Genomic DNA, 72,089 nt, shown 5'->3' on the forward strand with positions numbered 1-72,089 from the left:
GTTTAATCCGTTTCACATTAATCACATTATTTATTCCTTTCCATATATAATTCTTTGCACTGTCAACACCACAACTTCTGCTGAATACATTTAACCATTCTTTGCGTCACCAATGGTTTGATCCAAACCCTTAGTGTTTCTGCTTTTTTATTCAACTATTTTATTTATAGCTTTTGAATTTTTTCAGAAGATTTTTAACTTCTTTTAATTTAAACCTTCTTGTAGCTTTTACGAAGCTTTGCTTGTTGACTCCTTACTAAGTTAGCTTTCACAACAAAACTTAATTTGACTAAGATTAATGGTTACACTTTTTACTTTCTCTTTTGTTTTCTTATAAGAGTCATTAATTCTAAAAAACCTACACATATATACAAAAAAAAGGCCACATATATACATACAGACGTCCATTATTAGTTCATTAAGTTATGAGTAAGTGTTGTATTATTAAGTTATCATTATGTTATGAGTTAGTGTTTATGAGTTATTGAGTTAGTGTTGTAATGAGCTTAAAATGTGCTTTTATCAATTTTGATAGAACAATTAATAATAGGTGCCCAAATATACTATTTTTTAGCTTTACTTTGCATAACTTTTTCAACAAAGTATTGTTTTAAAAAATGTAATTATGAATAATTGGAAAATTATACCTCAGCACATAAACTTATACTATTTATTCAATTTTTATGTACTTTTTTTGAAGTTGAAGCGTGTTCAGCTTAGTGGTGCACAAAAAAGTAAACTATATATAACCAACAATAAAAAATAGAAATTTACAAAGTTGAAATCAAAAGTAATATAACAATTATAAGCAAGCTCTCTGAAATAAGACCGCAAAAGATCTTGTCGTAACAACCTCAAAAGTGAAAACACATAAATATATATTTGTAAAATATATATATATATATATATAGCTTAAATATATATTTGTAAAAAAAAAAAAAGTAAATATAAATTTAATATAAACGTAAATAAGTATGTAGAAAGTAAAAAATTTGACATAAAAAAGATGCATTTATTAAATGGTACTATTTATTATAACCCAATATATATAAATAAATGAGGTTTTAAGTTTTTTTTTTTTTTTGAAAAGACATACGTACGATAGGTACGGGAAAAAACAGGCAGAGCAAAATCAAAATTCGGCAAAACAACCTTATTCGAAAGTTGTGGTGCCCAATAGGCAATGCAAAGTTGCTTAAAACTTGTGATAGAAAGGTTCATTTTAACAATAAATATTTCTCAAAAATGTATTTGCAATAGCGTCCTAAAGTTTAACATATTTCGCTATAAATTTTGAACGACGCATTCAATATCCTTGAAATTTTCACTGAGTATTGCTAATAATATTTTTAATCTGAAAATAAAAATATTTTTCAATAATAACATTTAATTAAGTAATCCAAAAAACTATAATAGTTTTTTTGCGGATCAAAAGTATATAAAGGGCGCTTGTAGTTTTATTAACAGGGGCGTCAATTTGTTTACGTTTTATGCAATATTTTAATTAAGTTTTTATAAAAAAATTAAATTAAATACTGCATAATTAAGCATATTGAATTTAATTTTATCAATGTTTCTCAATTCAAAATGGGACAAGAATTTAGTTTCTCTGTAATAAAATTAATCTTAATATCAGTCAAAGCAAAAATATTTCATTTTCAAGTTGCAAATCCATTTGATGATTTCAAGGCTACATTAGGACAGCTTGTTCAACAATATAAAGCTCAAGAAACAACCAAGTACTAGAAGCGAACAAGTTGACCCTAAATTAATTATAAAAAAGAAGAAAAATTTTTGGTACGAATGTCAAAAATAGATCAAAAAAAATCGGATGTGGTCTTTAACGCTAAAATACTGAATTTTATCAAATTGAATGATCTGTGTTGACCACCAAACGTTGTCTTTGAAATGTTTCCGTGTTTGGGAGAAAAATAATGAAGAAACCACTTGTTTTTGTAAAGAAGCGTAAAGTTCAAAGTTGAGTTTTGTTTTCTAAAAAAAATAACACTTAGGTTGGACACCAAATGAATGGACAAAAGTTTGTTTAGAGTGATCCGTGTATCTGTATGTGTATAAGGAGATCATCAATGAAAAAATGTTTTGTCATGCTAAAGATAAAATGCCACGAGGATGGATATTTTAACAAGACAAACATCCAAAGCCTCTGTGAGGAGTTTCTGTGCGAGCCAAAAAATTCCATTGTGAAATTCTCATTCTATTATTGCCGTCACAATGTCCTGATCTCAATCCAATTGAACATTTATGAAAACACCTAGGTTGTCAATTAGAGTTGTGCGTTTTTTGGGCAAAGAAAGCTTTCCTACCTTTATTTCAATTTAATGCACTTGTCTTAGATCGACCAAAATGTCTTGAATACATATCTAAATGGATGAGTGAATCACTCTTTTGTATCAACCAATTGAAAACAAATATATAAATTATGGAACCACCTAGCATTCAAAAAGATATTATTGTTAATGGTAATTTTATTATAAAATTTTAAGAAGGAATGCATTAGATTTGTTGACTCAGCAAACGATTAAACGATTAATACTTGACAATGAATTATAAAAATACAAATAAATAAGATTGTTAAAAACTGCTTCAATATATTGGGCAAAATATCCAAACAGCCGTTACCGTTTTTTAATTAGATAAAGGAATATTAGTTTAACAAAATGTTTTCATTTTTAGATAAAAAATATGATTAGCTATATTCAGTGAAAATTTAAGACATACTGAATGCGTTGTTCAAAAAATATAGCAAGATAAAGGGCTGTCCTTAAACTTTAGGACGCTATTTTATTGATGTTGCATGCCTACATGGTTGTCTCCTTTTGCCCAGAGAATTTTAGGGCCAACTTGAGGTTGGTTTCTTTTTATTCAACACCATTTATATTTTTTTGGCTTAGTCTTGAAAGTTTTAGTGATAAAACAAAGATATTTATTTGCACAGAAATAAAGTTATTTGTTTGAGCTGGACATGAAAAAGAGCTAACCAGCAAACATTCTATAGCAAAATTTCAGTAAACTTATAAAGATATTTTGAGCAATCTTCTGTAATATCGCTCATCGGTTACTTAGTGAATGACTAAGATATGTCGGAAAGAATTCTTTTTTTTTCATTTTTATATTTAATACAGTATGTTGATTGAAAACGAAAGAAAAATAGGTAAGCTTTTAAAAATTTATAAGAAATTGGGATATCAGTGTGTGACTTAGTTTTATATTTACATAGATTGAGACAATTTAATATTCACATTTACATAATTTTCACATCAGTCACACAGGCATATTAAAACTAGTATTCGAAAAAAATTACTAAAATTTTTATGGTTAAGTTTTTATTGTTTCTAGGCTAGCCTGCTCACAAATCAATAAACCGAGATATTGTTTCTCTTCTTTGCTAAATGATCTAGATCCACCCAATAAAGAAGAAATCGTCGCTGTCACACCCCCTTGCCCCATCCCTTTCTTTCTTTATCTTCTTTCCTCAATAGCAGAATTTAAAAGAAACTGAAAATCATTCCTTTCATTTGATGGTCTGGATCTGTACCTAGGTGATAAAAAGTATATATATATATATATATATATATATATATATATATATATATATATATATATATATATATATATATATATATATATATATATATATATATATATTTTATACATGTTTATTTTGCAATTACAAAGTATTTACAAGTAATCAACTACAGATTGGCGGTAAAGATATACAAATATAAATATCATAAACATAAAGTTCGTAATATACAAAGCAAAATAAAATATAGTTGCATACAACTCAGAGACATGATTGAAATAAGTACCAATTACAACAGTATAATAACGTGTACGTAAAAATAATCCGAGAAGTATATCTCTATATTCTTCCAATTTAAAGAACAAATACAAAAAATCAAAACAAATCTGCTGATTTTTCGGAGGAGTTTTTAGATGTTTCACTATAAGTTTATTTACCACATTTTAAAATAACGTTTGTGTATAAATATGATAAAACAACATTTGTGTAAGATTGATAAAAAGAAATACGTGTTTGTAGTTATAGGAAGCTCGCAGAAGACTTAAGTCAGTCTTGTCATCGAGTGCCTATTACAGAGGCGTGGGATGCACATGAAAAATCAGTTGCATACGTGGTATATATGTATGTGTTACATGTATACTTTGTTATTATTATTATAATTTATTTATTTTTATCCATGTGTATTAAAAGTTAAGATTTTTTTTTTATTTGTTTAAATTTAAAAGAGTTCCTTATAGTTGTTTAACTTGATTATCGTTTTAGCTTTATTTTCAGAGAGTGTTCATTGTTTAAGTTTAATAAAGACTCATTTCTAGAAACTAATTTGTTAAATAGATTGGGACCACGATATGTAGTTGAGAATTTTGAGAGTCTTGTTGTTTCAAACGGTATCTTAACGTTGCCTGTTGCTCTTGTATTTTATCTAAATATATTGTTTTTAAATAAGTGTGCTGTAAAATGTTCTGGAACTAGACTTAGTTTATGTTTGAACATGAAAAGTATATTTTGAAAAATATTTATTTGAAATATATTTACTGCGTTCATTTGTTCCAGTAAGGGTTGAGCATGATTAAATTTGTTTTTGTTGTATACGAGTCTTGAAGCGTCTTTTTGTCGTAAGTAAAGTGGTTCTAATTTACATTTATGGGTACTGCCCAATGCTATATTGGCATACATGAGATAGCTATGTATGAATGAAAAGTAGAAAATTTTTTGGCTTTTTTTTTGACAAAAATGGTCTTGCCTTGAAAAGTAAATCTATGTACTTTGATGTTTTTGTGTTTATGCAGTTTATGTGGGGTTTCCAGGAAATGCGTTCATCAATTAGAACTGTTAAAAAATTTTGTATTCAGATCTCTTTTGATGGTTATATTTTCTATATTAATTGTTGGTAGGTTTACGGGTATTTTTTTTATTTGGTTGATTAGAGTGGAATAGTATGTATTTAGTTTTTTCTATATTGAATGACGGTTTATTTGATTTAAGACATATATTAATTTTTTTTTAGTTCAGCATTAGTTTTTTTCAAAGAAATTGCTTTTTCTATCTATAACAACACACCGCTGTCTGATCTTAAGGTAGTTTTTAACCAACATAAAGCTTGATTTTTTATACGATAGTTTTTCTATTTTTTTAGTAAAAAGTCATGGTTGACGGTGTAAAATGCCTTTGACAAATCAACAAAGATCCCTAATGTGATATTTTTTTTTTATAAATAATCTACTTAACCTATTTAAGAGGTCAAGGATTGCATGCTCAGTCGACTGTAGCTTTTAAAAACCATATTTACCATTATTGATAGTTTTGTTTGTTTTTAAATAGTCATTTAGTTTATTATAGATTATTCGTTCTAGATGTTTTGAGAATACCGAAAGGATTGAGATTGGTCTATAATTTAATTAAAGAATTGGTTTCTCCTTTATTTGTAGATTAGTATAATTTTAGAAATTTTTAGTTTACCTGGTACAATACCTGTTGTAACTGATGAATTAAATACTTGGTATATTGGTTTACGTATCTCCTCAAAAACATTTGACACTACTTTGCAAAAGATGTCATCGATTCCTGGGGACTTGATTTTAAGTGATTTCATAGCTATTTCAAGTTCATCTTGATTTATTTCATTGAAATTTAAAGAGCAGTGTGAGTCTGTTTAAGTAACTTTTAAATGTATTATTTGGGCATTGAATTTTTGATGCAAGATTAGCATTAATGTTGGCAAAGTAGTTGTTAAATTTATTGTAACTATCTCGCCCGTTGTTTGATTTACTTTCATTAATTATCACTCTTAAAGGCATTTTGTTAAAATTAGATTTACTATTACCAATTATTTCCTTCATAATGCCCCATGTCTTTTTTAAGTCTTCATTAAATTTTTGTATTAGATTAAAATAATATGAAATTTTTTTATTTTTTTATTTTTTCAAATAGGTTTTTGTATTGCTTGAAGAGGTATAGGTTCGCTTCGCTTCTATTTTTTAAATATTTTACGTATAGTTTTTGTTTTTGTTTTGAGAATTTTCTTATTATTTTTATTATCCATGGACAACTTAAATATTTTGCTATAATTACTATTTCTTGAATTGGAAAACTTTTATTACATTGTAGGATAAATAAAGTTGTAAAGTTAATGTACGTAGAGTTTGTGTTTTAATGGTAGACCTTATGCCAGTTTGTTGCCGATAACAAGTCCTTAAATTTTTGAGTTTTATATATATATATATATATATATATCTATATATATATATGTATATATATTTATATATATATATATATATATATATATATATATATATATATATATATATATATATATATATATATATATATATATATATATATATATATATATGTATGTATGTATATATACAGGCCCTATCAGAGGGAAAGCCATATGGGCCATATGGCCTGGGCTTCCAATTTTTTTGGAGCCTCACATTTTTAAAATACATTTTTTAAACACCAAAATAAACATCAAAAAAATAATTCAAAATATCAAGTAACTCTAAATAATTTAACTTTAAGTTAACTTAAGTTAAAAAATTAATTTCTTTTTCATAATTACACATTTCTAACCTAAATCCGATTCGATAAAGATTACGTTGTGTAATGATGCAATTAACTCTCCGTCGGGCGCCTTTTATTAAATTGATGCAAGTCAATAATTTTTATCTCGTACGAATTTTTAAGTTATCATTTATTGTTCTGCTTTTTAGTAGCTTCATTTTTTCTCCTCTTTTTTAGTTGCATTTCATCAAAGGGGATTAAATTAATTTGTTTTGAACTGTTTCTTGTCATTTTGTTGAAACTGATATATTGCGCCTTTGTACGTAACGTTTTGTACGTTAACCTTTGTACGTTACATTTTGTATCTTTGAGGAAAGTAATATTTTTTTCTGGTAAATAACTACTTAATTTTTAATTACAATTCAATATATAAATTTGTATAAGTTTGATAGATGTATATTAGGTATATGATAAATTTTAAATCAATTAGCCTGGGGTTCTAAATGATAAACTTTTGCCTGTAAATCATAGAAATGACATTGATTTCACCATACCTTGAAAAAACTTCCCGCACCTAAGACAGTTTCATATTTAACCACACAACACGTAGCGGCCCAAAGGCTATTAATTATAATATGTCAGCTTTATATACACATGAGAAATACATGAGAATGAGTACCTACACTGTCCTACAGTATTTGTAGTGATGTTAATAATCTTTCAGATTAGTGTATTTTTATTAATAAATTTACAATTAAGATATTTGTTTGTTCTGCAAGAAGAACGAATGTCCTCCATCAACTTTACAGCTTTCTCGGCTACTATGTTAGATTGAGGCACGTCAAGCACTGATGGTTCCTTCTTCCAGTGGGTAGAGAAGCATTTAACAGCTTTGGAACACTTAAGTTGGGATATTGCTGACAGCAGGTCTTCATAAGCCGTCTCTGTATAGTGCTGGTTTGAAAACCAGGCCCGCGACCATGTAGTTGCAACAAAATTGCAAGTTATCCTCTGCTGTTCTCGCCAGTTTGGAAGAATGAAAAATGCAATAAGCGCAAAAATGCCTCTTGAGTTCCACCTGGCACTGTGCAGTGATGGGGTCTTGTGCCATTTGATACGAGGCCATTTTTCCTCATTTTTGTAAAACTTGTATGCTCCACAAAGCTGAAAAAAAAATTTAAAGTCATCTCTCCAGCAAAGGTTCTCATACTCTGCTACCACTGCTGTGCCCTTGTTTTTTTTAAATCATCATAATGCTCCATAATCTCATCAATAAATTTGTAGTTAATGTTAGGCGACTGTGACTGTATAGGAAAAAAGAAATCCAACACATATCGTAGAACAAAATCAAGAATGTGGTGTTCGCAGCCGATGTATTGAGGTTCATCAAATCCCTTGTCTCGAAATGTTTTCTGAAGCTTGGCTACAACTCCATTCTTGCCACCAGTATTTACAGCTGTTGTGTCAGAGATGATCATCTAAATACTGTTCCATGCATTGTAATCATCAAGTAGGTCCTGTAGTGCTTTATATATGTTTGCAGAGGATCCACTGTCACAAACCAAAATGCCAAGTTTTAATGTTCTTTTGTCATTTTTCAAGCACACAACTTGGTACTCAGTCTTGTCAATTTTCTTACCATCAAAATGCAAAGAAAATTTCTCTTCAGAGATCAGTTCCATGAGGCGGTTCTTAACTTGTTCTGCATCTCTGATTATTCGACGCCAGACTCCAGACTGTGATGGTGTTGGGACACAAACTCTATCCTCAGCCAGACTTTGAAGCACCCGTGACATTTTTCTGGTTGACAAAGAGTGACTAGACACTAGTTTGGCAGCAGACTTAGTTGACTAGCATGTTGCACCCTTTCTAGGAGATTCTCCTGGAACTGCCTCCGAGTCACCACTGCTGTTTCCTTCCTTTGAATCCTCACTATCGCAGGAGAATGGTACGGAGATAACCGCTTGGTTTGTCGAGGGTTCTGATGTGCTTTTGGCCCTTTTTGATGGATGGATTGTTGACATAGGAGCCACTTTCATAGTTGTATATCCCACCCTGCTTCTGATTCAATTTGTAATTTGTACAGTTGTTTGTCCTCACTAAAAAGCCAATTTCTATCTGGTTTTGTTATATCGAACAGATGAGCAAGATTTTCTTCAAATACTGCATTTAATCGCTTTCTGTGTTTCTCAAATAATGTAATAATTTTGTCAACGTTAGCAGACACTTGTTGTTTGGAAGGAACAGGAAAATTAAACTACTGCCAAAGATTCATCAATTCCTCGGATATTTTTGTTAGTCGATCATGTCGTGTCTTTCAATTCATCAAAGAGTCCCAAGAATCTTCCAACGATATCTTTGTTGGAAGGCATTTTACACAATTTGTCACTCATATCCTGTTTTACCTGTGGTATATTAGGATGGTGCTTTGTGCTTGATTTCAAATTTTGTGTCCACATTTCACTAGCTGCTTCCACAGCTGATTTTGACTTTTTACTTTTAAAGGACATATTTTCAAAAAGAAGCAGTAAACAGCAGATCTTGCAAATTAATACTGCAAATAAACCAAAAATTGTTTGAATGATATGAACAACTATACAATATACAATATTATATATTTGCAGTTTTAAAAATCAAAGTCAAGCTTAAGGAAGTAAGAACTGGGAACAAAATCAAGTCAAAAATTGAAAAAGTTAAAAGTGGTGAGGTGCTAGGTGCGTGAGATTTTTTTGTGATCCAATGAAATAAACCTCAAAACAGTGATCTATTGGTAAAAGTTCATCAAATGCAACATCAGGAAAATTAAAATTTTGAAAAAAGTTTCTTTGTCATATACGTAATGTATATGTTTATTATGTTTTCAAATTTTAATATTTTCAGGTAACATTAAAAAGAATAGAAAATTTAATAGTGGTGCTAGTAAAAGGCGGCTGAGAAAAGATTAGGCTGAAGAAGCATACACCAACTCAAAGAAAATATATTCGTTTTTAAAAAAATCACAAAACACAGTTTATATTGAACCAGCAAACGAATCTCAAAGTGTGAGTGACAGTAGTAATATTGAAAATGAAGTTGCTCCAATTGCAGAAGACCCGAATTCGGAACAACAACCAGCAGAAAATTTAAATATTGTAAACCAGGAACATGTTGAACCTAAGATCTTATTACAGGAAGATGAGAGTGCAAATAAAATTCGAGATACGGAACCAGAGACAACAGATCAGACTCATCAAGATAATTTGGTCAATATTATTGACATTGGGATTGTCAACAAGAAAAATTCTAGTCAAGTGAAGTCTTTTCTTATGATTACTTGCTTTGAAATTCCAAATAATATTGTTCAAGACTCTAATCATCATGCATTTCCCTATCGTTTATTAAACAAAACTCTTACAAATAGAAAAACATGCAAAAGAGACTGCTTAGGGTTCCTAAATTCAGTTGATAATTTACTTTTATCTGAACTCAAGACTGAAACTGAAAATTGGAAAAAATTATTCCAACGTATTATTGATGTTATTCTTTTTCTTTCTGAACGCGGATTAGCATTTTTAGGTTCAAATCAACAAATAGGCGATCGAGCAAATGGGAACTTTTTCGTTTATTGAACTTCTTAGCAAATATGACCCACTTTTAGCTTAGCATGTTAAAAGTGTTCGAGAATTACAACAGTGTCAGCAGCAAATGTAAGCTCATTATCTTTTAAAACGAATTCAGAACAAATTTATTGATATTTGTGGTTCATATGTTCAAACAGCAATCCTCCAGGAAATTGTAAAAGCAAAATATTTTTCAATAATAGTTGATGCTACTTGCTCGTACAAGTAGCAAACTGCTCTGGTTATTCGTTGTGTCAAAGTTTTAGACAATTTAAACTTTTTAGTTGAAGGAAGTTTTATTTTATTTGAAAATTTTTCAAAAAAAAACTGGAAGAGATATTGCTGCTCGAACGCTAGAAATATTGAAAACTTTGAAGCTGGATTTCGAAGCCTGCATAGGTCAAGCTTAAGACAACGGTGCTAACATGGCTAAAAGGTATAACAGCGTGTTAGCGGTTTTGTTAGAAAAAATCCAAACTGAATGTTTTCTAGCTGCGGAAATCACACATTAAATTTAGTTGGTGTCAATTGCGCTGACACATGCAAAGAAGCAGTAAAGTATTTTAGAACAATTTAGCAAATGTACAATTTATTCAGTACCAGTCGTCAAAGGTGGTAAATTCTAAAACAACATCTTACTGTTTCGTTGCAAAGAATGTCCAAAACAAGATGGTCAGCACGGATCGGTGGTGTTAAACCAGTTGCACAAAATTTGAATTCAATAAGAAGTGCTTTAAATAAACTTGGGGTGCTTTAATTGACAGCCCAAACTAAAATGGAACTCAATGCTATTCAAAGATATATCTCCAAATTTGATTGCGTTTTATGCTGTCTATCTGAGTGATCCTACTCACACTGATTCATCAGACAAATCTAATCATTGAAGCATGCCCTGCTACTTTTGATGTTGAAAAGGATAAAATTGAAAATCTATGTGCGGACATTCAAAGGTTGCGTTAACAATTTCATAAGATTTTAACCGAGTCAAAATTTGTTGCAAAAAATATTGATGTTTGATGTGAATTTTTAACTAATCGTCATTTGCCAAGTCAAAATGTTGCCGAGCTGTATTTTAAAATTAATGTATATTTTGTCATCATTGACTCGATTCATTCTGCCCTCACGCAACAATATCAGTCGTTTCAAGAAATTTGCAAACTTTTTGAAGGTCTATGGCAAGAATCTCACAGGAACTTCAAAATGAGGTTTTATTTCAAAATTATTACAAAACCTACAGTGTTAATTTTAAACTAGGCTGCACACCAAAAAAATTGCAGGAAGAAATTCTTGGAGTTGGTCTTTTGGGTGTCCTTCCAAACATTAAAGTTGCATTACGCATTTTAATCAGTTTGTCTGCATCGACGGCTTCTGGCGAACGCACATTTAATGTTTTAAAGCAGATAAAAATTTATATTCGTTCAACTATGGGGCAGGAACGATTGAATAGACTTGCTATGCTGAATATAAATTACGATATTGCACTAAAACTGGATTTTTCAAATACAATTGTTGCATTTGTACAATTGCTGCATTTTTAGAACAAAAAGCAAGAAAGGCATTTGTGAAAATTATATAAAACTAATTTATTCTGTTTTATATACATTTAGTGAATTTTTTTAAATTTCATTTTTAAAATGTGACCATAGTTTATTCATTCATTTATAGCGATTTGCAAATAACTACCTATTGAAAAAAAGCCAATAAATAAAAATTAATGAATAATTAATTCTGTAAAACTCATCCATTTGTGAAATATGAATTGTAACATTCACAATTAAGTAACAGTGTAACACTCCACTCGTACGGTCTTACCTCAACCTCCCCCAATTCCCTGGCCTCTCTAAAAAAGCCTTCCCTATATATATATATATATATATATATATATATATATATATATATATATATATATATATATATATATATATATATATATATATATATATATATATATATATATATATATATGTATGTATATATATATATATATATGTATATATATATACATATATATATATATATATACATATATATATATATATATATATATATATATATATATATATATATATATATATATATATATATATATATATATATATATATATATATATATATATATATAATGCTGTCCCAAAAAGATATCATAAATTGAACTTTAATGTGCGGAATTACATTTGGCATAAATTTATACGTAAATAGAAAAAGAAAAAATTAAATTTTTAGCTCAAGGAGAAGGTTATTTAGGTGAATTTACTTTTATATAATACTTTTTAATAAATATATTATGATTTAAAATTGATTTTTATCCGAGTCAATTTTTATTTATGTTTTGACAAAAGCATGGCTAACAATAAAAATAAATGATGCGTGTTTTATAAACAATAAAAACTAATGATCCGTAAATTTAATTTAAGTCAATATATAATAAAAGTAGAAATCAAATTTAAAAGTTGTTTGAAACCAAAAAACTTATCTTAAACACAAGTTTGAATTTGTATATAAAACTTATTTACCAGTTTCACTATTTCATTATTAGTTGTTTTTTCATTATTAGTTGTATACAATTATCCTGATTCAATCAACTACAACTAAATGCGTACAATGCGGATTTTTTAAATGAAATAAATAGATTTTAGAAAATGTCTCTAGACATAAATTGTCAAGTTAGTTCACTCAGAACAGATATTGATGATGCATCAAAAGTTATAAGGAAGAGAAGATAATTTTATTTGCTAGGGTCACTTTTACAGAGTTTTGCCCCTAATAGATTTCCAACAAATGGAGAAATGCTAGAATGTATTACTAGCTTAATCTCAAAAAAGCGATAGGTAAGTCTGTAATTAATTAACAAAAACATTTCATTTTTTACATGTTTAATCTTAAATTTTAATTTTTTATTTTTTCAGTACAACACAGATCAACATTAAAATTGGTTTTCCAGCTGCTTTCGGGAAGACGTACTTAAGATGCTCCAGGTTCGCTGATGGAGTGTGCAGAGAGAACACCAAGCAGATATTTACTGGTGTCTTTATTCTAAGAGAGCTTTTCAATTTATGTGAGCAGGCTGGGTTTAATGATGTTTTCATTGTGACGGAGCAAACTATCAAGACTAGAATCACCAAGAAAGTCAAGGAATACCACACTTTAAAAATGCTAAAAACAGTAGAACTACCAGAGGGTAGCTACAAAAATAAGATGAACACTTTTTTGAAAGAGAGCAATACTCTCTTCTTTGTTAATAAAACAAACATATTTGATTTAATAAAATGTGATAAAAGTAGGGATGATGAGGCTAAAAAGGAAGACATAAAATTTTTGAGGCTTTGTCTGAGAGGAAATATGGTCAAGTTTGGGAACATGGACAATATCTTTTGTAATAAGAAAAAGGAGAGTAACTATTCGGACGGTGACTTATCAATCACAGATAGTGACAATCAAACTGAGTGCGACGAGCTATATTTACCTCCAGCTAAAGTCGAGAAAAAACAGAAAATGTTTCAGAGTGACATCAAAATTGCCTTCAGTTAAGTATGAAAGTTGTTCTTAACAATTGGATTTCAATTATGACCAAATTAGGGATTGGAGTCAGGCCGGGATTGTGTCTTTTGTTTTCTCTTTATAAGGCTGGTGGAGCTGAAATTGATAATATGTCGACATCAAGATCAACTCTAAACAGAAAAACTCATAATGTTGTGGAGTCACAGATAATTAGAGAGGAAAACATAGGTAAAATAAGAGGTTTAAAAATTGTGATACATTTCGATACCAAGATTTTCAAGAGATACGATTGGAAAAAGGAATATCTAAATATGAGGACAGCATTGCTATTAGTGCACCTTCACCAGAGACTGGTCCACAAGGCTTTCTTCTTGACATCTTAAAAATCGAAACCTTTAAGGGAAGTGATCAAGCCAATGCAATTCAAACAATGCTTGAATACTATGAAATGTCGTATCAGATTATCGGATTGTGTTCTGATACAACATCCAGTTACACTGGTAAAAATAAAGATGCCGTAAGCATTATTATTTCCTATGCCCTTAAAAGATCGGTTCTCTGGTTAATGTGCAGAGATCAAATTTATGTAAGGCACGAGGCTCATGTAATGGAGAAAAATTTTGGTTCAACAAGTGGTCCCAGCAAGAAACTTTATGTAATTCTCCAAAAACTATTATCGCAGATTTACGAAGATGTATACAAATTTGAGAGAATTGTAAAGTTTGACTGGTCTCAAGATGCTTTCAGACCCGGCTCGTAACTGTTTAAACTTGCCTTGGATACTAAAGAGTTTTATATCACAGCTCTTCATAAGAATACATTCCAGAGTGTTGATTACAACTATCTTTGTGAGCTTCTGGCATTTTTTCTAGTAGCTGAGTTATCGAACTTTTTATTTAAACAGACTAGTGCTCATCATGAAGCAAGATTATGGCTGATTGTATATACTTACTGGTTATTCAGATGACTCAAATCAACCACCCTGCTGATTACAAGACAGTTGGAAAAAATACAATAAACCATCTGAAAGCTGCAACCAACTACATTGTATTTTTTCATGGACTCTTCTTTCTAAAAAGCCCTAATGCTTCTCAAACATATTCAAATGATTTAAAGGCGTTCAATATTGCTTTTCAGCTACAAACAGTAGACGAGTTTAAAGAATTTGCAGCAATAAAGAAGGTTCTTTACCAAAGTCTTATTAGTGATACTTGGTATTTGTTTCAGCAACAAGTAATTTTTGCTCTTGCTGATAAGGATCTGAAAACAGAAGTTAAGACCAACACGTCAAACAAGCAGCTTTCCTATGATATCCCTGAGTTGAAAGATCTGAATAATATTAGGCCTTAAACTAAGGTTGAAATTATTCCTTCATCAAAATTAGAAGACTTTGCCAACGAGCATTCTTACCTTTTGATATTTCAAACTTTTTATTTTTCATAGTTTTTGAACGTTAAAAGATATTTGTGTTAATTTTAAATTTTATCGATGAATATAGATTTAGTTGAGAATAGTAAAAATATATAGTATCAACTTGTTGCTCTCACGTTTGGGGCAGTTGTACCTAAAGTTTTTGAGCTTTTTTATTCCCAGACTCCAATCATTGCAATTTTTTGTAAAGCATCCTTATTTGACTTAAGTATAAACATATTTGCTTGGAGTTTGTTCTATGTCTGGATGTTAACCTCAAATGTTAACAAATGCTGTATCCGCGCATGCTCTTGCTTTCTTAAAATTATTTGCTGCTCATTTTTTTGCTTTTAAAACAAATTTCTCCGTAAAATTGATGATTTATTATGTAAAAAAATTCACTTAAAGATTTTATATATATATATATATATATATATATATATATATCTATATATATATATATATATATATATATATATATATATATATATATATATATATATATATATATATATATATATATATATATATATATATACACACACACATATGTATATATATATATATATATATATATATATATATATATATATATATATATATATATATATATATATATATATATATATATATATATATATATATATATTAGGGTAATCCTTATTTTCGAAAGTTCATATTTTTTCAAAACTATTTGTAATTTTGTTCAGTTAAACCAAAACATTAAAAATACAAAATTTCAGCTCAATCCGATAATATTAACACGTGCCGCATTGGCCTTAAAGTTTCATGCATCTGACTGTCTAACATGCTATGACGATGCTATGCGCAACTAACCACCAAGTTCATTCTGAATTCGCTACAAGCGCAACTACAAGTCTCTACAAGTCAATTTTGTTTTTACATATTATTTGTTCAATGCTACATTCATTTTAGTTTCGTACATGAAGTGCATAAGAAAAGACGTGCTATATAAGTAATTGATAAAAGTGCTAAAATGTCCACTTTTCGAAAAAATATTTATCTAGTTGGAGTGATGAAAAATCAAATCTGCGGTAGTAAATTACCATGTAAACGAGATGTTTTGAGTGTACTTTTTTATAACATAAGTGTGTTAAATTTAAATCTTAATGACAGCAGTGCTTTAGTTATTGATGAAGTGGTCGTTTTTTGGAAAAAAGCAAGAATCCCAGTTCAAAACCGTTCAAACTGTATTTCGAAATTAAAATCTTTGTACGATAATGTCAGAAATTTAGAAAAATCTAAAAATAGAGATACTGAACGGCAGAGAGAAAAAGAAAATGATTTTAAAGAAGATTTAGACAACCATTTCGAAATTGCCACCTTAAATGCGTTAAATGAGATTAAAATTGCCGAAGATAGAGAATTTTTAATTAAGCAAAGGGAGAAAGGTAGAGGAGATTGTATGTTGGGAGTAGATATCAAATTATTACGTAAGGAAAAGCGGAAAGAAGAACGCACAGCTGCAGAGTTGAAAAGAAAAGAAGATTTGTTGAAAAATTCTAGTTGTTCGATTGCATATTTTGAAATGGAAGATAAAGAAAACGAAGATTCACAGAAAAAATTGATAAATCAAGACAACAGTGAAGATGACACATATTTAATATCGGAATCTGAACAGGGTCCATCTTCAAACAAGAGAGGACGAAAGACGTTAATGACACCTCGCCTGGCCGCTGCCTTGGACAAATGTAAAGTGAGTGACATGGATGCAATGCATATTATTTCTGCCGTCCTAGAAGCTCTTAATATAGATATCACCGAATTTGTTCTCAATAGATCGTCTATCAAAAGAAACAGAGAGATTTTGCTGAAGATAAAATATTCATCAATAAAATTGGTAGGAAATGATGCAAATTTTATTGAAGTGCATTGGGATTCCAAATTATTGCCTGATATCACAAAAAATGAGAAAATTGATCGGCTTTCTGTGATCGCGGTTGGTTTAGATTTTGAACAATTATTAGGAGTACCTGGAATTGCATCATCAGGAGGATCGGAAGTTTGCTCTGCTGTGTTCCATATCACTGATGAATGGAATTTAACCGAAAAAATTCAAGCCTTTTGTTTGATACCACAGCATCAAACACTGGACGTATAAAAGGAGCTGCAGTTCTGCTTCAACAAAAGTTAGGGCGAGATATTTTGTGGCTTCCATGCCGACACCATATATTTGAGGCTGGTGTATTCACGAGGACAAAATCAATTGTAGCATCCGGCCCTGAAATTGCTCAATTCAAAGCACTGAAAGAAAACTGGAGGAATATTGATAAAAAGAAATTTTTAGATTATACCAGCGATGAAGCCGTTTATAATGCACTGAAAGATGTAGCGCCCGAAATTATTTATTTTGTGAAACAAAAACTTGCAGAAGAGCAACCACGTGATGACTACAAAGAGTTTTTGCAATTGACGCTCATTTTTTTGGGAGATAAAACAAATGTGAGTTTTAGGGCCCCGGTGCATATCATTTAGCGAGATGAATGTCTAAAGCAATTTATTGTTTTAAACTTTTTTTATTTCGCGATCAAATGAAAATGAGAAAGGATAATTCAAAACTGAATGCAGAAATTTGCGTTTTCGTTGTATACTGTTATGTAGAGGCCTGGTTTTCAGCAACGAATACTACAGGAGCTCCCTTAAATGATATATATTTTTTGAGAAAATTGGTTAAATTTAAAAATATTAATGAAAACATTGCAATCATTGCAATAACAAAGTTTTTAAACCATTTATGGTATCTAAATGATGAGTGTGCTGCCATGGCAATATTTAATGATAGAATTGCGAGAGTTGAAAAAATTAGAATGGCTCAAAAAATTATGGAATGTGCAAGTAAAAACATAGAGACTGTGAATGAAAAAGAAGAAGAAAATGAAGAGACAGAAATCATTGAGAAAAAACTATCGTTGCAAATCCGAGATGTCCAAAATTTTGTTCAAAAAGATCTACCAACTGAATTATTGTCCGCCACTTCACTTCATTATTTAAACGAATTGTGTTGAATTTCTTCAGGACAATCCGCTGAATTGGGAAAACAGAGAGGATTATCGCACAGGAAAAAATATCATTTCAACCTTAAAATGTACAAATGATATTGCAGAAAGAGGAGTGAAGTTGATTGAGTATTACAATGAAAAAATGACGAAAAATGAGCATCAAAAACAATTTTTGATACAGGTATGTATAAACAAATTTAATTTTTTGTTATTTTTTTCTTGAACTCATTCTATAGGCTTGGTTTAGAAAACACATTCAATATTATTTTTATTTTATCTGAAGTGGATGTATCATTTCAATAAATAAAAAATATAGTATTAGGATAAACTATATCTTTATTTTACGTTTTCATTTTAATTAGTATGTTTTTATACTAAAATTTACAAAAAAAATGCGTAATTTTATGTTTACAGTCGAGCGTACATTGTCGTTCTTATAGGTAACTTACGACTTCAGCGTCGATGCGGCACGTGTTAATATTAACCGATTGAGCTGAAATTTGGTATATTTTCATGTCTTATATAAAGGTACATTCTGGCAAATAATTTCAAAACAGTTCGAAAAAAAAAATTTTTCCTTATAAATAATAAATAAAAAATAAAAAATAATAATAAATATATATATAATAATAATAATAATAATAATAATAATAATATATATATATATAAATATATAAATATATATATATATATATATATATATATATATATATATATATATATATATATATATATATAGATATAATTATAATATAATATAATTTATTATAATAAATATATATATATATATATATATATATATATATATATAAATATAAATAATAAATAAAAAATAACCCTAATATATATATTCACTTAAAGATTTTATATTATATATATATATATATATATATATATATATATATATTCACTTAAAAATTTTATATTATATATATATATATATATATATATATATATTCACTTAAAAATTTTATATTATATATATATATATATATATATATATATATTCACTTAAAAATTTTATATTATATATATATATATATATATATATATATATATATATATATATATATATATATATATATATATATATATATATATATATATGTATATATATATATATGTATACATATATTTATATATATGTATATATAAACTGAAACAACTATTTTTATTCTTTGGTTAAATTGCGACATTGAATTTAATGATTAAATTTTTTTTAAATATATATATATATATATATATATATATATTTATATATATATATATATATATATATAACAATAAAAATAATTGTTTTAGTTTTTTATTGTTTGTCTACTAAGCTTTCAAGTTTAATTTTTGTGTGTTTGTTCAACATTAATTACGATTTAATAAATACACCTTTTTTGTTTAAACTTAACCCTTTGAGAGCTTGATAGAATTCAAACGCCGTTTAGATAAATTCAACTAAAAAAAGTTCGGTAAAAAAAAAATGGCAAAAAAAATAACAAAAAAAAACAAATAGAAAACGACGATTTTTGAACTTTATTTTTTATAGTTTATATAAGGTTAAAAGCAGTTTAATGATTTTAATGCACAACTTTTCTGAGATAGTTAGAATAACAGACTGGACACAGTCCAACATAGTCCACAGAGCTGACACTGCCAACTTGTGTGGACTCAAGTTTAGTGCCCAGCTACACATTTTATTTTTTTTCCTGCACTAACTTTCACAAGATTGTGACCATATAATGGATTGTTATTTGCAGTATGTTGGGGAAGTGGGTTCGGGACAATTGTACTTCTAGCAACTTTAATCTCTCTTGATGTTTGTCTTTTAGAAATTACTTTCACTGGAAAATAATCTCTGGCTAAATTTTCCACTATAACCATCGTAATATCTATTCTTGACATTAGTTTATGTTAATTTGTATTGAGCTTATACAATAAATAGCTATTCAAAATTGCCCTACCAAATGGAGAAAAAGCAACTTTAGTTGTCCACTTTATTTTTTTACGCTCAGACAAGTACACATAGAGCGTCCATCACCCAAACCTACACCGCCCGTTTTATTGTAAAGGGCAGCCCGTTTTATTGTACAGCTCCAGCCGTTTTATTGCAAAGGGCAGCAACATTTAGTTTCATAACTATATTTCCTCTTCTGTTACGCATTTCAGTAAAACCTGCTTTGGCAACAGTAGATAGGAATATGGGCTTTTTTTTACCATCTTGGTATGCCACACACAACAAAGGAGCTTTTCTATATTGGCAAAACTCCTTGTCTTTTAATTTTGATTTAATGCAGATTTCTGGTAGGCCATTCCTGTTTGCTCTCACTGTGCCTGTTGCAGTAGTCTGATAAGCATAATGATTTAATAACAGTTGAGGAGAAGTATAATAATTGTCAATACCTAAGTATTGACTTTGATGGAGGAAATTAGTTTGACGCAAATGACGGAAAACTAAACTATAGTTAAAGTCATACGATAGGCAATGGCTGCTACATCTGGGTCTTTTCCTCCTTTGTAAATTTCAAATTGACACAAGTTACTATTGGTGCTGTCTGAAATACATCATAACTTAATTCAAATCAAGGATGAGGTTTGTTTAGCATATATTGACAAAGATGTGGTGTCTTTTCTTTGTAGGCAACCATACTCTCATCTGTAGAAACGTCTCTTTGTGGATAATAATAATAAAGAAATTTGTTGTTAAAATGTTCAAATAAAAAACCGAATTTTATTAATTTGATTGAATGGTTGTTGATTTGGCACATGGATATCTGCAAAACGAAGAAATTTAGGAAAAAGTTGAAACCGGTCTTGATTGAAGTGGGTAATAAACTAGGGAGTAGATGCACAAGAATAACTTATATCTGAGTACAGTTTAAGATTAGCTTTTTTGATAAGACCCATGATTGGTCTTTCCCTGTTTAGTCAATCCATGACCTCTTGATGTTGGATAGGACCTTAAATGTTGTTGAATATTTTAAATCCACGTATCAGCATAATTATTAGTAAAATTTACTATATTTTGAAAAAATTCATGAGTAAAAAAAAATTCAAGATATTCAATAGACTTGGACTCAGCTGAAATTGAGTGCTTGGATCCTGATTCACCAGTAAAGCGAACAATATGAGGATAATGGTCATTCTCTAGAACAAATACCCAATTATCTAAAACATTACCACCAACATCATCTCCATCAACATCGCTATCAGAACTAAAGTCTAAATAAAACTTAAAATAAAAAACTCCAAATTAAAATACTAGTTGATATATTTGTATTAAATAATATTGTATACAATTTTTAAATCAAAGTTTTTGTGCCTTCATTAAATAAACTGTCATTGCTGGAACCTAAAAATTCCTCGCTGGTACAACTCTCAACATCCATACAACTTTCTTTACTCTCGCTCATTTTTAATGCCAAATATTCAAAAACAATATACCTTAAAAAAAAGTAAAAATGTGCTCTATTTAATGCTACCATTTTTAATGAACGAACAGCGGTATTTTGCTGTAAAAAGTAATAATTTAAAAGACCACTTTTAAAGCCACGATCGTGGCTCTTCGTGCTCTGACGTTATAGCCACGATCGCGGCTCGTCGCGCTCAAAAGGTCAAAATTTAAATATTCTATTTATATTTTTAGTTGCGCAATGGCAACCAATAATTATAACAACATTATTTCAAGAATAGAATTTATTGAAAATAGCAATCGATGCAATCAATAAATTATCTAGTGCAATGAAAAAATATCGATATTGAATTTTAAAAACTACAATTGACATTATAAATAAAAATTGAGCTCGAAATAATAAACATCTTTTTTTCAAAGTATGTTTAAAACCCTTGAAATATTTGCAACAAATCCCAACTTTGAATTCTTTAACGTTTTCTATAGGGTCAATTATTCTTTCGGTCATATTCAACTTTGCGTATTTTCTCGTTTCATCTATTGTTTCACATGTTACTCCACTTTTTGATTGGCATTTTATTGACATAAAAGACACTGCAGATTTAAAATGGTCAACTTTGTTTGAATTAAAGTTCATTACAAACTCGTAAGTATCGTTATCATTTGTTTTGATTTTTTTTAATTTCAGAGCACATTTGCTTTGAAGTTCCCTGATTAAGTTGAGGAGATCTTTTATTACAATTTTTGTTGCTTGTTTCCTGCTTTATGCTTATCATGTTTGTTAAAAGTTCTTCGATTTTGTCATACAAATTTTGCAGATTTGTTTTGTTCGCAGTAAGGTCATTGTGCGATATTGAGATTACATGTGTGAACTGATATTTGTTTTTGCTACGTTCGATGAGTTCTAAAAACCATGCGACAAAATGATGATTGAAAAAACAATTGATTTCACAAGTTTTTTTTTCTAAAGGTAAAGAAATAACATAAATTTATAGATATTATAAAACTATAGTTTGGCAAAATACAAGTAAATTAAAATGTAAACTATTTTTAGACTATTATTGGCCAGATCTTTACACACGTTTAATGCAAGTGATCACGATTTAGTAGCAATTGTAAAAGACAAGTGTCTAATACATAATACATATACATACGTACACCAATACATAACATGTTACATTCGTTTTTTTGTTTGTTGTTGTTGCTGTTATTCACCAAAATAATACTTTTTTTTTCCGTTTAAAAACTTATTCTACAAAAATAAATGGTACAACATATTTAAAGTTATTCAAAATGCTGTAAGAGCTACAAGCTTGTTTCTTTCTTCAGCTAGCAATAGTTTCATATAACAGTGTCACCCTTTCTACAGTTTTTCAGCAGACAAACAGTAGAAAGTCTGACACTGCTAAGAACAACAAACATTGAGACATGAAAAACCGATTTGACTTTTTAAAGCATACGTAAAGGAACCTAATATTTATTTTGACGCAATGTGTTCGTAGTAAAACAAAAGTTTCAAATTTCTTTACGTATATATAATGCATAGTTTCAATAAACTTTATTTTATTTTTATATTTTTATATGTATTTTATATATTTCAATTTATGATATAATATATGATAACTTTATATTTTTAATTGGTATAAAAATAGTAAATAGAGCTGTAAAAAATTCTTTGAGAACCCAAACACCCATGACAAATGGTGAAAGATAAAAATGTGCGTATAGTTTATAATAATAGTTGTGATAGTAAGAATAATAGTAATATTAACATTAACAACAATAATAACAATAATAATAATAATAAAATTATTGGAGATTTTATTTATGATATATAGTTACTTTAAGTCCGACTTAAAGTAAACCCATTTTTACATAAAAACTCACTCAAATAGGATTAGGTATTTTTTTTCTCAAAACTGAATAAAAAAAGCAGTAAAAAATTACTCAAATCTTTTAACAAAGTATTAGTGTAACAAACTCAGAGATTTTATTTCTGTAGTGTGTAGGACAATAGCAAACCACCTAAAAGTCCTGCACAGTAATTTTTACTAACAAGTTTAGTTATTTTTTGACATCCAACCAACAGTTATATTATTTAGTGTGCGACAAAGGCAATATGGTTTCTTGACAGTGCTTGCCTCATATAAATTAAAAAATAGCAAAAAATGCGCCGCTTTTAGGACGTTTGAACAAGAGAAGCATGAAACTCAAATTTTCAGAGGTGGAATAAAGTAGGAACTTAGGGCATAAAGTAATCCTTTGTTATGGTAGTTCAATTTTTCAAAATCTATTTACTCGGTTCCAGCAAGTTTTGCAAAAGGCTCCTCATATACCAACAAAAGTCTTCATCAGATTTGTCTACATCTTTATCGCAATTACATCCAAATTTTAAAAAATTGATATATATATATATATATATACATATATATATATATATATATATATATATATATATATATATATATATATATATATATATATATATATATATATATATATATATATATATATATATATATATATATATATATATATATATATATATATATATATATATATATATATATATATATATATATTAAACTCAAATTACCTCCACAATCATATTTACAAAAATGTATAATATTTCAACAAATACTTAAGAAAAAAACGATACTATTTAGCATTATTAATTTTTTCTTGTTTCTAAAAATTTTTTCCCTGTAATCACGATGATTTTATGGATCTTCCTTTGATAACGGGAACTGTTGCTCACAATTGAAATGTTACTTAATACTTTTTAAGCGGGTTCTCAAATAAGCGCAACAGTATTGCGTAGCGGGTATGATTTAAAAAAAAACAAAAAAAAACCCATTGGTTTTTTGAAAAAAAAAAAAAAAAAAAATTAAAGCCACCAGTAAAAACATCCTTTTTAGTAATATACATTCATGAGACAGTAATATTATTATTATTTTATTAAACACCCTCTGTAAATGTGTTTACAAGGTAAAAATACGTAAATGTGTTTACAAGGTAAAAATTACAAGGTAAAAATTACATTCTGTAAATGTGTTTACAAGGTAAAAATTACAAGGTAAAAATTACATTCTGTAAATGTGTTTACAAGGTAAAAATTAAATTCTTACAAGGTTTACAAGGTAAAAATTACATTCTGTAAATGTGTTTACAAGGTAAAAATTACAAGGTAAAAATGAGCTGAATTAAAACAACGGCTCGTTGTATGTTTAGTAAAGATTTCCTTCCCTCTTGCAATTTTTTTTATGATATGCAACTAACTTATTATTATATAAAATAAGCAAATCACTGCCAGCCCTTATTTTATTAAATATTATTTTAACACAAAATTCTTTTATCTATAGTGTTCGTAACGTAATGTTTATGTAAAAGTCCTGTAATTCCTTTTTTTAAATTTTTTTGCATATAAATCATACTTTTTACCATATGAACCTTTCCTTAACCAATTTTAAAATTTCTTCTTTTTTTAACTTAATCTAAACTCTCGATTCTTTCCGCACAACGGCAAAAATATATATATATATATAAAACCGAAAAATACAAAAAAATATTAAATCAAAAAACACAAAAAAAATAAAAAAAATAAAAATACAAAAATTATGTAATAAATTTAAAAAACAGAAAATGTTTATATTTGTAAAACATTGTAAAACCATACATTGTAAAAACATAAAACCTTAGTTAATGTTATAAAAAAATTGTAAATATTTATTATTTTATAATAAAAGAAAAAAAAAAAAAAAAAAAAAAAAAATACATAGTCAGACACGGTGACCCTCTCTCTCTTCTGCTGTACGTTTTTGTTGCCGAAGCTCTTGCTTTGGTGGTCAGAGCGGATAGCAGAATAGAGGGTTCCCACTACCAGGAACACCGAAACCCCTTAAATTGCAGAAGTACTCAGACGATTCAAACTTTTTTGCCAGGGACGTAAAATCAGTCCGTTTATTTTTCGAAAAAGTAAAACTGTTTGAAAAGGCAAGTGGTTCAGTGATCAACGCCTCAAAAACCAAGGGTTTAGCTCTTGGGGGATTTGATCCTAAAATGTACCCGGAATTGGACGACATAGAGTGGAGCAACAACACCGGTTTCAAAATATTAGGTGTTACTTTTTACACCAGACTGAGCGATACAACCAATTTCAACTGGCTAGTAACTTCAAACAAAATAGAGGAAAAACTTAAGTTTCTGGGACTACGTACTTTGTCACGAAGGGGAAAGACTATGTTGAGAAATACGTTAGCAATGTCAAAAGTGTGGTTTCTGGCAAACGTTCTGCCCGTTCGCGAATGGATAATAGAACGTCTGCACAGAGCCATTTTTGGAAATCCGGTCGAGAGAGACACTTTTTTTACCCGTCAAAAGCGGGGGTCTCGTAGTTTTTTCACCGAAGGAGCAAAGTCTTGTACTTCGCCTTAAAACACTCTTTCAACTGAAAGAATGCAAAGAGGACAAAGCTCACGAATATTACTACTTTTCAAAGTATTGGTTGGCGAGTTCACTTATAAAATTTTCGAAATAAAACCAAAGCTTGGACTTTTTAAAGCAAAACAATTTTCCAAAACACAGGAACAACAAAATGTCTCAGTACTACACAACAACTCTCGAAATATTAGACAAAAACGGGTCCCTTTTTAACATCCCCTAAAAACAACAAAAACTTTTTACTTAGAAGTGGTAAAAAACAAAAAGACAGTCGTGCCAGCAGAACCTTTTTGGAACGGTTCAACAAAAACAACAATGCCGTGGACCCAAATTTGGAAAAAAAACTTCACCTCCCACGCATGCGGACCGACTCAAAACATCCTCTTTCTTTTTTTACACAACAGTTTACCTTCTGCGGCCTCGCTAACCAAAAGCACAATAAAACAAAAAGGCAACATATCGTCAAAAATAACAAATGCAAAACTTGTGGTAAAATTGAGGACAACATCCATATCTTTGCCTACTGTCCTACCTCTGTTGAAATTTGGGAGTATTTTAAGCATGTATATAACTCCTTGACATTCCGAAACAATTTTCTCCGATAAATTCGATTTTCTCCATTGAAACGGCGAATATATCGGAGAAAAACCCCACTTCGCAGCTGCTGTTGACACTCACTCAAACCATCATGAGTGCAATATGGAATAGTAGATGCCACCACATGTTTAGTAACAAAAAAATTGACCCAATGGCAGTGATCAGGGTAATAATCAGGGACATCAGGAATATTATTACATTAAAATATAATTATCATGTCCGTAGAAACACCGCGGACATTTTCTGTGAGTATTTATGTATTTAAAATGTTTTCTGTCAAGTAGAGAAAGGAAATCTGAAACTAAACATATGAGCTAAAATAAAACAACGGCTCGTTGTATGTTTAGTAAAGATTTCATTTCCTCTGCAATTTTTTCTATGTCATACAACAAAATTATTATTATATATGATTAAAAAATCACTGCCAGCCCTTATTTTATGAAGTATTATTTTAACACATAAGTGTTTATTCATAGTGTTCGTAACGTAATGTTTGTGTAAAAGTCCTGTAATTCTTTTTAATTTGTTTTGAAATAAATCTTTTTTTCCTTATGAATCCTTCTTTAACCTATTTTAGAATTTTTCCTTTTTTTAACCTAATCTAAACTCTCGATTTCTTTCCGCACAACGGCAAAAAAATAAAAAACAAAAAATACAAAAAAATATAAAACAAAAAAACACAAAAAAATATAAAATCAAAAAAACACAAAAAAATCAAAAATCAAAAATACAAAAAAAATATAATAAAATAAATAAAAAATAGAAAATGTATATATTTACCAACATTTGTAAAAAATATATATTGCAAAACTATAAAACCTGAATTATTTATTATTTAAAAACTGTAAATATTTATTATTTTGTAATAAAAGAAAAAAAAAAAAATACATAAAAATAGTTTAAGATATCTAAAGAGAGAATAAAGTAGATCACTTGGGAATGTTTTCTTCAAGAGTATTTTTAAAAATTGTTCGCTGTTGCTTTGCATTCCAACATTGAATTGCCTGTAATAAAATTTGATAAGTATCTTTAGGAATTATGAAAAGGAAATTCAAAAACCATAAGTAGAATACTTGTAAGCCGAGATACTTCTATCAGCTAATTTGTACCAACTTTAAAATAGGATAAAGTTCTAGCGCCTGTTGCATGCGTGTATAAGCGTTGAAAGAAAATGTAATATATACTAATCTGTCTCATACATAAGTCTCAAATATGTTGTTCAGCATCTATCATATGTTTCTCGTCGGATTTTTATTGATAGACTGTTGTTTGGTGTCGCACTTATAGCCTATACAGTATATTCTTTTACATTTTGCTCTGCATTAAATTATAATAGTATATTACCATTCATTTTGTTCCTTTCAATAACCATTTGTTTATTTTTTTTAACTCGATAAAGGTTACACTTTTTTTTTGTGTTATTGTTTTATTTACTGTCTGATTTAGCAAGATTACATAAATCTTCTGAAAATTGTTTTAGACAGACACCAAGCTATACATTACGAGACACGTAGACATCCACATAGTAATTATTCTAATAATAATTGCTAATTTGCTAATTTTTATATCCATTTTGTTTAATTGTATAAATACTCAGATATTTTTGTAAATATATTCATTTGTTACATTGGCCGATTATTCAGTGAGTTTATCAGAACAAACGTAATCTTTGTTGATTTCTCTACAAAATTTTTATTATAAGATGGATTCCGATAGAAATAGTGATGTCTTTGCCTATAATTTATCGCAAAGTAATGCGGAGTTTACTGACTTAGGTAGCGAAAGTGACGAGGAATTGTTTTGAGTAAAAAGAAGCAAAATCTTGTCAACACCATCTAACGACTCTAAAGAAAGTGATAATGAAGTACTGAAATGATCAAAAAATAATAACGTGCCTATAATTGAGCTATTCATAGGAAAAAGTGGGGTTTTTGTTATGCCAAAAAATTCTGAGAGTTTAGTTGATATGGTTCAGCTATTTATTGGGGACAATTTATTTGAACATATGGTGACAGAAACATATCGCTACTGCGCACAAAATCTGCATTTATTTAGAGATATTTAGAGTGTAAAATCTGTTGAGTGGAAAGATTTGTCTGGAACTAAAAAAATGCTAGGGCTTTTTCTTCTTATGAGTAAAGTCCGCAAAGATACGAAGGATGAATATTGGTTGACGGACAAAACAATATAAACTCCGAATTTTGCTCAAGTAATAAGTAAGGATCGATTTTGACAAATATGGTATTCATGGCATTTTTCTAATAATGCTGATGGAGAGAATAACGATCGCCTTAAAAGATCCGCCCTATTATTTCTTATTTTTTGCATAAATTTCAAGAAGTTTAAAAACAGCAGCGATAATAATCGATAGATGAAAGCATCATTTCATGGTGAGGTCACCTATCCTTCAAAGTATATAGTGCTTCAAAAATGTCAAAATACAGAATTCTCATAAGAATGGTTTGAGAATCTAAAACCAGTTATATTTGTAACTTTTGTATATACTGATGCGAAGAAAGTCAATTACAACAAACAATTTTAAATCTTCTTCAGCCATATTTCAACTTATGGCACCACACGTATATGGATAACTATTATAATAGTCTTGACACTTGTGAAATACTTTTACAACATAGATTGCGGACTTGTGGCACTATTCGCACAAAAAGAGACCTTCCTTTTTGTTTAAAAAATGCAAAACTTTAAAAGGGTAATCTATCTTTCATTGTCGGCAAAACAATTTATTACAATGTTGGCAATCAAAAAGACCTTTCCGAATGATTTCGAAAATACATTCTGCCGATATTGTAGAAAGCCACAATATTGATTGGGTGGCAAAGGAAAGAATTTCTAAGCCAATATGCGTGCTTGATTATAACAAATATATGAAAGGTGTTGATAGCGCCGATCAAAATTTTTCGAATTATACTTTACTACGTTTTACAAAAAAATGGACTAAAAGAGCTGTAATGTTTCTAATAAATTTCGCATTATTTAATGCGTTTAGAGTTTTTAAAATATTAAATCCAAACTCAAATAATAAGTACAAAGTTTTTTTACATGATATAGCAAAGGAATGGATGAGCGATTTTACTCTGGATAATGATTACCATTCTGTACCAAGTACATCAGCTACATCCAGAAGAATTGATCTTAAAGGAACATTCTCAATGGATGCAAAGAAACTTAAAATAGTTGCAGCCGTGGCGCAGTGGTTAGAGCGCTTATGTGGTAAGTCTTTAAGTGGTAAGTCTTTAAGTGGTAAGTGTGTTAGTCGTTAAGTGGTAAGTCGCCAGCTTATGTGCAGCCGTGGCGCAGTGGTTAGAGCGCTTGATTTAAATCAGGGGATCCAGGTTCGAAACGAGCTCTGGATAAATTTTCGCGTCACGGTAAGGAAGGACGCGTGAACTTCCTCGTTAAATGCACTTCCGCGGTGCTCTGTGACAAGACCGTTAGGACTTCTTGGGGCACCTGAAAAAACAACAACAACAACAAAAAATAGTCAACGTTTTCACAGGTGGCATACAAGTACCCCATCGACAGTGCCGTGTTTGTGCTGCGCTTAAGAAAAAAAGGTTAATCTGCCATATTTGCCAGTTTTGTGAAGTGCCTCTTCATAAGGAAAACTGTTTTTTTAAATACCATACTTTAGAAAAGTATTAGTGAGTGATTTTTCCACGAAAGTTTAAGATTCAGTAAGACATAAATGTAAATTTATAAATAGAGTTTTACTTTTTGAACTAAATATGCAGATAGTTTATAAAACAGTTTCATTAAAAAATATAAAATAATATCTAAAATATAATTTATATCAGATAAAATATCAAACATCATAAATAAAATACAATAAATAAAATATAACAAGTAAATTTACAATATATAAAATATTATATAATAAAATATAAAATATTTTTATAAAATGTTATATAGTATAATATAAAATATTGTTATAAAATATTATTCAATATATAAAATTTACATATAAGTTTAAAAACCAAGCATTTTTCTAAAACAAAAAACATTATTTATAACTGTCATTAACTTTTTGGTTGCGGTTTTTCTAATAAAAAAATAAAACTGTGTACTAATACCCGACCCGCTGATAAACAGCAGTCTGCGCAACGGGTATTAATACCGACCCGCTTAAAAAGTGTTAATAACTATCAAATAAGAAAATTTTATGCGGGCCTCATTTGGTAAAAATATGAAGACACATGTGGCTACAATAATTATGTTTTAAAGTAAAATAATTATTGCACTTTGTAAGGCTGACTATTATTTAAACGCCTTAAATTTCTTTCTAAACTACACCTTTTCAAAACGAAATTGAGAACTTGAAAGTTGTAATTAAGAAAAGTAAGATGTAATTGAGAAATACAACATGTAATTTAGAAGTCGCAATATGTAATTAAGAAATACAACATGTAATTAAGAAATTTTAAAATGTAATTGAGAAACCCAACATGTAAGTAAGAAATCGCAATATGTAATTTGAAAAACAAAAGTTGCATTTAAGAAATCGTAATATGCAAATGAGAATACAATATTTGTAATTGCGAATTCAATGTAAGCTTAAAGGTAATTATAAAAGATCTTCTTGGACATGCATTTTAATAAGTTAATAATATCAAATTTAGCATTTGTATGCACCAGCAATACAGTAATACAGTAATGGAATTAAAAGATCGTTGTGTTATTTGTCAATATACAATGAGTAGAAAGTCTGTTATTAAATTGAATCAGAACCACCTTGTCCAATTTGTAGACATGAAATACATACAATTGAACAAGTTGAAAGAAAACGTTATGTTTTATCTTCATCGAATGATAGAAGAAGAGTAATTGAATGTGGTGAGCGAAACGACGATTGGGTGACTCTGGCGCAAACTTTAGGTGTCAAATGTAAGACAACATACAATTGGGTCCGCAGTGGAAATTTAGATTTTATTGGAAGGGGTGGTTTTAAACCAAAATAATTAACCAATGATTAATCGAAGAAATACTAACATGGATTGAAAGTGACTGTCAGTTGACATTAGTGGCCATTAAAACAAGGATTTTAAGACAATTTAACATTAGCGTCTGCACAACCACAATTGCCAATTACCTCGAAGGCAGACTGTTTTCATTTAAAAAAGTGCACAAGGAGCCTACTACAATGAATTGTAATGAAATCAAACAAAAAAGAGCCGAATATGATAGGAACATTAGCGAACACATCACAAATGGCGTTCAGATAGTTTGGTTGGATGAAACAAATTTTAATCTTTTTTGTAGAAAAACGTAAGGACGTGCCAAACAGGGGGAAAGAACAATAATGAAAATTACTTCTTCAAAAGGTGCAAACATACATTTGATTGCAGCCATATCAACAACAAATGTCGTCATGACGGAAACTTGCAGAGGATTATTTAAAGCAGATTCTTGTAACGAGTGGATGTTGGCTTTGTTTAACCAGTGTGTTACATCCGGAAATTGTTTAGAGGATTTGATCGTCGCAGCAGATAATTCTACATGTCACGCTCGTTTGGAAATAGTGTTTGAAAAATCACCGGCCCAGTTGTTCCGATTAGAACCGTACAGCCCAATGTTAAACCCATTGGAAGCTATTTGGTTTAAAATAAAAATAAACGTTAAAAATGTTATTCGCATTCCACCTGTTTTTGGTGCTGGATTATGGAACAACAAATGCAGCATTTAGAAAGAATTGTTACTGCGGCAAAAAAAACAATAATGGGAGGTGATTATACACGCGCTCCACAACATAGACCACGCATTACGCAACGATTTTAAATATGGAAGACGTTCAACTAGGTGCTTAACTGAATATTGCAATGATTTTTATAACGTTGTTTAAATTTAAATGTTTATGTAAATAAATTATTTGTGTTTTGTTTATTATTTATCTGAAATCTCAATTAAATTTTTCACAAACAAAAATAAAAGAAAGTTTTAATTGACACCCAATTGGATTTTTCCAGTTACCTCCTAAACCTCAAATGCCTTTTTTATGACTTTTTATATTTTATTGATATTATATTATTATTTTCAGCCTTAAATTACAAAGTATATTATGACTACAAAATTTATAAAACAATAACTTTGTATCATTTATACTTTTCTCAATTATAACTTTGATCTTTTCAATTACATCTTTCAATTTCTTATTTACAACTTTCATGTTTAAAATGTTCATTCATGTTTACATGTTAAAATGTTCATGTCATCATTCTAAATTACATCTTACGTTTCTCAATTACAACTTTCATGTTATAAATTACATCATACGTCTCTTAATTACAACTTTCAAGTTCTCAATTACATCTTCAAAAGGTATAGAATTACTTTCAAAAAAAGATAACGGCAACGTGTTTTTAATAAAGCGGAATAAACTTTTAGCTTATAGTAGTTGCTTATTTTTTCCTAATGATATTTTATTCATAAAGTGTTTTATGTTTACTATAGATTTCATCAAATCAAATATTCAACCTTTCTATACTTTTTTTAAATTTATCAAATTATCATTATTTATCAAATGGATAACATTTTGAATAAAAACAGAGCCACTTTAAAAACTTTTCAAAAATGGAACCTTTCTGAAATTTTTTGTATAGAAACTACTTAAGAGAATGGAATTACGTATGTTGTAAAAATCTTCTGTAATGTATTTGCGCTTTATCAAGATAATATCTTGGTCAATTCCAATGGAGCAGTAAGAACAGCTGCATTGCGTTATATAAAAGGGAGACGTTACATTAAAAAAGATGCCGTTTCTCGGCATTTACTAAATACTGTCCCCAGAAATGCAATCCAATTTTTAAATGACACAAAGGAAAACAAAGAAGCAAATGCAAACGACTAAGATCAACAGGTTAATAGTCAGACTTATTAATCAATTTATACTTAAAAAAGTTTACTTTTTTAAAATAAAAATCATTTAAAAAATTTAAATACGACATAATGTCTTACTACGTAAATGAAGCCAGCATTAAATAAGGTCATCTAACTGTCTAATTTCATCTACTTTGAGGAACTTTGTTATGGCTTTTTTTATTTTATTTTTTTTAATTTATAAACTTCTAAAAAAATTGCATCTTTTATTTCTACTAAGTGGAAACCGAGAAACTCAACGTTAGTTCATGTTCAACAATTTTGACAGCGAAAGAAAAATATACAAATAATTACTCAAAAACTTTGTAAAAATAGCTTATGAAATAGCTTGCTATCCAACTATGCCTTATGCGCATTTTTCTGTTCTTGTAAGTTTTAGTTTCTTGTTAATTTTGTCGCTTTTTAACTAATAATTGTGAATTTGTGAAATAAACAAATCAAGTTCAAATAAGTTTAATACGATTATACTTCTAAATAATAACTGCCTCATATATCCAATTAAATAAAAAAACTTTGTTATGTAAAGTATTGTAGTTAATATGTTTTATTTTCTTAAAAAATATTCTATATATTCAATCACGCTTGTATAACTATTGAATAACTATATAACAAAAAGTTTCTATATCATATGATTATTCTAAAACTCTGCTTGCAGGGCTCGAATTAATGCAAAAAAATCTTATCGCGAAAGAAAAAAAAAATTTCAACCCCTCTACCCTTCATCTCTAGCGCCGCTCTCCGGAAAAAGGGACGGGAGGTTGCGTAAGTATAAAATTGTATTTTTTCAACATTAGCTCGTAATTGCTATTTTTTAAACATAATTTCTCTCATATTCAAATATAACTTTTTAATTGTCTTGTTTCGTGGAGTTCAAAATAGTAGCGGTAAAACTATAAGGGGGTTCAACATGTATGCTTTTAATAATAACAATTAAAAATTTTAGTTTATCTTTAAATGAAATCATTTTATAGAATTCATTATTTTTAAAAATAATTAAAAGTTAAAACTATTTAGCATTGATATTATAAGAAAATTTAGACTTTTACAGCTATTTTACTACGCACCCGTTAAACAATCTAAACGGAGTGTGCAACATTGACAGAATTTAGAAAACCATAAAAATTGTGTGATACTCGGTATAGTTTTAGAAGAGTCGACTCGGACGCCTTTATGCACGAGGCATTGTAGATGTGCGCGCGGTATGTATTTAATTTTCTTATTTAGCATTCATAAAACTCTGAATTATCTTTAAATCTCTCTTTAATCATTATTATAAATATTATTGTTATTGAATATACTTTTATTTATAAATTGTATGTATTTTTTGTAATTTTTCAATCTGTTTTTAAAGTTACAAAAGTTTAACTTTTTAATGTTTTAGTTAATATTACATGTTCTGTTATGTAAGTGATGTGTTGAAATTGTTTCTCGACAAGCTGTTAATTTTATAGAAGCAGATGACCTTATTTTAGATAAAAGTAAGTTGTTTTTTATTTTTTATTGACTTTTTTTTGTTAGATATTCAATCATGTTTTATATGAATCTAATTATATAGAACTGTGTTATTGTCTGGTAGAGATATTCAGGTTAACTTTTATATAGTTAAACTTACTTTAAGATATTCTTTAAAATTTACTTCTTAAACAATTTACGGTTGCTTTTTTTTAGTTTCTAGTTCAACAAATTTTTTTATACAGTATGTTTAAAAATGAGTATCAATATTTGATTGTTATTTTAATTTTGGTGCTGTAGCTTACCACATATTGTGAGTTTTAAATTCTAATTCATTTTTATTGTCTGTTTTAAAGGTTGTATTTATCATAGTTTAATGAAGTTATACATTTACTTATAGTTTGTTTAAAAAACCTGTGTTTGATTTTTAAGTTGTTGTGAAGTTGCAGTTTGTATTTTATCTGTTCTGACCTATGACATGGCATAACATATTCAAAGCGGATTGATACAATTGTAAAATTCTAAAAAAAGTCCTCTATAACTAGAATAGGCAGTAAGATTTCCCCTAAATTTATTAAAGGGAAGAGATTACCCTTACCAAAAATGAGGCTTGAAAAGTTAGAGTGAGCAGTAGAAAATACTTAACCACATCTTCAAATTAGAGAGTTATTTAAAGTTTTTAGTTAAATATATGTATTTTTATTAATCTATTTTTTTAAATTCTTTTTGTAAACAAATGAGTTTATCAAAAAACACAAATTTATTTTCTTTCAATATTAATATAATTTATTGTTAGGTTATATTGAAATAAAAAAGTTGTTGAAAAGTTGTACATATTCAATATGTAGCTCTCGAATCATTGTAATGTGAAAACAGTATGATAATGTTTTTACACTAAACACCATCAAAATTAAAGTAAGCATAACTAGGGTTCGGATAATTATAGTTGCAGTTGTAAAAAAAAGTACAATAACACATAAGAATACAATCATATTGTATTGTAATACCAGAAATCTAATTAAAACATCTTAATATAACTGCTAGAGTCAACGTTTACGTTTAATGTTTAACTTCGTTTCGCTTTCGTAGTAAAAGTAGATTATATTAGTTACTAGACTTTCCTGATACTGAAAGAGCGCGTTCTCAAAATGCTCGCGGTCATAAGGGAAAGATTTCTCAAGCAAGTTAAAACTTTTTACCATTTCAAATTTAAATAATATTTATTAGTTTAGAAGTATTACATAAAGAATCATATTAAGATAAATAGTTATCGTTAAGATCATATTACTATTGAAGTAGGTATAGAAAATAGTTTAACAATATATATATAACATTTTTATTAGATATAAAGTAGAAAGGATCACTCCTTTTAATTTTTTAAATCGTTTGAATTTTGTTTGTTTTAGTTTTTCTTTTCGCTTTTTTTTTTTTAGCAGTGTTGTTTTTATTGAGCTTATATTTTATTTTTTAGAAATAAAATAGAGGTACTGATTAGGGCTAATTATTTTTTATGCAACAAAAATGCCATACTAATGCTATTTCCATAAAATTAGTTATTACTATTTCGAAATTTCTGTGATGCTATTAACTATTTTTGTTCTTTTTTAGAAAATTTAGAAAAATAAACTTAAATTTTGTGCCTATACTGACATGGCACATGTTATTGTATGTAAAGGTTAAATTTTGTTATAAGGATTACAGTTCTTATGAAAAAAAAGTTGAGGTAAAGAGTATTGTTTGTATATATATATTTTGTTTACTTTGAATATTTTCAAATTTTCTCGCATCATTTTTAAAACTTTTGTTTGCACATGTTTATTGTTTGCATATTTGCTTTTTAGATAAGTATGTGGTAATATGTGCTTTATAGTTGTTTTGTCAATGTGTTTTATAATAATGTAAAGTGTTTTTTTATTGTTTGTGTATGCGTTAATATGTGTTATATAATTGTTTTATAAATGTGTTTAAATATGTTTATATGAGGTAAACTAAATATATTGTGTTTATAATTAGCACATATATTTATATTATGTTGTTTCCATGTTTTTAAAGTGCTGTGACTTGGTAAACGTGCAGAGCAAGATTTGTCAACCTTGCCAGCTCAGTGATGTACTTAGAGCAAAGGGTTAAACGACAGTGTTTAGTGTCAAATTGTTACTGCTTTAGGTCTAGGTGTTTTCAAGCCTTTATTATTAACTATTTTGAAAATACATAATGTATTTTAATAACTTTTTGCGTAATGTTGTTAGTTATGCTCTGTTATATATGAATGTTATGTTACTTAATTTATGTTATATGCATATTATATTAACTTATGGTATGTGCTATTGCTGTGTGTTGTTGCTGTGATGTTGTTTTTTTGTTATCTTTTGGGTTGATAGACATTTCGCTTACCTTCACGTTGGTGTCTATTGTTAAAAATGATAAATACGTAATTTTATTATTAAAAATCACTGCTTTTAATTATTCACTAAAAGCCAAGACAAATTATTTTGTCATATATACAATTTGTTTTATTTCAATTTAATATTTTGTCTTTAGCGCTGTATGCTACATAATTTTGCTATAAATATTTTGGAGTCATGATGTTCCAGCATAAATTATTTTGTAAAAGCTAACATGAAATAATAATATTTAACAACCACTACTCTGGTAAATCACGACAGCTTTTCTCTATAAGGTACATTGATTTTCATTTTTTGTATGAAATCTTTTTCTTATTTATTTATTTATTCGTTACATTTTTTATTTTTGATATACCAGATGATGAATTAATGTGGTGTAGAAGAACAAAATGTTGTAAAGTTTTGTTAATTTTTTAAAAACGTTTACTAACAATTTTTTTGAAGAAATAATATTTAACTTTGCGAAAATGGGTTTACAACGTTTTTTTTTAATAATTTTTCTGTGTTAGCAGTATGTTTGTTATTAGAATTGCATGGTTTTAATAATTTATTTTATTATTGTTTGTTAATTTTTTTTTTCAAGCATCTCCTAGCTGATATATATACATTTTTAAAGCCATAATATTATTGTATAATTTATTCTAAATGACAGTTTGTTATATAAAAATAACTTGTGTGTGATATTTAAAGTAGAAAAAAATTATATTGGGAAGATCACATTCTTAACGATTCGTCTAAGATATTTTGTTACTACTTTTAATTAAAAGTGAATTTTAAATGTATGGCATTAGGCTAGAAGTAGATATTAGTTTAGAAAATGGAAATGTTAATAGACAAGTTAACCGTCGCAGAAATGAAAGAGATAGGCTTAGGCGAGATAAAATTAATAATCAACAAAATACTAGAGAAATGCTGCTCGGCAAGCAGCAAAGAATTCGAATCCAAATGAAGAGAGCTTGGTTAGGCGAGTTGAAAATAAACGTCGCAGAAATGAGAGAGGTAGGCTTAGGTAAGATAAAAATAAAAATCAACGAAATGCTAGAAATGCCTTCACCATTTCCACAAGATTTAAAAGATTTGTTTAAAAGAAACTCTGCAGATGGAAATGCCAATCTGAATTTTTTTAAATATTTTAGAAATTATGATGCCTGTTTTTTTTTTGCTTTGCTTAAAGCTAATTTAGTTCAACCCATGAATCATGGGCCGCCATGTTTTAGAACATGTGGTCAAGTTTTTCATCATATAGGTAATCTTAGGCCAAAGCAAGATGTTCTGCCGACATATTGTCAACTATACATCTATGATCCACTTGCAGCAATAAATTTTAGAATCCAGCAATGTGGTAATGATCATTTCTTTAATGATTTAATGTTTCGATTGCAAACTATTATTAGTGACGAGAACCCGTTTGCTCTTGCCTTTAAAAAGATGGCTGAAGTGGAAGATGAAGAAATTCATCGAGCAGCTCTAGAAGGTCGTTCAGTTGTGTCAGTTGTAAAAATGTCTTTACTTGAAGGGCAAGATAGACGTCGCCACAATCTCCCTTCACATAATGAAGTTGCAGTTGTATTTGGTGGTGAAGATGGTGCACAACCTGCGTCCAGGGAAGTTCTTATTTACCCAAGAGATCATCCTCTTAAAAATATATCAAGTATGTCTGCCAACTTAGATCCTATGATTTATTCTCTATTTTTTCCAAAGGGTGATGCTGGTTGGCATAACCAATTGATTTACAGCCCTGAACGTGCTACATTGGTTAGAAATCATGTTACATTATCTTAGTATTACAGTTATAAATTTCAGTTAGAAAATTTTTTTCTTCACTGTTTTATGGCAAAAACCTGTTTCAGCAATATGCTGTTGATGCGTATGTTAAAATTGAAAGCCAGCGCTTTGCTTTCATCAGAAATAACCAAAATAAAATAAGGAGCGAGCAGTATGATGTCTTTCACGAACATGTAAACAACCTTGGAAATGATCATAATGTTAGACCAGGGCGTGCTGAAATTTTGCAATTAACTCATGCAGGAAGTCTCAGAGCCTTAAAAGAAAACTTTGAAGATGCAATGGCTATAATTAAAAAGTATGGTAAACCAGATCTTTTTATTACTTTCACTTGCAACCCAAAATGGCGCGAGATAACTGAAAATTTATATCCAGGTCAGACAGCAAATGATAGATCTGACTCGGTTACTCGAGTATTTAAACTCAAATTAAATAAACTTCTCAATATTATTTTTAAACACGATGTATAAGGGAAAGTTGTAAGACATGTTCAGGTTATTGAATTTCAAAAGCGTGGTTTGCCACATGTTTATATTTGACTTCACTTTGCAAATGATGATAAGCTTGAAACAGCACATGATATCAATAACTTTACATCTGCAGAAATTCCAGATCCGATTGTTAATTGTGATCCTTATGACGTTGTTAAAACTTGCATAATTCACGGTCCATGTGGCAAACTTAATCCAAATTCTCCCTGCACAAAAGAATAGGTGTGCAGCAAAAACTATCCTAAAGAATTTAATGCTAACACAGTAGCAGTTCATAATGATTATCCACGCTATAGACGTTGTGATAATAATTTGGTTTTCAATATTTAAGGTAGCAATGTAGATAACCGCTGGGTGATACATTACAACCCATATTTATCAGAGAAATATCAAGCTCACATTAATGTTGAAGCTTGCATGTCTGTTTAAGCTGTTAAATATTTGTACAAATACATACACAAGGGTCATGACTGTGCCAATATTTTAATATATGAACAAATTAATCATGATGAAGTAAACACTTTGTTAGATTAAATGTTTTTTTAGATGTCGTTATGTTAGTGCACCTGAAGCATTGTGGCGAACTTTCGAGTATTCAATAAGTCATATGTCACACACTATTAAACGCCATAAAGTTCATCTACCTGAAAATCTATTAGTGTATTTTAGAGAAGGAGCAGTACAAATGGCTTTAGATCGTGCAGCTCAACGTGATACGCACCTAACGGCATGGTTTAAGTTAAATACTAAAAATGAAAGTGCACATTGCTATTTGTATATAGACATTCCTTATCACTTTATATTTGATGATAAACATTGTAAATGGAAGGTTAGACAAAGGAGTGGTAATAAGATGATAGTAAGAATGTATAAAGTTTATCCAACTGGCGAAATATTTTTTATAAGACTGTTACTTTTGCAGGCAAAAGGAGCAACATCTTGGGGAGATGTGCGTTCTGTTAAGGGTATTGTTCTTGAAACGTTTCGTGAAGCATGTGTTTTAAAAGGTTTGTTGCAAGACGACACTGAATGGCAAAATACTGTTTCTTAAGCAGTTTTAATGCATATGTCAAAGCAAATTAGACAGTTGTTTTCAATAATTTTGACCTTTTGTGAATCTGACAATCCTTTACATCTCTGGGATACATACAAAGCTTTTATGATGGAAAATTTCATTCACCGCTCAGTCTAACTTCTAATAGCTGAACAAGCTACTCTTCGTCAAAATTGAAAAGATCATTAATCAAAGTGGTAAAACGCTGGTTGATTACAATCTGCCTGTTATTGATGAGTCTAGAGGTTTAAATCTAGAAATTTTTTGATGAAAATGTTCAACAATCTATTGACGAAGCCAATCGAATGAGACTGTTGCTTAATGTCAATCAATTAAATATATGTAATGCTATCCTTGCTGCACTAAATGAGCAACCAAGTGTAGAAAATCAACATTCTATATTGTTTTTCATGGACGGACCAGCTGGAAGTGGAAAAACCTTTACGTATAGTTATTTTATTGCTGAAACCATAAGTAGGGGCTTTAAATCTACTACAGTTGCATGGACTGGCATAGCTGCAACTCTTCTTACAAATGGATTTACATTGCATGGCTTATTCAAACTTCCTGATTCAATATTGGATAATAGCCCATGTAATATAACTCCTAACTCTACACACGGACATTTTTTAAGACAAATTACTTTGTTTTTGCTTGATGAAACATCCATTATACCTAAACATGCCTTAAATGCATATGATTGGTTGTTAAAGGATACTTGCAACAACAACTTTCCGTTCGGAGGAAAAGTCATTCTTTTTGGTGGTGAACTTAGGACAAGTTGTGAAAAGAGGACAACCAGCTGAAATAGTAGAATCATGTATAAAATGTTCTTTACAGTGTCAATGGGTGCAGAAGTTTGCATAAACTGAAAAAATGAGAGTATAAGATGGGGAAGGTGAATTTTACAAATGGCTACTAAAATTCGGGAATGGAACAATACCTGTCAAAGATGAAGATCCTTTTAAAGGATGCAATGAAATACCAAATCAGTGCATTACTAGAGAAAATTAATCGATTGTTAAAAAGATTTTTCGAGATGCTGAACAATATAATTATTCGAAACGCGTAATTTGAACACTAACTAATGTTGATTCATTATTAATCAATGAAGATGTGCTTGAATGTCTGCCGGGTTAGGTCAAAATTTATTTAAGTACTAATCAAATTGATACTGATGACCTTAATGAAAGAAATAACTTTCCTGTTGAGATTTTGAACAGCTTAACTCCTTCAGGTATGCCACCTCATTATTTAAAATTGAAAACTGGTTGTGTAATTATGCTACTTAGAAATTTAGATCTCAAAGCTAATTTATGCAATGGTACTCGAATGAAAGTTTGTGCTCTTCAAAATAATTATATTGATGCAGAGGTTTTCACAGGTGTTTCTGGTGGTAAACGGTTTTTGTTCCCCGAATTCAGTTGGCTCCATCAGACTCTAATTTACCTTTTGTTCTGAAAAGTCGTCAATTTTCTGTCAGATTGGCTTATTCGATGACAATTAATAAAAGTCAAGCTTAAACATTTGATAGAGTTTGGGCATATCTCAAAAAACCGTGTTTCGCTCATGGTCAACTATACGTTGCATGTTCAAGATTTTTTTCAAAGTTTGTTTTTCAAAGCTGATAAACATCTCATTCAAGGTATGGTAGATGAAAAGTGTTATACAAATAATGTTATATTTTCTAATGTTCTTAATTTATTGTCTTTAGATTTTCATTTTTAAAATTTACTGTTTGTTGGTTGTGAGCACATTTTGTATGTATAACTTTATTTACTATCTTAATTTTTTTTTTCATGGTTTGTGATCGATATATCTGTCATTTAATATTTTGATAAAATGTGTTTATATGTGTTAAATAAAATTATATTTGTTTATAGTTATATTTACGATTAAATTATGTTGTTTCCATGTTTTCAAAGTGGTGTGACTTGGCATTATATTGAGCAAGATAATAACTTTGCCACCCAAGCGGATTACTTATAGCAGAGGTGTGACTTAGCAGCATTTAGTGTCAGGCGATGTTACTGCTTTAGAGCTAGGTTGTGTTGTGTAGCCTTTTTTAGTTATTCTGGAAACACATAATAATGTCTGTTAATGTTTAGCGTAATGTGTACGAGAGAGTATGCAACCTTGATCTTTAAGTCTAGGGTTTTTTAATGTCCTAAATATGAAGTAATTGAATAACTAATATCGAGTATAAAAATATATAAACTTTTATGTAACTCTTAATAGGTTTTTGATTTTCTCTTTCATATTTTATTTTGGTTTGTTATTTTCACAGGAACTTAGGATCAAGGGTGCAAATATGCTATTGTTATGTGTTATTGTTGTGATGTTTTGTGTTGATAGACAGCTTGGCTTACCTTCCCGTTGATGTCTATTGTTAAAAATGAATAATAGGTAGATTCATTATTGGAACTTACTGCTTTTATTTATTTACTAAAAGCCAAGACAACATTTTGCTAAAAATACAATTAATATCTTAGTTTGATTTTTTTTTTTTAGTATTGTTAATCCTATCGTACTTTGAAACAGATTTTATAGTTACATTTTCGATAAATGTTTATATTAACTGCAATGTCAAAATAGGTTACTATAATTAGGCAAATCGATTTTCAAGTTTTTTGTGGTGTTTTTTTTTTTTTTCTTTTCCTTTTTTACCTTTTTTGTAATTATGAAATCATAATTCCATTATTTTTTTATTTTAGAATTACAACTGACGCATTTATGCAATTTATAAAAAAAAAAAAAAACCTGATTTCCTTTTGTTGTAATTTTTTGTTCGTTAAAATGATATAAATATATACAATTAGTTCGATTTTGTTTATATTTTCTCTATTTTGTGCCTAATGATTTGTTGTACGTAACTTAGGGGATCTTTTTAAACTGGAGGTCGTAACGAAAAACAAACTAAAAACCTTTATAAACATGGAGAGTATTGTTTTGCGCATTTGTCAAATATCGAGTTACTTAAATTTTATAACGTGCTTAACTAATTAATTGGCTTAGTTTGCCTTTGCAACACTTTTGAGAAAAGAAAAAAAAAAATTCGTATATATATAAATCATTGTTTTACATATTATTATTTTGGTAAAAGGTCTTCATCAAAAACTTGACTACTCTTTATAAAAATAACTCTACTCACCTGGCCACCATTAAGGCAAAAAGAGGGAAGGGACCTCTTTATTAGTGTCCAAATATTTAAGAGAATTAAACTTCGAGTAACAAAAGGAATTTTTAGTAAATGGAAGCAAATTACCGTTTACTAAAAACTATTGAAACAAATTATAGTAAAAACTATTTTAAGATTTTTTGGCTCATAAAAACGATTTAGGACTTAATTGATTGTGTTAAACCGCAATAAATAACGATTAGAAGGCTATATGGCCCAGACGGAATATGCGTCATAAATATAAAAGTTGTATTTAACTCATTCACAAAAAATGGAGTAAAGACAAATTGCCTCTTATGTCCAGATATGTTTACTGCACAAATTATTTAATAAACTAATTAGTTGCGTAATGAGTTAGACGCGTCCAAAAAATATATTATTGAATTTTAGGCATTGATTAAAATTGCTAGTCATCATGCAATTAATTGAATATGCTAATCGTAGTGTAACTTGTAATAATGTAGTGCCAAAGTTATGTGCGTTTTTACTTTTTTGTTACTCTTGGTTGTTTTGTTACGCTTAGTGATGCGCAGCTTTGTTTGTGTGCTGTTAGTTTTTCTTCTGTTCTGATATTTTGAGATTTGAATTTCCAGACATTTAAAAAAGCACGTTTTTCTATTATATCTGTTCTATTACATCTTATTATATCTTTCAGGTAGGTTATATTCTGTTTAATCATACTAATCGTTTACATTTTTAAAATCTAAACATGTCTATTACCTTTATTAAATTTGTTTTTAAGCATATTTCTTGTTATTTTTTATATCGAATTAATAGAATGTCGCAAATTGTTGACGATGAAGGTTTGTATTTATTTAGGTGTGTATTATGTTACTGATTCGCATCTTGTTACGTAATTTCCTAAATATATGTTTATTTTTAGTCGCTAAATTATTACGAAGTAAGTTTTTTTTCATTTTGTTATAACTAAATGTTATAAATTGCAGTTTGTATATGTTTGTTGTTTTAAATTAACTTTACAATAATTAAATGGTTTAGACAAAAAATTTTGTAAATTAATTCAATCCAGTAAGATTAAATATTGATTTTATTATTGAAGTAATTAAAGTAGATTTAAGAAAAAATCGACTTGAATATTTGTTTGCTTTTCTGTTTAGATGACAACAGTATTATTGGAGAAAGTAAGTTAAAAAGCATTTTTACTTTTTAAAAAGGAATAAAAATACTTTTTAATATATCTGTTTTCATAGAAGCAGGTTTAAAATTTCAGGTTTTTAAAATCTTATATATTATAATCTTAAATATTTTTCAACTACTTAGTCAATGTATCTATGTTAAATTACACCAAGTTGTAGAAACAATTAAAGTTTATTGATAAGGTTGAAGACTGTTAGAGCAGATTAAATAGATCAAAGATCTATTTAATCTACTTAATAACCTACTACCAAAGTGAAAGTTTACTATCAATTGCTTGTTTGTTTTTCTGTTTAGTTGACAATAACGATGAGATGGGTAGTAAGTTTAAAAGAATTTTTATTTTTTATAAAGTAACTAAAATGTATTTTAAAATGTTGTTGTTGGCTTTAAAGTAAAACAGTAGGTTTTTAAAATTTTATACAATAAGCGCAAAGACTTAGGACCTACTTAAAAACATATTGTCAGTAATAAAGAGAAGAAGTTTATAACTCTTAGTAAGACAGAGTTTTTTCATTTTATATCAAGTTAATTTAATTAAAATTTATTTTCTTTAGTTGATCAAGAGATAGCTAATAAAGGTATTAGTTACATTAGTTAAGTGAACTTATTTTGTTAAGTGAATTTTTCAGTGTTTTTTCTATTAGATATTTGTTAATAGGAATTTTTTTATTTGTACTGTAACTGGAATTTTAAAACTTCAAGTACTTTATTTCATTTTTTCTTCTAGAAGAGTTGAAACAAAAACTAAGGACAAATTATATGATTAGTATAGTTAAATACAGAAGCATTTATATCTGTACCTCAGAAGTCAAAGGACGGTTGTCACACTTTAGAAACTGTTTAGGAGAGAGGAACTAGTAAAATAATTAGTCTTTATTGGCTTATTCTTGATGTTAATTTTTTTCGTGTTTTATTTCATTTGTCTTAAGTCACATAAAATATAATTTTGACAGAAAAAAAATTAAAAAGTTATATAAAAAAAGTGAAAAGTCATATCTGGACAACAGACGCTTTTCCTTTGAACATTGTGGGGACACCAGACCTTTTATATTGACCTAACTTTGTTTCACATTGTCATAGGACAACAGTCTTTATACCTCTGTAGACACTGAAAAAACTAAAAACGTCTCATACATAACTCATTTTCACAAAAAACTGGACAACCGACTTTTGTCTTTTGAGGTATAGATATTAAGATTTGAAGTTTATTTTAGTTTATAGATTTGGTTTAGTTTGTAGTAATTTTTAGTTTACTTTCAGTTAGTTTTAGCTTTTTTATTTTATCTTCTCTTATCTTTTTCTTATCTTACTTTAGACAACTTTATGGAGGAAATAAGGGGAATAGGTAAAAAAAATTATAGTTATATATTTATTTATATGTAAATATTATTTTATCAATTATTCTGAGGTATATTTTTTGTCTTGAGCATAACTGGTTGGGCTGTGTTTTTAGTTTTATATATTTTGTATGGAGAAATATGTACAGTAGGCGAACTAATTATTTAATATAAATATGACATTTTTTAACTGTTCGCGTTTTACTCATATTTTTATTAAAATAAAGTTTTTCGCATGTTTAACCCTTTTTAATTTACTTTTTTTTTTTTTTTTAATATTTTTAGCATCCTCTTTATTCTATGAAAATGGTGAGGTTATGCTTTTTATTTTGATTAAATAAAATAGCAAATATTTATAACTTTTATTATATCCATCTATTTGTAATTTTAGAGTCGTTAACATTTGAGAGCTTTTGTGATTTTAGATTCGTTAAAATTTGAGCATTACAGAAATTATTGCTCCCAAAACACAGGGCCTCTTTCGGAGAGGTCCTTCTATAAGTGGTGTAGTAACGGCGGTATGGATGTTGGGAGACATCGAAGGAAAAACAGCAACCAAAAGGTTTTAAATGTCTTCTATCTGTGAGGATATTTATAACTTTTTTGTTGCTGCTTTTTCATCGGTCACTTATTTATTTTTTTATTTTGTAATTCATTTTTTTAAATTTGTAATTTTTTTTTTTATAATATGTTGTATATTTGATTTGTTTTGGTTTTTTTCAATTAAAATTTTATTTCTTTTTCCCCAATTAAACTTAAACATAGATAAATTTATTCATTACTCAATTATCATAATATAATGATGCTACATTTTATTGTTAAAAATAAATGGTAGTTTAACTTATTGACCCCACTGCTCTTAAAGTTTACTGTAAGCCAAAACAATATATTTAGCTTTATAAATGCAATTTATTTATATCTCAACTTGATTTTTTATCTTTAATATTTATAGTTTGGCTCCTTAAAGCATTTGTTATTTTGCTTTTTAATTAAAGTATTTTAAATCTATTGTGATGTGTTTTAAATTAAACTAAAGTTTACAAAAGTCAACATGAAATAACGTCATAAAACAACACCGACAAGCTGCATCAGGACAGCAGTTTAAGTATGACAACAGGTTACCAAAAATCAGGTAAATTGTTTTTCAGTTTTTTTTGTTTATTTTTTCGTTTATGTCTACTTATCTGTTACAATTTTTATTTTCGATTTGTCATATGACGCATTAATGCAATATAAAAGTTCAAAGTTTACACATTTTTTTAAACTTGTTATACACATGTTTAATTGTAAATTAATTTTTTTTTTTGTTTGAAACGTATTTGTACTCAATTGCTTAGTTATTTGTAATAATTTTATTTAGTTGTGTGCATTTAACGTTTTAAAAACAATTTTCTATTTTAATGAAACATGTATCAAGGGGATAACAAAAAATAATAACTCCTGTTAAATTTACTTTCACTTCATATTAATCTTATTCATTACTTAAAGTTCATGTTACAAAAAATATAACAAGAATTTAGCTTTAGTTTTTCGTCAATTCAAAGCATGATGAAGTGTTATTGTTTTCTGTCAGTAACTAAAAACGTATTGTGATGAACTTAGGAATGTCGAGTAATATGTTTTTGCTTTACAATAATATGACCTAAGTCAGTTGTAAATTACTCAAATAATGTTTAGTAATTGGTAAATTATTTTATCTCCTCGTACTTTTTATGTTTATTTTACAGATGGTTTAATTTTTTCAATTTGAAGGCGTTTTTCTGAAAGGGTATTAGATAAGGTTTCCCAGTTTTAAATTGTGGTAAACGGCCTTTATAAACTAATTATGTAACAGACCAACCATAACCTTATTACGAGTTCTTTCTGTTAGTTTTAAAATTTATTATAATGATGTATCTTTATGTCATCTGTACTGTAACTGGAGTTTCTAGACCTTTTGATATTTAAAATGCATAACTTTTTTTTTTCCTTTAAGAACATTGGAAAAAGACGTCAATTTTACAAAGACGTGTTTTCTTATTGGAAAAAGACGTTAAATATACAAATACGTGTCAATTATACTTTAATTAGTATAGTTATTAATCTAATGTATCATAATAATTTTAATTTAAAGATATAGCAATGTTAAAACAGTTTTTATTTCTTTTTGAGTTTAAAAATATCTGCTTTGTAATATATAAATATTTAATAAATTTTACTTTTGCTATTTTTTTGTTATGCTTCCATTAACTAGTGAGGTATATTTTATACTTTTATTTTAATGATTACATCTTTTTAGGCCATTGTATTATTGTTTATGTATAATATTATTATTATTTTTTTTTTTAGTTCAACATTGAGTTTTCTGTCCATCTTTGAAGGCCATGTTTAATTGCCTACTGTTAAAATATGGTCTAAATTTAGTAAATTTTCATGCTTTGAAAATTAGTTTTTGATCATTAGTCAATAGTTTGGGCAATAAAGTTGAATTTAACACAATGTACGAGCAGCTTTAGTGTATTTGTTTTATAAAAACACGCACCCTTCTAGTGGAAATATTCGTTTTACATTTAGTTTGGATTATCAAAGAGCTACAGACACAATAAGTCTGTTTATTTTTATGCAACTTGAACCCCTTTAGCCTCAGATAAAAAATAGGAAACATCTTTATTAATTTATTAAACCTAATAATTTATTAATTGATTAAACCTATAAGAATTTATAAGAGAAATATACAAAAATGCACTACAAAAATCAAAACAATTATTAACAATTGCCATTGTTGTGGTAATTATAATGCGATAAACCAATTAACATAATATAACAAAATTACTCAATTAATTAGGCATAAAGTACAGCTACAAAGCAGAAGTATTACAACAAACAACAAAAACAAACATATATCATAAAAGGGAAGCGCGATCATTATTACATATATTTTAGAGAATAAAAATATATCAGCGTTAAAATAAAATTGAAAATTATGTTGTATAATACCGGATTCTCGACAGGAAATGGAAATAGTATTGATCCTTATAAGGATTCAATACTCTAATATATGATGTTTCGAATGTTTTAATGCTCATTCCTTGAAACCGCCGTCGGGGTATCATCCTCAAAACAAGCAAGTAAAACCCACTTTTACGTCTGCGTCAGTCTTCTTATGTAGCATCATTTGAGAGAACATATTACTGCTCAGCCATATACCCTTATTTGTTCCATTATTTTAAACAAATTACGCTAATATTCTTTTAAGAAAGTTAATAAAACACGTTGCTCAAAAAGTAACATTAGGAGATAAAAAACATTAGGAGATAAAAACTTATATATGACATTATTCCTAAGTACTAAGGTACGAATTTAAGGCAAACAAACGCACAATAAAATAAAATAAAAACGATAAAAATAAAAGTCTTACCATAACTTGATATTGAATAAGAATAAGTTTTGTGAAGGATATTTTGCACAATATTAGTGTGCAGTTTATAAAGCGCATGTAAGTTGTAAAATTGTACACAGGTGTTGAATAACGCATTTTGCGGTTAATCAATGAATAAAATATCCTTTAGGCTATGTCTCAGTAAATAATAATGCTATCGGTAAGAGAAAGTGTTATTTGATTGGAAGATGAAAGTGTAAGGAGATTGATTTTTTTTTTTTTGTGTTTGGAGAGCATGAAAAATAAAGAAATAGAAAACATCCGAAAGTGTTCTAAATTATTAAAAGAACATTTTTTGATTTACAAAATTAGTAAATGGGGTAGGGTATCGCAACATTCAAGATATACAATGCAATGGAAGTTCTTTTAAGTTACCAAGGTCCCCAATGCACAACAAAGTACATTAAAGCGAGTTTTTTTGGTAGATAAATTTAAGTTTACAAACTGCAAGGTTTTATTTTAAATTTAGTTAAATTAGTTTTAAACGGCTTAAACTAACGTGTATTTGTCGGATTGGTTTTAGCAATGTACAATAAACTAAAAAAAGGGCGTAAATTCACACAAACCACTTGCCAATCCCATCATTTTTTTTCGACAACTAATTTTTATGCGAAGTGGCTAATAAGTGGCGTAGAGGTCATATTTATATGAAAATTTTTTTTTAATTTTTATTTTTTCTTGATAGACGATAGATTTTTTTTTGATAGAAGTATTCACGCCGATTGCTCGAAGTTAGTTACGCTTTTTATAATTTTTGACTAAATTTAGGGTAATTTCCAAGCATTGGCGCAAATAGATTCTGATGCCAAATCCAGTAGTTTGTTTATTAATGTTTTATCTATGTGTTCCTGTACTAAAAAAACATTGTGCTTATTAATTAAAGAAATATGTTGTGCCTATCTTACACTGATTACGATAGATAAATTAACACTTTGGCTACTGTAAAGAGATTTTTTGTTGATCTTTAGGCTTTTTTCCAGTCATGCAACAAACTTTATAATTTTTGCCTCATTTTGTTATCAAAGGATGTTTTTTTTTTCAAAATACTGTTACTGGAGCCTTGGATCAAACAAATCCAAACTCAAAATGGTTTCCTTGAAAGATTGGACTTAGGATCTTTTGTTGTAACAAACTAGATCAAAAAGTAGCAATGTGATTTAAATATATATACACACATTTATTCTGTAACTATTTTAGGTTCTCCTAGAAGACCTAAAGATTGCATCACAGAGCACCACAGAAGAGCATTTAACTTGGAAGTTTACGCTTCCTTCAAGTCAAAAAAAAGTCTAGAGTAGGCATCGAACCACAGATCCGTGAAGGATCCAGCATTTTTTGGTGTTTGAGATAGCTAGCAGACATAGCGCAAACTCAACATTTGAATGTTTATACTTATGTCAAATAATGATGCTTTGCAAAATATTGCGATAATTAGAGGCTTGAAACTAAAAAAGACCTAAAATTTCACCCCCCAGCCCCAAACGTGAAAGCAACAAGCTGGTAAAATAACTTTTTTGAAATTCTTAACTTTGTTTATATTCATTAAAAAATTTTAAGTTTCATAATAATATCTCTCAGATTTCATAAACTATAACCATATAAAGTTTAACCCGCCCTCATTTTGAGGGGGTTCCAAATTTTTTAAAGTCATAATTTCTGAACGCTTAGAGATTGTAAAATAATACTTAAAATTTATCAATGAATATAAATTTAGTTAAGAATAGCAAAAAACTTATTTCATCAACTTGTTGCTCTCATATTTGCGGCAGATGGGATAAAATTTTAGGATTTTTTTTGTTCCCAGCCTCCAATCATTGCATCCTTTTAAAAAGCATCATAATTTGACATAAAAATAAACATAAAAATGTTTGAATTTTGCTACATGTTAGCTATCTCAAACAACAAAAAATGCTGTATCCGTTACTGCAACAGATCTCCTGTTTCTGAAGCAAATTTGCTTCAGAATTCAGCGTTTAAACGCTGCGAACGTGCTAGAAATATTTATATACATATAATTTTCAGCTTACGACAAATATCTTAAGAAAATATGTATATAAATAAATTTAAATGTACTTTTAGGGTTCAGAGGTTGCAGTTAGATATCGGATCAAACTTTAATTTATTAGAATCATTGAATAACAAAAAAGCGACAAAGCAGTCGCCGTAGCTAGCTCCTTGAATCTACTCTTCTTCTTTTTTTTAATGGTTTTTTACAAGAAATTTTTATTTGAAGTAGCTTCTGAAGCTTCTGCAAGCTCATCGCACGCTTTTCATTATCTTGAATAAATTTTACTGTAAGCGCAGCAAAATTGAACTTTTTATTGCAAAAAAATTTTCTTAAAATAAGGAGTACGTTTCTTGTTTTGTTTGTTTATTTCACCGTTTAATAAATTTTACAATTTAAAAGTTTATTAATAAAAACACTGGCGGGGTATGTAGAAGACATTATTTTGTTTTATCACCGAGCCCCAATCGTACGTATTTACAATAATCGTTTAATATGTTTATACTTTATAAACCATTTATTGAAAATTATAAATGTAAAAATAAATAACAATTAATTTAAGAAATACTTCAAGAACAATATTCATGTTAAGAGTCATAATCAAGTAAACAAAAAAAACTGAAAGAAAAGTAAAAAAAGAAAAGCAATAAATAAATAAATTAATTAAAGAGCAGGTATTTACAAGAGCCACACTCTATACGTAAAGTATAGAAAGTATTTATTAAAAAATGTAAAAATAAAATATATAACAATTTCTAATAAAGTAATATTTTATATACTATATAACAAGATAATAATTTCTAATAAAGAATGATATAATAATTTATTTAACGATATAATAAACGTTCTAATAAAGAACAATATAATAATTTCAAATAAAGAACAAAAAATTAATAATAAAAGAGTACTTAATTTACAAAAACCGTAATACTTATGTACATTTTAAAATCAATTTGAAAAAAAGTAAAATAAATAACAATTCATTAACATTTAAAAAAAAAAAAAAAAAAAGAAAAATATTTAAGAACTTATATTAGATTCCAAAAATAACTTTTAAGATTAGAGGAAACACCAAAACGGAATTAATGAAAAAAAAAAAAAAAGTTGATAAATTCTGAGACATTTTATATAATTGAATTTTAGTTTAAAAGCAGCATTTATAATCAGATATGTAAAAATCCAAAAATATCAACACCTGTTTCGATTCATTTTTAAACATATTGTATACTAACTTTTTTCGTATTTGCAATATTAGGAAACTTTTTCCGCAAATAAGGTCCACGATACTGAATTGAATATGTAATTTGTTTTGAATTATATTTAGTGACAATGTAGTTATTATTTGAAAATTTTGTCGGTTATTTGTGCACTACTTTTCAAAGTAGGACTGAATTATTTTAGGAGTTAGTTAGAATTATTTTAGGAGACAGAACTATTTTAATTAGTCCCATCTTTATTTTATACATGAACATTAAAACTTGGTGTAAGTTGATTTTATAAACGTTTAATGCGCCTAGTATACGCAGAAGAGGTTTGCATTGTACAATTTTATAAGCACTAAATGATATTCTGCATGCATATTTTTGTTTACTGTACAATTTTTTAAATTTTGTATGATTTGTACCTGCCCATGCAATATTACAATAAACCAAATAACAATGAATGAAAGAAAAATATAAACTTTTTAAAGATTTATTATTTAGAAATGGTTTAGCCCTATATATCATGGCAATATTTTTTGATAACTTTTCTCAATGCTTTTTATATGATCACTCCAACATAAATGTTAATCTAATATTACGCCCAAAAAGTTAACTGAAGTTTCTCTTTTAATGTTAGCGTTATTGATTTTAGCGTTTTTAGATTTGGCAGTTTAATGGGAATATTTTCTAATTTATTCACTTTATGAAATAAAATAAATTTGGTTTTATCCACATTTAGAGACAGTTTATTACTTATAAACCATTCCTTTACCTTAACCAACTCTTCGTTAGCTGTTTAAGCGTTTTAATATCTCTGTGGGAATAAAAAAGATTAGAGTCATCTGCAGAAAGAAAACAATTTAAGAAATGTATTGCTAAATTTAAATCATTTATCAATACTAAGAATAATAAGGGTACTTAAATAGAGCCCTGGGGGACACTACAAGTTACAGCATATGGAATTGTTTGTTTTTGCTCATACTGGATGAATTGTTTTCTATTGGTCAAATAGCTTTTGAACCATAGCAAGTTATTATTTTTTTACTCCATATTATTCAAGTTTTTTTTATTAGTATGTTATGGTTTACAGTATCAAAAGTCTTTGACAGATCAATGAAAACTCCTAATGTAAATAAGTTAGTACATAATGCGTTTGTTATTTGATAAACTATTTCAACCACAGCATGTTCAGTGGAACATTTTTTTTGAAATCACACTGTTTTGAATACAACATATTGTTTTCTGATAAATAATTAAATAGCCTGTTGTACATTATACTTTCAAGCAATTTTAAGAAATATGGTAATATAGATATCAGGGATGCGGAGTCCCAAAAAGGACTCCAGATTTAAAAGTCACAAAAAGATTACTTTATCCTAGTTTTTGGTATCCAGGAGCTCTAAAAATTTAAATAAGTTTATGGACTACTAATAGGAAAAAAATTAAGACTTTTAGGTTAGAGAAACAATCGTTTTTTGAGCCCGGAGTCCTTAGGTATAATGGCGGCAAGGACTCCGGGACTCCAGGACTCCGAGCTTAAAAACGGCAAATTTCAAGTCATTAAATCTCATGAATTTTTTTATTACAGCAGATAATTAGGCAACAAACATGTTTAGAGCTTCTGGACACTACAGACTTGGAAAAAGCAGAGATATAAAGCCGGAGTCCTTTTTGGACTCCGCATCCCTGATAGATATAGGTCTATAATTAGAAATAATAGATTCATCGCCAGTCTTAAAAACGGTGTGATTCTTGCAATTTTTAATTTTTCTGGGATAATATCTGTTTTAAAAGAAAGATTAAAGATGTAAAATAATGGAGGTTTGATTATATCATAAACAGATTTTACAACATTAACGTTAATTTTATCAAATCCAGCACTTTTGTTAGTTTTAAGATGATCAAAGACGGTTTGTAATTCAATTAAATTAAGATTAGGTTCATTCATAACTTTATCGTAACTTTTTAAATAAGGCTCAAATGAAGTTGAATTCAAAGGAATTTTTGATGCCAAATTTGGACCAGCATTAGTAAAAAAACTGTTTATTTTTTCAACAATAATTTTTTTATCATAAATATTTTTTTCATCAACTGTTATTTTTTTGGCAGAGTGTTTCTCGCATAATTATTTTTGTCAATTACTTCTTTTTTTTTTTTTTTTTTTGCTGTTTAATCAACATCAACATATATATATATATATATATACTAGAAAAAAATAATCAACATATATAAACAAGAATCAACATACAAGAAAAAAATAAAAATACAACATACAAGAAAAAAATAAAAACATGTCCGTAGAAACAAAGAAGACAGTAAAATCTTGTCAACAAGCACCGTTTTTGTATATACAATAAAAAATAAAAACTGTTTTTTTTACAATGATCTTTATAAAATAAAGAGTTAAACAGACAGGGGCTCAAAGAAGATGAAAATGACAATATGTCATCGCAATCTTTTCATAGAGCCCCTTTATACATTTTTAATAGAATATAGATATTAAATTAAAAACCCTGATGGGCATAAAACTGCTGCGCTAATCAGTAAATCAAAAAAAGATAAAATAAATACTAAAATAATTAAAATTACTTGGTGATCACTTTAAGCACAAATGATTCTATAATTATAAAATTTCCTTTTATATTAGAAACTTAAATGAACTTAATGACTTTGCCATACATTTGAATCCTTTTTGATAACTATTCCACATATTTGGTCCTCGATATGCAATGCTATATTCAGCATATTTATTAAAGTTTTGAGGCAGTTTATAATTTAGTTACTAATAATTGCTCTTAGATAATAGTTTTCATTTATGTTTATTTCAAACTCGTTATTAAAGTTTGCTGGAGAGAGATTGTTATTGAATCGATACATAAAAAATTAAATGCTGATAGATACTTATTTCATAAAATCCATCATTTTCATATCTTTCATTACAGGTTTGGCGTGTTCACGCTTATTTTTAGAGTAAATGATTCTGCTAGCATGTTTTTGTAGACTATAAATTTTTTCAAGTTTTGATGCTTGCGTACTCGCCTATGTTATGTTTGCATTACTGATGAAGCGATGAATTAGTTCAAAATATATTATTTTGAGACTTTTTTTATTGATATATGAGCGAACTCGATACATCATACCAATTATATTAGTGATTTTAGATTGAATATATCTTATTTGAGGAAGCCAGGATAAATTCTCATCAACAAAAACTCATAAAAACTGGCTTGTTTTTTAATTAAGTTATCATTTAAGATAAGGTCAGGCAACTGAAGAGGAAGGTTTACTTCTTGTGTTTTTTTATGGAATAATATATAGTTTGTTTTCTCTGAGTTAAGTGAGAGTTTGTCTAAACCAATATTTACTTTATTTAGTTCAATATTCATATCTAATTATAATTTCTTAATATTTATTAATATTGTTAGTAAGAAATATATTTGTATCATCAGCAAACATGATTGAATCAAGTTTTAAAGATGCATTGCAAAAATCATTTATATAAATTAAAAATTAAAACTAGGAGTGGACCAAGGAGAGATCCTTGGGGGACTCCACATAAAACATTTAAAACTCAAGATTGTATATTACACACGTATTGTTTTCTATTGGTAAGATAACTTTTAATCCAATTGTAAGTTTTATTAGTTATACCATAGTGCTTTAGCTTATCTAGTAGGATGCAATGGTCAACTGTGTCAAAAGCTTTTGATAAGTCAATAAATACTCCAAGAGTAAACTTGTTTTGTTTAAAACCATCAGTTATTTGATTAACTAATTCAATAATTGCATGCTCTGTGGAGAGGTTTTTTTGAAATCCAAACTGGTTTGGGTAAATTAATTTGTTTTTAGAAAAATGATAATAAATTCTATTATAAATTACACGTTCGAAAAGTTTTGAAAATACAGAAAGTATCATATAGGTCTATAATTGGTTATGTCTAAATGTTCATTGCATTTAAAAATAGGAATTACTTTTGCTAATTTAAATACATCAGGGAAAATCCCCGATGTTATTGAGAGCTTAAGTGTATGGATCAGAGGTCTGCTTAGACTGATTTTATTAAAGATAACTAAATCGCTAGTTATTTCATCAAACCCTGGTGCTTTCTTTTTTTAAAGAGGAAAAAGCTTCTTCGAATTCTTTATAGTTGAATTCATTATCATACATGATAGCATTATTTGCGGGTTTTAGGTAGTTTTTAAATGAATCAGATGTTGGACTTATTTTATTAGCGAGATTAGGGCCAATATTTATAAAATATTTGTTAAAATCTTCCGGGATTTGTTTTTTAAAGAATATGTCAGTGTTCTTAATATTAATTCTTTTTGGTAAAGAAGTTAAATTTATTTTTTCCTTCCCATTATCTCATTAATGATGGACCACGTTTTCTTATTATCAGATTTGCATTTAATGATTTGATTACTGTAGTATTTATTTTTAGCCTTTTGGTAAAAATATTTATAATTTTTGTAGTTTATCTCATTTTCAGTGTTTTTATTTTTTTTTAATTTATTATAAAGTTTTTGTTTCTTTTTTGAGCATTTTATCAGTGATTTATCCATCCACGGATTGGCAACTGCTTTTGTCTTAATTTGTATGTTCTCTTGAGGACAGGTTTCATTAAAGCAATCTAGGAATATATATAAATAATTATTAAAAGCTTCGTTAGTGTTATGACATCTGTACACGTTAGACCACGTTTCTTGTTTTAGTCTAATCGATAATTCATAATTACTTGTTTCAAGATTGCGTTTTTTCAAATTTATAACTTTTGGTTCACAATCAGACATGGCTTTTAAATTTCTTATTTTTATAAATATCGGAAAGTGATTGCTAATATCAGTTATAAATATCCCGGTTTCAAATTCCATTTCCTGGTAATTATTAATTAAAATATTGTCTAATGCCGTTGCCGAGGTTTTTGACACTCGTGTTGCCTTATTAATTGCTCACAAGACATTAAATTTAAGAAGCATATCAAAAAAGGATTTTGTTTTCGTAGACTTTGAATAACTCAGAGCATCAAGGTTCATGTCTCCAATAACGTATGAAGTTTTATTTTCTTTCTTTATTTATTCAACTGTATTTTTGATAAAAGTTTGAAATGAGTTGATTTTACCACTTTGTGGACGATAAACCCATCCAATTAAAATATTTCGAATTTTTTTATTTACAATTTCAATGAAAAGGCTTTCATAATTATCGTTTGAGAAGCACGGTATATTTTTTTACCTTAAAATCATGCTTTTTTGAGACATAAAGCCCTAACCCTCCACCTATTTTTCCACTTCCTCTTGCTTGACTAATAAGTTTATAAGATGGCAAATAAAAAGTAGAATTTAAATCAAGAGAATTTTTAAAATCATGCTAAGTCTCTGAAAGAGCTATGACGTCGAACGTGTAATTTATAATATTTAAAAATTCTTTTAGTTTCTCAAAATTTTGCTTCATGCTTTTAATGTTTATATGCAAAACTGAAAAAGAACAATGATCGTTTATTATTATAAAATCAATATATGGTGTGTCAATTAAGTTCATTTGGGTTTCTTGAAAAATGTTTATATTTTTTTCAGACAGCTTATTTAAAAAGTTACCCTCAAAAGAATTTAATTTTTCAAAATGCGTAGCCATTTTTAACGAATTATTAAAAAGATCAAATAAAATATCCATATATAAAAAACAATGAATTAAATCAAAACTTAAAAAAAATCGTTTCTGTGCGTCAAACAACCAGCTGCGCTGTGGTCAATTTCTTCATTTCCGTGCGTCGAATTAAACAATTAACGGGTGATGCGGAAGTTATCTGACAAAATAAAAACGTCAATAACTTATTTATAAATAAAAAAACAAAGTACTATTATATTTTTTTAAAATAAAGCATTTATCTTTTAATAAAAATATATTATTTTTTATATCAAAAAATACCACCATCTGCAATTGATCTCAATTTTGCTCTGACGCCTTTCATATGCCACTGTAAAAAGTTTAAATCAATTTCTTGTTGTTTTAATTTAATACGATCAATCAAAACTTGCTTTGTTGAAGCTTGCCAATCTCCCTCGTAAACCTTCTGTGCCAAATGTCCCCAAAAATTTTTAATTGGTCGTGCTTGAGACACATTTGGGGGATTGGATTCTTTATCAACGTAATAGACATATTGGTCCATCCAATTTAGATAATGAGAACTTGCTGAATCTGGCCAAAATAAATAGTTAAAGTCTCCATGATACTTGTGAATAAATGGAAAAAGTCGTTTTTCTAAACATTCATTAATATAGATTGATGAATTGATCGCTACAGCCTTGGAAGTGCGAAACAAAGGCTCGGACATACCACGGTTAGATATGGCTATTCTCATTAATAATGTTTTTGGAAATTTCTCTTTTCCTATAAAACGAACACTTTCTGGGCATGTCTTTTTGTTGTTTGTGTAGTATCCAGAATTTCCAGGCATGTTGTCCCCTGCAAAACAAAAGTATTTTTTGTCATCGATGACTGGAAGCGATTTTGTGTTATAGAGTTGGTTAACTAGTTTCCTGCTTCTTTTCTTTGCCTTCATTTGTTGTTCTATAGTGTATTTTGGAGTCTTTTCACGTTTTCTATATTTAATATTCATTTTTTTTAACTGACGACCAATTGTCGATTGATTTACACCGAATTTAATAGCTATTTTTCTGTGACTGACCCCTTTTCGATTGTTGACAAGTCTCGTTAATTTGGCTTTCTTTTCTCTAGTCCAGGATGTCGGACGACCAGGGTGCTTTCTATCAAAAAACGATTGAATAGTTTCAAGTCTTTTTAGGTTATCATATATTGTACTTCGAGCAAATCCTTCCTTTTCAAAATGATTTACGATTTTTTTTTTTATATTAGGTTTATTTACAAAAAATATTTTTAGTCGCTTGCGAAAAGATTCTCGTTCAGCTGCATTTAACCTCTTTTTAAATAATTGTGTTTCAAATAATAAAGTTTATATTTTATAGAAAGTTTATGCCTACGCATAAAACCACAAAAACTAATTATTATGCTCAAATAATGAAATTAGGATTTGTGCGATAACTTCCGCATCACCCGTTACTTTGTCGATGTTTTCTTTAAATTCGTGAACAATAAGTTTATCGTACACGACTTTAGCGTAATGACCATTTTGTCGATGAAGCTTAGCCTACTCAAAAAGTTCTTTTCGTATTTTTCGAGTCAAAAATTACATTCCACATTTTTCTTTAATTTCTTTAATTAACGTTTATTAACAATTAACATTCTTTAATAAACATTCTTAAATTACATTCCAAATTTTTTTTTGATATTTCCGCTTGCTTTGTATAATAGTTTTGCATAATAAAGCTTTTTAGAGTTTCTTTTTGTTTTTTCGAATAAATTTTTGTAGTTTTTATATGTCATTTTGTTTTATAAGCTTTTTTTTAAGTATTTATCATATAATTTTTGTTTTCTTTTTGAGGATTTTAGTAACCCATTAGATATCCATAAGGTCATAACTGTTTTTTGTTTACAATAACTTTTTTTTCAGTAAACGCTGTTTCATATTGCTTGCAGAATTGACTTAAAAATAGATCGTATGAGTAAGCATTATTTGATTGCAATACCAGATTCTAATGAACGTTGTTTTTTAAAAGGTTTTTAAACTGTTTTACAGAGTTTTCATTGATCTGTCGCCAAAATACGGTAGTTTTAGAAGGAATATTTTTTTTATTATGTTATTAGTAACTAATGATGTTGGGAAATGATCTGATAAGTCAGTTTTGATTATACCTGTTTTAAGACGGTTATTATGAAAGTTATTAGTTATTATATTATCAAGAAGTGCAGAAGAGTTGTTAGTCACTCTAGTTGGTTTGTTTATTGTTGGAATTAAGTTATTTTATAGAAGAGTGTTTAGAAAAATGCTTACATTATTATTTGAAGCATGTTTTTTTAGGTCAATGTTTAGATCCCCAGCCAAAAAGACATGATATTGGGTTTTATTGATAGCTGTTATGAATGATTTAAGACAAGTTTTAAATTTTTTAAAGTTACCTGATGGTGGTCTATATGTCGCGTTTACAATTATGTTTTTTGTGTTTATATTTTTTAATTCAATCTATAATGACTCACAATCTATTTCATTCACACAGAGATCGTTGCGTAAACTATAATTAATTGAGTTGTGGATAAAAATACTTACGCCCCCACCAATAATAAAATAACGTGGTTGGTGAACTGATTTGTAATTAATTAGTTCAAATTGCGCATTTTTTTTACCACACCTACACCTAGTTTCCGTACGACAAATAATTTTAAAGTAGGCAATATTTATAGCGAATGTAAATATTTTTTATATTAAATGCATTATATTCCTTATTATATTTCACTTTCAAAATGGTTTCAACCACCTCTGTAGCTTATTTAGTTCAAAAGATATAAGTGTTTAAATATTTTCAATTCATAGACTTTTTATGAAATATTTTCTTAAAGTATCTCGTTAAATTTTTTGCACCCAAAAAAAAACGTTTTTTTTTTTTTTTCTTGCATAAAAAGTTCCGTAAACTAACTTAAAATAAAATTTTATTAGAAATTAAATTGTAAATTCAAATTATTTGAATAATTCATAAGTAGAATTTTTTGGAGACGTACCATGAAATAGTCAATTAACAGTATAATATGTTTGAATATGTTATACATTTTTTTGTACAAAATAAATTTTCAAATGTTTTAATTTATAATACGTTAAGCGTAACAAAACTTTGATGATAAATATTAACTTAAATTATTTTTATTAAAATAAATTAATTTTATTTTTATTTTAATAAATTATCAATTGAACAGCGTGGACCCAAATAAAACAGGCCGAAAACGTCAAAATACGTACAAAATAAACATAAATCTAAAATATATTTTTACACAAACAAAAAAGATTTTAGTCAACGACTTGTTAATAATTTCAGTATTATTATAAATTCAAAAAGAGATTTAACCGCTTATAGTCTACTGTTTCGACTAATTTATTGTTTTCAGCACCTACGATAATATTTTATGGATAAATTTATCGTAGATAAAAGATATACGATAAATTTCTATTTTTTAATGGGGTTAGGGCTTGTAACTTTTTTTGAAAATTTTGAAAACAATGAATGAAAAACTCGTTGAATTGTTCTATTTTATTGTGTTTGGCTTAATTTGATTGTGTACTCTCGAGTCCATAATTGAAGGGGGAAGGGGGGTTATTAATTTTTGAGAAACTTTGCCACCCACCCTAAGCTTATTAAGACCCCCCTCCCGTTTATTAATTTTTTACTTGTTATTAACAAAAAAATGATATCTAAAAACTAAAAAAAAAAATCAGTGAAAATCAGCTTTAAAAATTAAAAAATATATACTAATTACTGATAAGTAATAAAACTTTCAGTGTAAATTCTGACCCCCCCCCCGTTTATTAAATCTTGACTAAACTCCCCACCCCTACCCACACTTTTATTACCCCCCTCCCTCTTGTATTAGGAAATTGAGAGTACATAGATTAAAAGATATGGAATTAACATAGCTTAACAGTCATGGAAATACTTATACGGATTATCTTATCTATCTATTTGTCTTAAATTTTTTAAAGATGTCTTAAATCGTTTTTTCTTCGAAATAAATTATCGCACTATTTATGTACCCAAGTTTGACTATATGTTGCAAATTATTTGAACACAGAAATTTCAATTTTCAAAATTCATTCAAAACTTTGCAGACATCATATCTGTAAATTTATGCAATTTTATACATAATTTGCCTTGACTATTCCGTTCATAAATTAGACAAAATTGTCTAACTTACTTAACGGAGTGCACCAACGAGAAGGTAAGCTATAGGACTTTGCACTCCATCAGTGAGCTATCATGTTGCCTAAGGTTAGCCCTCCATTTCTGGATTCTTTCCTTTACTTGATAGGCAGTTCATGTAATAGTAATAGTAAATTAGCCTTAGGTTAGCCCTCCATTTCTGGATTCTTTCCTTTACTTGATAGGCAGTTCATGTAAAAGTAATAGTATTTTTGCATAAGCTTTTTTTTTTTTTAATAATAATGTGCAGTTAAGCTGCAAATAAACAACAACAAATACACAAATTGGTACAGACATACATATCAGATATGATTCATACTATTTATAAAGATAAAAACCACTGAACTCAAATGCAGTAAAAACACTTTATTGGAACATAACAATAAAATAAATAAGATTAATATATACTATAACATTATTCTAAATTTACATTAAATAAAATTACCTTGCAATCCTAGCTAGAAAGAATAAGATCACCTTTTTCAAAATCAATTAATAAAGGAAATGACCATACTTCATCAGGTTCGTTATCATATTTAACAAGGAATGTAGTTTGTCTACCGTTTAATTGAGATACTTCATGAGCATCTTCTCTAACACGATGTTGTATAAAAAAACCTACAAAATCAGATGGATTGTTAATAAATTTTGATGAGTGCTTTTTTTGTTGCTCTATTAATTTGTTTAGTCTTGCATCTTGAATTTTTTCCATTAATTCTTTTTTTTTTTATTAATTCAATCGGCAAAAGTTGTTCTCTTAATGTTTTTATCTGTGAGTTAAAAAAAAGATTAACAGAAGATAGATCAGACATTGTTGATTTAATTGATGTCATTAACTTAGCAAAATTAAATTCTTTTTCAGTGGCTGAGTTGCTAAAAACGTCACAAACGTCATCTACTATATTAGTAAAGTTTTGCAAGACAGTTGCCACATCTTTTCCAACCACTTCTGACAAACCAAAAGATAAAGTTTTCCCACTGGTTATAGTAATTTGAAAATTTTGATAATGCTTATGGTATTTCTGAGTACCATCACCATGCAAACAATTGCCTATATTAGAGTTTTTATTTGTCAAATTATTTTCAAGCATTGCTTCAGCAACTTGAAATTGACGTAAAATTGAAGCTTCCTGCATTAACCTACATTTTACAGCGGCTGATGGTAGCCTAGATATGTTCTTTTTTGCTAGTTTGTTTAATACTACTTTTATGACTCCGTTGACACTATTCATACTCATGTTCATTGAAAGAAGTTTCATGTTTCTCGAATGTCGTCGCTGTATCTGCCATCTTCAAATGTTATTACTTCCTCGTCATCTAACAAGAAACCAATTTTTGAAGTTCTTGATTCTCCTCGTTTAAAATGTTTGTCTTATTACATAACGAAACAACTTCATCCTCTAAACTTATAACATCTTTCATATTGCAGCCATTAATATATTTGGTTTTATTTTGCAAAATAATTTTTAAATCACTTTTTCTTGCAGCTTTATTTTCTCATTTTTCAGAAATGTTTATATCAGAATTTTCAAGAGCTGAAGTAATATCTTCTTTTTTTTTTTTTAATTGCGATATTTTATATTTTGTTTCATTTTTTAATGAATTTTTTTCATTTTTTTTAATTTCCAGTTGAGTAATACGACATTTCATTTTTTTATTCAAATTTATAACATTAATTAATGTATTTTTGGACTTTAATAGTTCTAATTTGTTTTCAATAATATTGAGCTTTTCTTCTTTTTCACAATAAAGTTTTTTAACATTGTGTAGTTCACTTTCAATTAAAGAGTTTTTTGAAATAAGTATTTGCAGATTGCTTGACATATCTTCAAAATCCTTTAGATGCTTAAAATAATCAAATTCTAAATCCATCATCGATTCAAGTTTCCTCTTTAAATTTTTTTTTTTTTGAGCATTTTGTTTTCACTGATAAGGATTGTTTCTTTACAAACTTCAGAACTAATAGATGTATTATTAGGAATATTTGTCACAGGTGGAATAAAGGCTTCACTTAATAACAAATCCAACTTTTTATTTTTGCGTTGTTTCTTTAACTTTCTGATATTATCAACTAATCTGTTTATCTTTGTAGCTAATTGTTTTTTATAGCAGAGGAGCTGAACATTAAAGTCACTGCAAAATTTACAATATAATGCATTGTTAGAGGTATCTTTAAACGTTAAATACCAATTACAAATTTCTTCATTAAACATTTTATCTAAACTATTTTTTCATAAATCAAGTCAAGAATATATATAAATTTAAATCAATCTAAACATCATACCTAAATTGATATCCAAAAATTTAATGAACTATAAGGTTATTTATTTATCAAAACAATCATTGTTTTGATAAATAATTAACCTTATAGTTAATTAAAATTATTGATATCAATTTAGGTATGATGTTAAGATTCACTGTTACAATGAAAGTAAGTTTTAAATAATATATACAATGTTATATATAAAACTTACAGGTTAAAATAATAATAGATTAGTTAAAATAATAAAAAACTTAATGATAAATATACAGATGATTTAATTAACAACACTTTGAAAACTTTTTATCTACTTATCAGTAAATAAATAGTTTTATTTATTTACTGACTACAAATTTTTACCTAAATATAAAATTAGAAACAAATTACTTCACTGAAGTAATTTGTTTCTAATTTTATATTTAGTTTATATTTACTGAAGTCTTCAGTAAATGATTTAATAAATCTTGTTTTGAAAGTTAATAATAAATACTTATCAAAAAAGTTCAGCTAGATATATCAACTAAAATCATACTATATCAATATCAGCATTAATGCACAATATCATATGTATAATAATGTTCAATAAAAATAACAGATCTTTTTTTCCATATTGAAGATTGAATGGTAGAGCAATTAAGAAATCCGCAGAAAGTTATCACTTAATTAAGCGCAGTGCGCTTAATAAGACGGGAGTAATACTAAAAATCACTTTAAAGAAAACAAAAAACCCACCCTATATAAATTTTTTTAAATCAAAAAGTATGTACATAACAAATAAATAGCCGCAGAACCTATTTTCACGTGATTCCAGATGAACTATCTTAATTTACTTGCATTTACACAAAATTGAATCATTTAAAAAAGAATAACTTTTTCAGTTTAAGAGAAAACTGTCGGCATCACATAAATAAATGTTTTACGTTCTTTTCTGAAAAATAATACATCAATATATATATGTTTATAATTAATTTTCATGGGTGGGCTTTTATTCTTCGACACCTACATAAAATCATTTCCTTCGTATTTTGGACGAAGTTTTTCAATATCAAACCGAAAGTTTTTTTAGTAACTCTATGTCTTTTTTGTGCTCAGCGAACATTTCCCTAAACATATTTCTTATTTCGCTAATGGTAACTCCCATACTCAACAATTAAATTGATAACAAATGTTAAATTATAAGACTTGTTTTAAAATTTCTTGTTTTAAGAAACAAATATCCTACCCTGCAGTTTATTTTTAAAAACAATATATATATTTAAGAAATAAACTATTTAATATTTATAGAAATAACCTTCTTAAACTATGCTCCATAGGTTCACCATTCTGCTGAATTCATTGCAGCCAAAAAGTCTGATGGAGTCTCATCCGTAAGCATTTTTTCAAACTATGACTTATAACATCAAAAATTAGCCAGTATTCTGGTAAAATATACAACTCAAGACATAGTAGCTGGTCTCTATCAACAAAAAATGCTTTCAGAAGGATTTCAGCTTTGATTCTATACGTTTTTACACCTTTTCGGACCTCGCTTTGTTTTTAAATACAGAACTTTTTGCAATTTTTTTAATGTGATCTCGGTCAAAAGATGCTAACGCCAGCACCAAACAACTCGGAGGTTTTACTATGAGTTAAATTTCACCTCTGCAGTAGGCTTATTATACATCTGCCAATAGTCATGTTGATCTTAAAAATGTAAATTAAAAATAATGCAATGTAGATAGAATAAGGTTTAAAATGACATTTGTAAATTTATTTTTGACAAGATAAAATCAAAGAGTTATTTCTATTGATTTTATTTTTATTATATTTCTACTGATTTTAAGAAAAGTCTGTCATTAGAAAAAAAAGTTAGTTTAGTGTTATTTTCTTTGTATTTTGCATTGCAACCATTTTGCAAACCATTTAAACAACTTGTTACTTTATGTTATTTATGTTACTTTATGTTATTTATTTAAACAACTTGTTACTTTATGACACAAATTATTACTAAATAATAAGACTAAAATATCAAAACGTATGAAATTAAGTTTTACTTTAAAAATTGCAGAGTCAGAAAAGTCACAGGTCAAAAACCATTATGTGATGGAGAGATAATGTAGTCAGCCATTCTATTGATCTCTTTAAGAATTTTATTACTCAGAATAAAAACCTGCCTAATTTTAGAGAAATGCAACTTGAATTTCATGAAATTCAAGGCGTGTGAAACAACTTCATATTTGTTAATTTTCACCTAATGGTCTAATTTTTTTCTGCAAGTTCACAATAATCTTTGCACTTCTCAAAAGTCTAAATGTAAATAATTTTAAAATTAGAAACTAAATTTAAAGTGATGCAGTTTTATTTTTATCTTACTATTTTTTAACCTTTTATGATATAAATAGTTTATTCTCCAGCGAACAGTTTTATTTACGAGTATAAGAAGCTCTCCGACATGGTGGCAGAAGGTAAACAAGAATTAATGTTGGCCAGAAAACTTAGCTAATCTTGTACAAACTCCTTTTAAATAGCCAGGGCTTGAAGTGGGTAAACTGTATGATATAAAAAGCATCTAACAATATTATAATTGCTGTGGATTGGGCCTCAACGATATCATCTTTAAAAACCACAATTTTTAACATAAAACTCCAGATTGTTTGAAAATGCCCATAAAAACTCAAAAAGTGTAAAATTGTTAAACTTTAAAATAGTGGCACTAATATAAATAGTCATCGAAAATAAGAAATAAAAAAAATTTGACTAAGAAAACAATACCTTTGAAATAATTTGTTCATGAGGATTAAAATGGGTTAGGCTACAAACCATCTCAACAGGTATTGCCTTCACCATGCAAGATTACCAAAAAAGAGCCTGGAGAACGCCCAATAACATTCAGGAATATAATAAAACAGACTTGCGAGATGGAAAGCAACAAAAAAGGATCACTGAGTCTGCCAACGAATGGCCAGTAGGAAACCTACCTCCTCAAATCATTGATTTATCGAATAACATTACTATTAGCATTAACAATATATTTAGTAGCTTTTATTTGCAAGGTTTTTACTTAAGATTAGTACATGTACTATTTGTAAACTTCCGTGAGTGTAACAACTATTTTAGAATATATGAGTTGATTGATTGATTATCAGTAATAAAGTATCACTACAGAACAACCTCACTCTGCCCGTTTCATTAAATATGTTCAATAAAATAAAGCATTTTAAAATCAAAAAAATGAATATGTGTTGAGTTGCGGCAGTTGCTTTTGCTATTAAATTGCGGTCAATAGTTTTTTTTACCGTTTTTAAATTTTTGTTTAAGGAATTATATTTTTATAGTTATTTTGGTTAAGCAGTTTAGAGCTGCTTAGGGCAGTTTAGGGTTGTTTAGAATATGTTTAATTTTTGGTGCGATTTATAGGATAGACAAATCTTGAAGATTTAGGTATAAACATTGAGATAGGGTCGCAACATCAACTAACGAAGGGTCCGTCGGAAAAACTACCTCCTCAAATCGTTGACCTATTGGCAACAAGACCTCTATGCTAATACTTTTACCACGCAAAATTACCAAAATTTAGCCAGGAAATCTCCCCCAACAACATTTAGGAATATAACAAAACAGACTTGCGAGTTGAAAAGCAACAAAAAAGGATTACTGAGTCTGCCAACGAAGGGCCAGTCGGAAACCGACCTCTTCAAATCATTGACTTATCAGTAATAAAGTGTCATTATAGATCAACTTTACACTGTCCGTCTCATTAAATTTGTTCATAAAAATAAAATATTTTAAATTCAAAAAATGAAATATGTCTTAAGTTGCGGCAGTTACTTTTGTAATTAAATTGCAATCAATAGTATTTTACCATTTTTATGTTTTTGAGAAAATTTTTGTTTTGAAAGGTGATATTCAAAAGGGGAGTATTGTTCTGTGATTAAGTTTGAGTTAGGTGATTGTTGTTTAAGTTAAATTTAAGTAAGTATTTTTTCAGTGTTCTGAAAGTAGGGTTAGTTATTGTGTTTTGTGTTTGTAGTGTTCTAAATATTATTAAATATCTATCATTAATGATATGTAATATTAGTGGTTTGATATAATTTCCCTTTGAGTTTAACGTAGGCCTGGTTTGAATAAAGGAGTTAAATTAGAAAGTTAGGAAGAAGTAAAAAAAGATGGTACAAAATCAAATACAAAGTGTGCAGGGTGTGTATATAGTTATTTGTCCAAAGTAGTTGTTGCCCAAGTTCCGCATTAAACCAAATTATATTTCTTTTTTTTTTGCGGCTGTTTTTTGGGTTGTACTTTAAGTTTGCTATTGTTTCGCAGTGGAAGCTATTACAGTTTCACCACTTATTAGGAATCATCAGACCGTCATAGTCTTAAGAGAAGGAAGAAATGTATTATATAAGTGCAAGGGAGCGCTAGATAAATTATGATATTTCGACAGATATCCAGTATTGAGAGGTGATGTTTAAGAGGGGATTATTATTCAGTGATTAAGTTAGAGTTAAGTAAGTGTTGTGTAAATTAGATTTAAGCAGGTGTTGTTTCAGTGTTCTGTAAGTTTGTGTTAATTATTGTGCTTTGTGTTTGTAGTGTAACATATATGAATATGCGCATATATGTAACATTTATGTATATGCACATTCAAATATGCAAACACATGCATATGCAAGTATAAATAAACTTCTGTGAGTACTACTATGCATAAAACAGAGAAATCAGGTTACGGAATGAAATTGAGGAGGGTTATTCGAATATAAATGTATGCTCACATATGCATATGCACATACAAATGTATCTGTATGAATGCTATTATGCATAAAACGGAGATCTATACATGCATCCACATATACAATTGTCGGGTAATGGAATAAGGCTAAGAAGGTAAGAGGGTAGGGTGTGAGAAGGTAAGTTCGTATATAGATGTATACATATATATATATGCAAACACACATAAATGAAATACACACATAAAGTACATACATATATACGCACACACAATTTCCAGATAACGTAGTTGGACCTAGGGGTTGAGTATGAGGGGATTATTAATAGTTTTAAGTTTTTAGGGTGTTTTTGCTGTAAAGGTTTGAATTAAATCCTATCGATATTATAAGTCTTGCATTCGAAGTCTTCTGCTTTAGTGTCTCTGTAATAAAAAGCGAGAAACATCTTTACTTCAAGACACTTGCACAGCATCAAGACAAACAGTAGCCATTTTTTTAAACTGATTATTAATGAAGTCTATACGAGTGGTAATGGTTAGCAATGGAGTTATTTTTTATAATTTTGTTCTTATGCAAAACAGAGCAGCTGCATTTGATTTAAAATTTGTAGTTATAAATAAAACTTTTTTCACTACCTGAATACCAGAAACATGATCAAAAGTTGCATCGTCAGCCGAAACATAAACCTTTTTCAACCAAAGCCAAGTAAGAAGTTTTACAACCATGCAAGCACGCAAATTTCATTTATGGCAGTTTTATTACAAAACGCTGCTCTCAGAATTGCTGCAAACTTTTACATATTACTGTTCCAACAGTGAGGAAGTATTTAAACTCACTATAATGCTTCATAAAAATGAAACAAGTATGGAAAAGAATATGAAGCCGATTTCCACGATACCTTGGAATAATACTCCGTGGTAGATACACCTTTTTGGATCACCTTTAACGTCTATAAACCTAAATTTGTTCATGGCTAAAACAGCTTTAACTGCCATACAATCATTTTCAAATAATTGACAACTCTCACTCTCAAGAGGCGCGGTTCAGCTCATTTAAATTTTTACTGAAGGTTGCGAAAACTTTGCCTATAGTAAAATGGTTGACTGTAACTCTGTCTGACATAGTGTTAGATATATTTTAAATAATTGAGTTGCAGCATTCATTAAAGCTACTTTGGTAAAAATCTGAATAAACAAATTCCGAACAAATGCAATCATTTAAAGTACATATATGATTTTCATAATCACAAGCTGTTCCTCCTGGTAACAGATTTAGAGCAATAACCTGACATTTATCTTTAGGTGTTAAGTTAATGCTAATAATGTGGACACCTTCTTGTGTTGTAGCATCAAACCCAAGAGTAAGATTAAAAACATGCATAGCTCAATGCCATGTTTACTGCCAAGTTCACAAGCTATTTGCTCGACAGTACTTCGATGAAGAATATAACTAAAAATAACACCCATATAATGTCCTGTTTTGCTCATAAGATATAGAATGTTACCTATTGGTGCATTACACAACAATATATTATAAACTATCATTCTTATTTGTAATTAATATATTTTTTCATCTTATGGCATAATTATATTTTTTTCATTTTAAAACTGGAACAAATCATTCTCCAAAATAGCAATTACCCAATTATATTGACAATACAGTTGCTAACTATATTTCAATTATTTAATTCAATTATATAGTCTATATTTAACATCATTACTTTTATTACTCATACATCCTGCCTCTCTTCCGGGCTTTTGTTATACACAGATTGTATAACAGAGGCCGAATATTTTAACATTTAGCATTGCTAAAGTCTAAAATTGTTACCTAATTGGGGTATAGTTTTAAGGTGTCTGGGCATGCTTTTTTTTAAATAAAATTCGGTATATAGCAGGAAAAAAGGTTTTTTAAATGTGAGACTATATTAGAAAAATGATACAGCATTTCTTTGATATATGATGTCCAAAAAACAAGCATTTTTTTAAAAACAACTAAATTCATAATGAATAAATATTTGCATCAAAGTTTAAAATTAAAGTTCCATATTACTAGTATTTAAAATATTCAATTTCAAAAAAAGCAAAACAAGTTCAAACACCACTATGTAACTTTTCAATAAAATTGAAAAAGCGTGATACAGAATTTGGTCGAAAAAAAACGGTTCCGTATTATTCCAATTTACGCGTAACGGTTAATATATTAGGGAACGCAAGCCCTTGCTATTCACGGAAAGGTTAAACATAATTCAAACTCTCTCATGTTACTTAAATTATTAGCAGACAGTTCTCTGGAACTAAAGAAATGGTTGAATCGTCCTGAATTGCAAAAGTGACTTCCCCCTGAAATTGAATTCAAAATCCTACAACATTTGCTCATGCAACGCTTTGTAAGCTATGCGAAAGTATAAG

General features: G+C 28.4%; 2 protein-coding genes and 1 long non-coding RNA gene across 3 annotated transcripts; all 3 read left to right on the plus strand.

Moving 5' to 3' along the window:
- The first annotated feature begins 38,042 nt into the window (after positions 1-38,042).
- On the plus strand, positions 38,043-40,592 carry LOC136089883 (uncharacterized). The gene is made up of 5 exons (XM_065815976.1): positions 38,043-39,020; positions 39,116-39,463; positions 39,614-39,725; positions 39,873-39,960; positions 40,088-40,592. The coding sequence occupies exons 1-5, from the start codon at positions 38,043-38,045 to the stop codon at positions 40,590-40,592; spliced, it is 2,031 nt and encodes a 676-aa protein (XP_065672048.1).
- Positions 40,593-40,900: 308 nt separating this feature from the next.
- LOC105843028 (ATP-dependent DNA helicase pif1-like) lies at positions 40,901-41,401 on the plus strand. Its single transcript, XM_065815977.1, has one exon. The coding sequence runs from the start codon at positions 40,901-40,903 to the stop codon at positions 41,399-41,401; it is 501 nt and encodes a 166-aa protein (XP_065672049.1).
- Positions 41,402-46,168: 4,767 nt separating this feature from the next.
- LOC136090183 (uncharacterized) lies at positions 46,169-48,352 on the plus strand. The gene is made up of 4 exons (XR_010643232.1): positions 46,169-46,276; positions 46,554-46,577; positions 46,694-47,400; positions 48,244-48,352. It is a non-coding gene; the product is annotated as an uncharacterized LOC136090183 (long non-coding RNA).
- Positions 48,353-72,089: the final 23,737 nt, after the last annotated feature.

Source organism: Hydra vulgaris, chromosome 13 (assembly GCF_038396675.1).
Source record: "Hydra vulgaris chromosome 13, alternate assembly HydraT2T_AEP".
Lineage (NCBI taxonomy): Eukaryota > Metazoa > Cnidaria > Hydrozoa > Anthoathecata > Hydridae > Hydra > Hydra vulgaris.

Bases quoted from the DNA above. Each gene is read 5' to 3' on its own strand.
- LOC136089883 (XM_065815976.1), top strand. From the start codon at position 38,043: ATGTATGGCATTAGGCTAGAAGTAGATATTAGTTTAGAAAATGGAAAT. The intron at 39,464-39,613 runs GTATTTAAACTC...AATGATGATAAG, and splicing joins GATCTGACTCGGTTACTCGA to CTTGAAACAGCACATGATAT. The intron at 39,726-39,872 runs GCAAACTTAATC...TCAATATTTAAG, and splicing joins CATAATTCACGGTCCATGTG to GTAGCAATGTAGATAACCGC.
- LOC105843028 (XM_065815977.1), top strand. From the start codon at position 40,901: ATGAGACTGTTGCTTAATGTCAATCAATTAAATATATGTAATGCTATC.